The sequence below is a fragment of the Colias philodice genome, chromosome 15 (genome assembly GCF_061535455.1).
Source record: "Colias philodice isolate Cphi_HAF_F1 chromosome 15, ilColPhil1 Martin Lab GWU primary, whole genome shotgun sequence".
NCBI classification, from domain to species: domain Eukaryota; kingdom Metazoa; phylum Arthropoda; class Insecta; order Lepidoptera; family Pieridae; genus Colias; species Colias philodice.
The window spans coordinates 6,546,429-6,618,517 of NC_143100.1; the positions used below are offsets into that span (position 1 = coordinate 6,546,429).

A 72,089-nucleotide genomic window follows, 5' to 3' on the forward strand; every position below is an offset into this window, starting at 1 on the left:
GTCGTAATGTGCACAGAAGTGCACATGAAATCATAAAATTCAGTAAGAACGAGTTCTCAAAATGTCCCATATCTTTTTACTGTACTAAAATTTATTAGTCGTAAAAGCTGTAGTTGTATACATTTTTAATGACGCCATCGAACCCACTTTGCAATTGCTTTTATTTGTACAATCACTATAACAATAAAACCGAAATATTATATGGGTGGGAGGTTTTTTGTCAATAATTTTAGCATTAAGAGTTTCCATTAATAATAAAATATGTGACTCAATTAGGTATATGTATTATTTAGAAAATATGCAAAAATCCCATAACGAAAAACCACCGAAAATTCCACACTTCATGTTATAAAATCTGATAGAGTTCCTATCAAAAATTACTGATTTTATGCTCAGATTATATTGAACGAACATCAATAGGTCTTGTCCACACAAAAATTTCCGCTAATATAATGTTAACTAAAATATTACATGAAAAAAGCACTTAAACAGAAAATCATAAAAAGGCAACACTCGCGTGATAAAGGTGATAAGAATTTATTACAACTCGGCTCATTATAAGAGAAAGAATCTGTGTGCGACAGTAACTGCAATTTTTATCACATCATTACATTACGAAGTAAAGTGCGTAATGTACTTCATCCGGCAGCTGCAGTCTGCACCAGGAAATCGTTTGGATGCTGGCGAACTAGATTATGTGATTTAAAAGCTCATAAGTCTAGTATGTAGCCGATAAGCGGTCAAGATGTGGCAGGCAACACAACTATTTTAATAGCCCACTCCGACATAATTAATCTACCAGTTAAGTGCAGCGCAACAAAACAAGCAAATTAAAAAGTGAGTAATTCTTTTAATGACATAAGTGCAAGTTAAAAGTTTGGTAGAAAAATATTTTAAAGACGGCAAATTATAACTAAGAGGAACTCGTATCTTTTTATGACTCCAGCAAATATGTAGCATTTTTTGTCATTGTAAATATTTTAATTTAGAGTAATTAAAAATGTGAATAAATAAATTAATACAGCGTAATTTATCTCAATTAAGAGCATTATTAAAAACTATTCATTAAGGATTAACAGTAAGTTTATAAAAACATCTTAATTAAATAAGATTAAAAAGAGTTAAGTACCACATATTCTATTCCGAATACGGCTCAGAACCCGTTGTACAGCTGCGCAGACGCTCTAAACGGATATAGATCTATAAAAAGTAGAGTCAACAATAAGTGGGCTCTTCAATAAAATAAACTGTTCCTAATCAGGGCCGTGGGGATCTAGCAGCGCCTAGCTGATAACATCCTTGAGTGGAACTTAAAAACTGTTTAATGCAGTACCTATCCAATAAAGCAGTAGGTAATGTACATTTAAAACATGTAGAAAAACTTATAATTATTTGAACTTTAAAAACAAATGTCAGTCCGTTTTCATGCTAATAAATGTTTCAATATTATAATTTATAATCATATCAGTGGAAATTTAATATGGCCACTGGCAATCGCACATGCACAATAGCATTGTTTCATTCGTCATTGTTTCTTTATTTAATTCTTTGAAACCCTTTGATCAAAGGCGATTGGTTATTTTAGTGTCATTAGATGGTACGTCGTGCAAAAAGCTCGGAATCTGTGGCGCGCGACATTCGTGTGCATACGTGCGCGCGTTTTCTAATGAATTTAGATCAAACGTAAAAAAATACTGCAACATGCTGGAGCGAGCTATCGTCTTTCTTACGATAAATTATTGTATTAATGGGTGCGGTCTCAAGTAGCAATTGATTTCTGAATCTTTTTGTCATTGATCAATCGAATTCCAATATATATAATTTCCGCTTAACGCATGTTATAATATGATTCCTGTGCATGTAGAACCTTTTCTAGGGAAAATATTTTTTTAGATTTTCCGTTTCGTGGTTGTTTCAAGGCATCAATGCGAGATATAAAAAAAATTATAACCATTTCTTTCTAACTGAAAATCATCAACATTTAATGTAAAGTAGGTTTATTAAAAATAAGTAAATTTGGCAGAAAATGCGTAAGGATAAAATTTGAACGGCCTAAATCCAGGTATAAAACATTAGCTGCATCAATAGTCTAATAATTGAAGGAGTTAGAGAAAGATACGCAATCCGCATTAAAATCTCAGAAAACAGTTACTAATTGTCAATACAATACTCCATTAATAACGGTCACATAGATAGCCTGATGCATATGAAAGAAGCAATAAGCGAAAATTGCGCATGATTAGCGGCGGTTGTCGCGGCGTACGGTCGTCTGATTGCTACGAAGCCCAATTGGGTCTTATCCGCCCGCACATGGGAAATATTTTTAATCAACACCTCCATTGAACTTACGAGCGGTCGTACGTGAGCTTGGCGAACAGGGGCGTACTTTATTAATACAACAAGACATATGATATACTAAAATACACAATAATATTGGAATAGATGTAATGCAATAATTCAAAACGTAAACAAATACGGAAAATTCAAGTATGAATTCAATATACAAAATTTACTAAAAAAAACTATTTGTTTAATCTTGTGACAGCTAGTTTAGATAATATAGAGTCCATTTTATTTAGAAACTAGAATTAATTTGATAAAATTTAAGCATTAAATAATAATACCTATGTGTTTATTAATATAATATAATTCTGATTTGGACGTAGTCGCGGACTTTCGCATGCTTTTAGTATTTAATAAAATCAAATTAAGACTTTTACGATTTATTAAATTTGTTATGGGTTGTATAAAAAAGTAAAAGTTCTATGAAATGAAATGTAGCAAATCACTTAAAATAGTTTGAAGGAGAAGATTAAACAGAAGAGAGTCCCTTTTCTAACTTTAATATAATGATCACGTATTGATATCACGGGAGTATAATACGAAATACATATTGCAATAACATAGTACGGCTCTGTTTAGGGTGGATATACACAAAGCGGGTGGCGTTGGGTCGGTGCTTGATTGGCCTTATGAATGTGAGTAGATTGCATCGCTCCGCTCCCGGCTTTGTGTGGAAACCGCTTCCGCTTATGAATTAGCATTCAGAGAAATAACTATATGTTACTCATCATTTTTATTTTACAAGGGCTTGTCCGAGACAAACGGGCTCTATAAAATAAAACGATATTTTATAAACATTTTAATTATTAATTTTATCACTTCCAAAATACAAACTATGTATATCATATGACACCTAATTACATAAATGCGTGGAAAACAAATCTACGATAAAATGTAGATTATTTTATAATACAAATACTTATTTGATGTTTATTTTAGTACGAATAAAACTAGAATCTCATATCTACCTATGAAAATTCGCTCCATATGACCCATATAAATGTAAGTCACGTTTTCAATAACCCTCAGTTTTAGCTTCATAATTTTAACTCGTGCTGATATGAGACTCCATTTTGTTATGAAATTCGCTACCGAAACATACTCGGCTAACAATATAACTGCTCGTGACTCGTGAGCCAGCTTTATATGAAATCGCTCCACGCCACTGCTATGATTAAATTGTAAATTGAATTATATCACAATCGATTTAAAAGGCAGTTCATAAAGGGCACTTAGAGGTATAAAAGCTCGACGTGGTCCCTTCGTGTAATATTTGACAAGCAGCAGTGCTCTTCGGGTTCGACTCTGCTATTATTAACGACGTGTATTGTAATCACGCGGCGGGCGATCGCCTCCGCTGAAGGTAGGGCGGTATTAAATTCCGACAGCTACGTGATAAATCGAAATTGGAAAAGTTTAATAATGTTCGGTTGCTCCGAAAGCAATAAAACCGTTTATAAACGGGCACAAGCGAACTAGACGGGCAACAGAGACGCTCGCCTTCGAGCTTTTTAGGGACTCTTAGATGCGTTCGATTTGCCTTAGAAACTGATTTAAAGGCACAAATAAACTTCTAATGCGAAGCACTGTACTTATACAGTATTTACACCCTGTATACAGATGTTAATAACCTACGTGTACTAATTTTTTAATTTGCTATTTTATCAAACGAAATCAATTCATAAAAACATATTAAACTTGAGAAGGACTACTTAATGCAAACATTTTACTCCTTGAGCGCAAAATGTTCACCCAATGTTAATTCGATTCATAGATTAATTGAACTAAGTGTTCATCCATCGGTTTATCATTATTTGAATAGCTAATGGAATAATTACCTCCACAGCCGAGAGGAAGATAATTGCGAGAGCGGCAAATGCTGCGCTTCACACTCCGTAATGAATCCCAAATTGTTTTCCCAAGTTGTTTTCTTATCATACTAATTCCTTACAAATTTAATCAATGTAATCATGAGGTTTAATAAAAATATTTTCATAAATTATAAGCATGTTATGTCGTAAATAATTCAAGACAAAATATAAATTTTCTTTCGCGCCAAGAAATCTGAGAAGACGGCAAATTAGATTTTTGTCATAATAAGCAATACGCTGAATACTTTTATTTACATATTCAAATTACGTCTATACAAAACTCCTGTTTTTAATTATAAACTTAATTTGGTTATGATAAATCTATGGAAATTTTTACCTCGAGCTCCAACCCTCTGCAGCGGTAAGGGTAGAGTAATTACTTACTTCTTTTCTTTGTAATAAAAACGGATTAAACTTTACTTAGGGCGGCCTATTCATTTTGTTTACTATTCAAAATGGCTAGCGTCTAAAAAATTATTTTATCTCTCTTAGTACATAGACCCTTTATAAAGATACCGGATCTTCAAGATTCTAATTAATTCAGAAAAAAACAGAATAATATAATATTTATTATGATGCTATTACATTAATATACAACGCTTTGACAGCTACATAATTACAAAAATACATTTCGTGTAAAAATATCTTGTTTAGTGAAACACTGTACTGAATCTAGAATGAATTAAGTACCTACAAGGAAATTGATGATAAAACTCTCTATTATTAGATTAAAATTGTTATGAAAGAACTAGATTTCCGCCCGCGGCTTCGCCCGCGTTTTCAAAGGAAAACCCGCATAGTTCCCGTTCCCGTGGGATTTCCGGGATAAAACCTATCCTATGTGTTAATCCAAGTTACCCTCTATATGTGTGCTAAATTTCATTGTAATCGGTTCAGTAGTTTTTACGTGAAAGAGTAACAAACATCCATACATCCATACATCCATACATCCATACAAACTTTCGCCTTTATAATAGTACATATTAAGATAACAATCCGATTTTATTAAGAAACCGCTGCTACCCTAGCAAACACCTCAAAAGAATATTGAAAATGGCAACAAAGAAATAGACAAATGAATAGTAGGTACATTTAATTTGTCGCCAGTGTACGTGCAACATTGATATCAATTACCGGGGAGCTAAGACCGGCGTTCGCGAATTGTTCCATAAAGTCGCTAATCCCGCCCCGGCTAGCTACAATTTGTCCAAACGGTTATGTTATTGCGGTCTGTAAGCTGCCCCGCAAATGCGCTACAACCCTGATTTCATAACAAATTGTATTACTATTTTATTAGTTAAGATTTAATTATTAATTTCATTTCATTTGATGTTTATCGGTGTTATGCTTCGATGTTATGTGATAACTTATTGAAAACGAAATCGGATTATTATTATACTTACTCGTATTAACAAGTTAAAAAATCTAAATATTTATTTAAACATAACGGTTTTTTTTAATTTTTTAAATTTCATTTCTATTATTTTACATCCTTAGGGTGACAAATCAACATCGAGCTATGCTGCGCTGTACTGCGCTGTGCTGTGCTGTGTTTCTTAAGCTACGTTTTTTTAACAATTAAACGATGCTGCGCTGTGCTGTGCTGTGTTTCTTAAGCTACGTTTTTTAACCTTCCTATACTCGCGCGTTGGTCTGTGAGACCAACGAAACACATTTTCGTAATTATTTTATGCAGGTAAATCCTGTGAAGTCGAGTTCCTTGCTAGTTTCCGGATTTGGGGCTAACTTCATTTTAGTGCAGGTCGCGTGGTCGGCAGAAGTTCACGTATCATAGCATTTGGCGCCAATCGGTCCATGAGACCGACGCGAGTATAGGTGCAACTTTTTGTGTAAGTATTAATATTATATATTTTGTACATTTATATATTATTTTTTAAGACTTTGAATACTTTATGAAGTATGTATAGTAAAATATATGTATGAATGTTGCTCTAAATTATATTTTGACCAATTTTTTAGGCCATACTTCATGTCAAAATGAACGATGATCAAATCAGATTGTTGCTGGAAGAATCAAGTTCTGGTTCTGCTATGAAGACGAAAATGACAGTGAGGTGGAAGACAACGTGGAGGTACAAGAAGAGACATACGACACCGAGCAAGACGATGACAATGAAGAGATATCTGAAGTTCCCGTGATTTTTACTTGGGAAAAGATGGACAGGCAAGGCTCAAAACTAAGCCAAACATAGATAAATATGTGCTTTGATATGTTTATTATTATTACTTAGAAGTTTATTTTGTTTTGAAAAAGAAGTTCTGTTTTTAATTTAGTTTTCCCTAGTACTTAAGAAAAACATCTCAAATTCGAGGACTGATTTGTTATAGACTATAAGTCAGTAAAATAATTAAAAGACTAAGTATGATCAATACTATTTTGTTTCAGTACATCCTAAACTTTAAAAAAATTGTTATAGTTTTCGGTTTTCTTAGTAAATATATATATAGTGTAGGGGTAAACGAAAACGTAAACATTACGACATAGTTGAATCCGATGAAGATGAAAGTGAAGAAGAAGCGGATATGGATATTTTATGTGTTATTTTGTCGTTAAAAGAGTCCAGTCACGGTAGCTTGTTACCTCACACCATACGTGAAAAATACGGAGAATTTAATTTTCTAAAGAGTATTGCCACTGAAGACGATTTTTTTAAATATTTGCGAATGACTAAAAATCATTTTAATTATTATTAACACTAGAGCGCTCGCGCCTAAAATTTTCCTTGAGTGCACGCGTGGGTCACATAATAAATGTCACCCAATACGACGCACGTTTTTTTTCATAAAAATCGTAGTTTAAAAAGTAAACGAAGTACTTATTTATGAATCAACTTTATTTTTAAGTGATGAAACAAAAAAAATATCAATACCTATTTTCTCATTTTACTTAAATTATGAGCTAAACATAAACCTCTGTGATAAAGTAACTAATTCTTTACTTATTGTGATCAATCAGTTTTTTTTACTTTGGAAACTACAAATTTGGTAAAAATAATCATCTAATTATAAAGTTTAAGAATAAGTTGTTCTTATCCAATAAAATTTTATTTTCAATAAAAAATAAGTATGTTCTAGCACTCGAATATGAGTATTTTATTTCGATTTTAGTTACCCATATATTAATAATTTCTTAAAAGTATAAATTGATCATAAGAGCAGTAAAAAATAAAAGTGGTATACTTGTTTTTCACTCGTAATTGTATGATTTCAAAAACTTCCTAGAACGCTCGCGCGGGGGACATGCGTCACCCATGTACTTTTATATTTTCGCAGAGTACACTTCGTTGCACCAAGGAAGCTGACACGCTGCTAAAATGTCCGGTGATTGGTAGTCGGGGAATACCTGAGACAACAACACTCAAGCACGATTCTTTAAAAAAATATTTAGCAATATATAGCACTGGGTGACCTATGTCCCCCGCGCGTGCGCTCTAGTGTTAATAAGCTCGACACAGCGCAGCATGGCAGAGCTCCATAAAAACATAGCACAGTTCGGCACAGCGCGGCTCAGCACGGCGGGTAGCGCGCCTCGCTCGAGACTGCTGCGTTTTTAAACAGAGCGTAGCCTCACACAGCGCAGCACAGCATGGGTTGTTTGTATCCTCATTAAAATATTAAACGAGCGAGTTGACCAAACACAGCACAGCGCAGTACAGCGCAGCATAGCTCGATGTTGATTTGTCACCCTTAGGGTCAAATCAACATCGAGCTATGCTGCGCTGTACTGCGCTGTGCTGTGTTTGGTCAACTCGCTCGCTTAATATTTTAATGAGGATACAAACAAACCGTGCTGTGCTGCGCTGTGTGTGCTTACTGCTTACGCTCTGTTTAAAAACGCAGCAGTCTCGAGCGAGGCGCGCTACCCGCCGTGCTGGGCCGCGCTGTGCCGAACTGTGCTATGTTTTTATGGAGCTCTGCCATGCTGCGCTGTGTCGAGTTATGCTAGGTTTGGAGCACGCTGCGTACCCCTCCATCGCCACATTAAATTCATTAAAATTCTCCGTATTTTTCACGTATGGTGTGAGGTAACAAGCTACGGTGACTGGACTCTTTTAACGACAAAATAACACATAAAATATCCATATCCGCTTCTTCTTCACTTTCATCTTCATCGGATTCAACTATGTCGTAATGTTTACGTTTTTTTGAAAATAGGGTCAAATTTGACGAGATAAACGACTACACGAGCTGCTGATTACTTTATACTGAGCTAGATTGTTAACCTTCCTATACTCGCGCCAATTTTTGTAACACCTATACTCGCGCACGGTGTCACAGACCGATAGTGTTTACCCCTACACTAATTATATATTTACTTAGAAAACCGAAAACTATAACAATTTTTTTAAAGTTTAGGATGTAGGTACTGAAACAAAATAGTATTGATCATACTTAGTTTTTTAATTATTTTACTGACTTATAGTCTATCACAAATCAGTCCTCGAATTTGAGATGTTTTTCTTAAGTACTAGGGAAAACTAAATTAAAAACAGAACTTCTTTTTCAAAACAAAATAAACTTCTAAGTAATAACAATAAACATATCAAAGCACATATTTATCCATGTTTGGCTTAGTTTTGAGCCTTGTCTGTCCATCTTTTCCCAAGTAAAAATCACGGGAACTTCAGATATCTCTTCATTGTCATCGTCTTGCTCGGTGTCGTATGTCTCTTCTTGTACCTCCACGTTGTCTTCCACCTCACTGTCATTTTCGTCTTCATAGCAGAACCAGAACTTGATTCTTCCAGCAACAATCTGATGTCATCGTTCATTTTGACATGAAGTATGGCCTAAAAAAAAATATAATTTAGAGCAACATTCATACATATATTTAACTATACATACTTCATAAAGTATTCAAAGTCTTAAAAAATATATAAATGTACAAAATATATAATATTAATACTTACACAAAAAGTTGCACCTATACTCGCGTCGATCTCATGGACCGATTGGCGCCAAATACTACGTGAACTTCTGCCGACCACGCGACCTGCACTAAAATGAAGTTAGCCCCAAATCCGGAAACTAGCAAGGAACTCGACTTCACAGGATTTACCTGCATAAAAATAATTACGAAAATGTGTTTCGTCGGTCTCACAGACCAACGCGCGAGTATAGGAAGGTTAAAAAACGTAGCTTAAGAAACACAGCACAGCACAGCGCAGTACAGCGCAGCATCGTTTAATTGTTAAAAAAACGTAGCTTAAGAAACACAGCACAGCACAGCGCAGTACAGCGCAGCATAGCTCGATGTTGATTTGTCACCCCTACGGTTGAAATTGTAATATGGAACGTAGTTATTTGAACCAACACTAGACAATTAATTAAGCGTACGAATATCTCTTCATCTTTTCCGGTTTAGCTGGAACGGGACCGAGTCAATTTGTTGAAATGGTTATTGTATGGGTCGAACAAGCTTCGCTTCTAGTTTTGTTCTACATCGCCCATAACAGTTCGTCCTTTATCGAAAAATATGGACGTATTAAGTTACGTAATTATATGGCATGATGGAACTTAATGGATCGTAACAATACCTATCACGATTTGATTGAAAACTGAAAACAAAAATATCTACGGTACGATAATAAGTAGAAGTTAAAATCTATAATGAACTTAAAAAAGCTACAGCGATCTTGAGTAAACAAGATCAGTTATTAAATATCGGTATTTGAAAGATCGTACCTATAGCTTGTGTGAGGGATTGAAGGACAAAGAAAATGTGGTATGAGACATAGGGAGGTCGGTCAGCCCACGCACCACGTCCGCGCCGTAATGAGTTGAAAGCGGATACTTGTAGCGCACTCAGAGCGAGCGTGTCCGGTTACCCGCCTAATGTTGCCCGGATAAACAATGACGTCCAGCCTTTTAGCGACATTTGTGAACCCACTCAACACTAGACATAAGCCTAAAAGATCCCGCGTTTTACCATTTGTGATTCTTGGGACCCATATCAAAGGGACATCTTATATACCACTACTATAATATCCTCTTTAGGTATACGTCATCCGAAATGTAATGGAGTATTGCATCGTGTGTCCGTAGTTATAGAGTTAGGTGTACATAAAGCACTTAGCCAGATATTGTCCCTGTATAAAGTCCATTTAGGTACACTACTATTTCACATTGACAGATTGCTATAGCATGTAAGCTCACAGGCATTACGTAAGTGCCGATGTGAAAGCCGCCTAGTCAAATGTAGAGTGACGGACCATCAACGCTAGTCCATTAAGGTAACTCTCATTGACAGGATACGATTACGATCCGATTACATTGTTGCACACACTCGTTGGGTGTAAAGAAAGTTCTAGAAGTTAAGTTCTTCTTAAATAATTATAAAAAAAACAAAACTTAATCGAATAAAAAACAAACTGTTTTATTACATATATTATATTATTATCCTTATTTTTATATTATATTATTTTAATATTATCATTATACATATATAAATTTTATATTGTCATGTATCGTTTTTTGATAATATGTTCGAATTAAAACATAAAATTTTAAAACAAACATTATGTACCTATGCTTATTAATCGATAAGGATCTAGAATACAAAATTAGCGAAGCAAAGCTTTTGCTCTACACTGATAAAAAGCTTTCACATACTATAAATATAATTAGGATTATTCTTAATAATTTCGTTACAAATACTTCATGGCATGTGAGTTTTTAGGGCAGTAAACGTAAAATTATTATTATTCTGTCGTGTTCTGTAAACGTAATCTTCCCAAAAGCGCAATAGTCGCGAGAGCAGGCGATGGGCGGGCTGAAATGGGAGGTTTGATACGCCATTAGTTCATTAGCAGTCTTATGTGCCTGTCATAAGCCGATTATGGACTCACAAGTTACGCCGCCGGGACAAATTGACTATGGATGTCGATTACCTTACCCGTATTTACCGTGCGCCTTGCCTTTATTTGTTTTTATTTACCTAATTATGTCCTTTATGGGAAAATCCCGTTTTGTAAATCAATAATAAAGTACCTAACATGATAAAATGTAAGAGCCTTTCTAGAGAATGCAATATGTATTGTCAATGTTTCTATTTAATTAACAAAATTAAGTATAGCTACTACCTTATGAAAGTATAATGGGTGTTTAATTTACTAAAGTATGAAAAAATATAAATTACGTATGTACTTTTAAACACACACACAGCGAACATAGCAATCAGTAGTGGAAAGTCCAACACTAAATAACAAACGATATCTATGAATACATTTGTATGATTACCAGCGTAAAATATTTACGTTTCGCAACGGATAACTCTTCAATTTAAGACGATACACGAAAAAAAATCCACTGCTTGGCGGGCGGAGTCTGTGGAGTCTAATAGCTCGCTATTGCGAACGCGGGTGTGCGCGAAGTCATTCTTGCAAACTCGCCGCGCTGCCGCTGGCCGACTCGGGACAAACATGTATAGAGTCGTCATACAGTTATAATATTGTTATACATTTATTCAATTGTTGATTTATTGGTTTTATTTTCTTGCTTATAAACACAAAATTATCTTCTTTTTAACAACTACTTAGACATTATTAATAATTATTAATTATTATTATTTCGTAATGTTTACTTTATTACAAAATAATACAGGTTATAAATAATCTTTAAAATAACAAAAAATATTGTTACTCTGAAAAAATGAAATGGTACCTAATTACGCGGACTACTGAATTGATTTAGATAGAATTTGATGCTGACGTAGATATTACATCATGCCCAGAAATGAAAGGTACTATTTCTGAAAGAAGTTATAAACCCTAATTCTTCTCAGTCAAAGTCAAGAGTGGAAGATATCGCTAATACAGTAAAACTGATGCGAAACTTTGGATGTTAATTTGTATATTTTTTTGTTAGTTGTTACTTAATCACGTCAAGACTACATTACCAATTTTGATAAAATATAGCTAATTGCCTGGATTTACACATAGGATACTTTTTATCCGAACTGAACACTTCTGTGGGATAAAACAGGATTCACGATATAACCTAATTCCAAGCGGGCAAAGCCGCGGTCGGAATGATATTTTTTTAAATAGAAAAATTGTTTAAAAAAAAACACAAAATATATTGACGCATGTATTTATTTTTTGCACTCTATTATAATTGTAATTATTCATTACAAATAATCAAAATAAAATAGCCAGAACAAAGTTAGGCCCTGGTAGGGTAGGTAGGCAGGTACAGCAATGTGAGACGAACACTGGCTTATTTATACCAATAATAATGTTTTATAAACATTAAATTAAGTTTACAACAAAAATACATAATATTAGCTAATGTGAAAACGAATCAACCAATCATCCCACAACAATGAAATGTGCACACAAATATTCATCCAAATCGGTTCATGTGATTAGGAGGAGTGACTGCAGCGCCATCTTCCGGGCCCAATTGTGTTTCCAGATCACCCAGGAACTCAATTTAATATACTTACACAAAATTTTTCGAAATTAAAACTCACATTACTATGTAAATATGAATATAAACCTGTTTTAGTACTAAGCAATTTCCCGCACAGGTGTAGTAAGTATAAATGAAATAAATATCAACATCAAATTCTTTATACAACATACTTATCTACCACCTACTAAGAAATGTAATTCTTGAAATTTTTTCGTATTTTTTTTAAATATAATACTACTCCAATGAGCTCCTGTTCCATATCACGTCCGCCATACTTCCACTAAGTTCACCATGATTTTTTATTTCTTTGCACTTTGTTGCTTTTTGCTAAAAATGGAATCATGCGATAAAACCAGTAGAACGTTGATAACATACATTTTTGACTGAATAAAGGTACTTACGAAGGAGTGGGTTCACATTGTGAACAATCAGTGGGTTTATTTTCCTTCTGGATTCCGGATTTCTGAAAAGATTATCTATGCTATAAATGAAAAAAATCTTACACATTCGTTATGTACTTAAAACAGGGGTACATATCAAACATCGTCTATAATACAATTATCATCAAATTTAAAATAAAACCAACTTCTTCATTAATTTGTTCCAATTGTAAGCATTCTTTTTTCTCCAACCTTTATGTTTCTTCTTCTTATTTTCTTTATTGTCCCCATTTGTCTCATTTTGTCTTATCGTGGTGTCACCCTTTTTTACGATTGCGCGAGCGACACAAGTTCCCCGTGTGACGGCCGTAGCGGGAATGACTCGTGCAGCGATCGGGGTAGGAAGGTACAGGGCGGCTCTCGCTATATTGGCTGGTCGCGCGCTAATTTCAAGTATTTCTTGTTTATTTCAAATCCATCGCATATTTCAAAATTCTAAATCGGTAGACGTATAGGTTGTATATTTTATAGTTAATATCCAAAAAGTCGTAACTTTACGTTTGTTATTTTGAAGATGCCAGAGATTATAAAAAAATAACAATGAGAACTTTGTATTTTTTTTCTATCGAGAAAATATCATGGAATCATGTTTCTAAAACGGTAGACGTATTGTGTTACTATTGAACTTTCTTGTCAAGAATTTTCATCACGACAACTTTAATAATATAAAAATTACGAAGGTTTGAAAAGGGCCGTAAATGTTAGAAAAATTAATTCATCACCTTAACAACAACTTGCATCGCAGTAAATTCCAAAGCGAGCGCTATCCGAGGCGGGAATAGGGTGGTGCGGTCCATTATCCTTAGACGAGGGCTCCGCAGCAAAGACGTTAGTCCGGCAGCTCTGTGCATCGGCGACTTTATGACGTTATCTCTAACAGGTTCTCGGGATGGGGTTGCCTGTGGTAATGGCACGGGATCTGCCGTTGTGCCTGATAATTGCCACTAATGGAAAAGTCTGGTCACTGCGAAGTGCATTCCAAGTTTTCGTCGTCAGTTATAAGTTTAGGATATGCTTAAGCGATAAAGTTATAGACGGATTAGTAAATAATGAGGTATGAATTGAAATATGGTTGTGGCATTTACGGGTTGTAAATGTTAGGGTCGATATTTATTTTTAACCGACCTCTTATTGTTTTATTTTCTATCGATGAATATCATATTATAATTATTAATAATTATTGATCGATGTTTTTAATTTTAGGTTGTAAAATGAAATTAAAGTGGGAATATTATGCGAGGTTTCTTTTGTTCTTCCTAGAACTTTAAAAATTCAGAGAAAAAGTTGTATTCAATATCTTTGTCCCAAATCGTCGTTTAAATTTAGGTAATTTTTAATAGATTTTTTCTTAAAAAAGAAAACATATACCTACCTATTTTGTAACAATATAAACACAATATATTAAATCAATTCCTATGATGTGGAAATATTAAATCAAATACGTGCTCGAGGCGCTTTTTAACATATCCATACATATCGGGATGAAATGAAAAAGCAGGCAAAATCTAATACACTTACGAGCATCTAACAGCGCATACATATTTAACACGCATATTTACCGATTGGCGTGGATCAGGGGGGCGAGGTGGAAGGGAGGTCGGTCATTCAATGAGATTGCTTCTTGCCGCCACTCTGAAGTAATGGATCTGCCCAAATAGACTGTATTGAGGAAACTGGCTGGCTATTGCGTTAGTTTACGTTCGCCGCGGTATCTAAATAACATCCCTAATTGAAATCTTCTATATTTGAACAATAACGACCATTTTAGTAGAGCATATTACAAGATTGCCTTACAGATTTGGTAAGGGAGTAAAAGCAATTACATCAACGGAAAGTTTTAAGATTATTGCCCTACCAACATATTCAGCAATATTATTTTAGCAAAACCTACCAGAAATAAAAATTAAATCACACATATTAAATTTATCGAATAATTTAGACATGAATTTTAATATTTCGCATTTTGTTTGCTTTGTTTTCCTATTATTATGCATATGAGGTAACTCAAGGCAAGTATTTTCTATAAAACAATCGTATAAAATAAAAATTCTTGTGTTATATTTATATAAAGAATTATCTCCCACGATACAACAAAAATTAATAGCGCCTAGCCTATTCACAAACGCAAAGTATGCGATCGTGTTAAGAAACATGAAAAATCCGAAATAGAGTACACTCGCAGCCCAAAGTAAGTTACGAGACAATCGCAACGTAATGGATATAGTATGGATTGAATTATGGAAGAGGCGAAACTGGGCCGGTGTAAGGACGAGGGGGGAAATGGAAAATGTGTGTCGACAAGTTGCGAGCCTAACAGCGCCTGGACAAAGTACGGGTACTGGTAATGGATTGATCAGATACCACTCAAGTACAATGCTATTGGGGAACATTGCGAGCAAATAGAAACTCTTCCGCTCCATTCCGACGAATTTACGGTGGAATTGTGAAATGTGTTATGAATGTTTTATGTACGAAATGAAGGTAGTTTTAAATGTTATTAACCTTTTGACCGCCAGAGCAAAAACGCATCGCCGTGCCCTCCACGCCAAGCCACAAATTCAATGAGATAACCTTGAAAATAGTAGGGATTCCAAAATGTTATCGATAAACATAATAATTCACGTCTGAATATTTGAATAAACAGCTTATAACACAAAAATAATATTTATTTAACCTCATCTCCTACTGTAAAAACTTAAGACCACATTTATAGCAACTATCAACAAAAAAAATCAACCTTTTGAGATACAAAAATACATATAAAATTGCAGCAAGTTACAGCACTATTCTCTATCAGTTACGCCCCATTGGCATGTATACATGCCAATGGCGCGGGCAACCATCCTTTTTTTTATAATCTCTCGCTTCTGATTAGGGATGTGTAGCTGTATATTATTATAACTTATCGAGTTTATTTATTAAGTTTATATGAACTATAGGTATTATTGTGGAGTGTTTATTTGTAAATATCAAAACAACTATTACCTTTAAATAAAGGGAATGGCATTAAAACTACATATTTATTTTCCAATCATTTAGTTTAATACTTGAGTTATTACAAATACTAATTATATGTAGGTACCTATTTAGGTCAATTACCATTTTTTGATATGACATAGCGACAATTTGTATCATAAGAATATTCTAATAAAGGCACTGATTAGACTTATTAGGTAATAAATTGGTATATGGTATTATACCAAAGAATGTAGTATTTACCTTTTTTCTCAGTGACTAAGCTTATATATTTTTTTTGTAGTTATTACAAAAATTAAGCGAATTAGAGTAATTTCGCTGAAATTTTAATGAAGTTACTTGAATATTACACTACATCACTAGTAGGCACGTATACATGTCATTGGCGCGAGAGAACATGCTTTTTTAGCCATTAATTAAGTTATTTTTTGTCATCAAATATTTGAATAACTACTTGGCAATTTTGTTTACTGTGTACAATTATGTAATAACTGGGGATTCACTTCATAAACTGTATAAATAAAACACGTAAAAGTAAAGGTTTAATATGTTTATTTTGTATTTATCTATGATCTGTTTCTTGGCATGTATAGGTGTCGTTGGCGCACAGGGCACGATTGCGCATGACATCTATAGATGTCATTGGCGTTCAAAAGGTTAAAAAGGTATAGGTGATAGTTAATCCTTTTTTATCACTGTATTGAATTACTTCAAACATTAAATAATAAATAGGAAAAAACTTTTTTAGTACTCTATTAAATATATTAATAGATAATGATCGCTGGCTCTATAATATTTTAAATGAGGAATCATAATTTATAATCTATCATACTAGTGTTCGACAAGGAACACAAGGGTCTTCTGTTATTGATAAGTAACAAACTCATGTCAGAACATCCAAAGAATAATGGTATATTTTTCTACTTTAATCGAGTTGCCAAAAATATACAAAAATACTTCTATAATATAATAATCTCGACTACGAAACTTAGTTAAATATTGGCTTCACATAACTAATGCCGGTACAATAAATAGAACTGAGGCTACGGAGTCGCTAGTTCATTATCCAAATGGACTACAGCTATTTGATCCACTTATGTGATTGCCTGCAGGCATTATCTCTCTTCCACTGAATGGAAGCCATAAGTCTACCTCGTAACTCTCTAGCTTCTTACAATATTAATTTATACTTGAATTAATATCTTATAAATATGAATGTATGCCAATTTCCAACATAAACTATATACTACATATGTATATGAAAACAATAAAATAGAGTAGGTGCTATTACAATATTAATTAATTAAATTTTGCAAAGTATAATAATCTGGCCGCTTGTCCGGACATCACCCGGGTTGGAACATGAAAAAAATTAAATAAAGATTATATAATAAAGTAGATACATACCTAAATAAAGTTAAAAAAAATTGTTCGTCTTTGAATGTACCTACGCCATTAAAGGCGATTGTGTTATTGTTAACCAATACAAAAACATCATAATATTAATACAAATTCATGATACACTTGAGAATGTCTTTTCCGTTTAAAATATGTAGCTAAACATAAGACAAACACGGCCCATTTACATTCATTGCTTTCAGAAATTCGAGAAGCTTGGAGACTTCGCAGAAATCAGCAGATACAAGATAATGGTCCCATCCAATCACTTAGCTTTGCGAGCCTTCGATAATTTATTTCACAATATATTTCTATACTTTATTTCACTATCATATACCTACTTCAGTAAATGTACAGAATATTTTTAAAATATTCTTCCATGATTATTTTAATTTGAATAAAAAACGTCTTAGGTAATTGATTTGCATTCTTACGGTGGTTAGATATAAGATTCCACTAATTAATGTATGTACTTAGGTACCTACTCGAAATTATGATAAAACAGCTTTTTGTTTATTATATAATAGATTTACTCTTATAAAAAAGTTCCAGGTCCGGCTCATGGAGAGTAAAGTAGGTAGGTAATTAACTCTATCAGAGCGCAATCCTTAATAAAATAAGTATATAAATAAACGAATGGACTACTTAAATATACTACCTATGTCTTAATGAACGATTAAGTGTGAATATATTTATAAATATAAAAAGAAACATATTAGGTACAAGAAATTGGAATAGAACATGATAGAACGTAGTTATAATAAGCGTCGAAGTATTAAAAATATTATTGAGATAGCTTGGCTAAGCTAACATGTATGTGTACAAGTTATTAAATATAGCGAGGATGTTCGTAAAGAATTTAAAACGAAACTTATAGCTTTTAATAACTCTATCCTATGCTGCACACGGTTATAGGGTTCCGACGGCTATTACTTACAACGCAATATCAAATTGCTTTCAATTTATTTCGCAATTGCCGTCTTTGAGTTTCGCTTTGTAGAGGCTTCTGACGTCGGACCGAGGCAACAATAAAATGTATTCGTCTCCGGAATGTTTAATATGGGGAAAAGTTTAATAACGCGTCCGGCGGGCGGCCGGCCGGGCGGCGGTCAGCGCGCCTAGCTGGCCCACTGCGATAAATCAAATCTCATACCTACCTTCACTGCCACAGAAAAATCCTTATTACATTAGGAAATATTATTCCTGACTTGCTCGAAAACGTTTACATAACCAGTCGACAACAAATGCAAGGAGATTAATACAGACGTTATTGGATGAGATTTCGAGGGTTAGGTATTGTTAATGTAATAAAAATATTCATTCATCTTTTGCGGGATCACTAAATTGTTGAAGACGATTTATTAAATAAAAAATTATAATAATGGTTATGTAATTAGGTACGTTTTACCGCTTTGTAACAATAACTTAGCTACATGGTTGCTGTCTTAAAAGCACGCCAAAATACAAACCAATAAGCTTCTTTTTATTTTTTAAATTGTTTTCACCATTAAATCATTATAATATCTACGTAGCTTCATTTCTTTGTTATTCTATGTACCTACTTATAAGTATACTTCACTTTTGCATGAGTGTCACCAAATGCATTTATTTTATATAGTACCTACCTAGATCGGTACTTGAGTTGAAAAATCATAAAATGAATAAAATTCCAAGCCTTTAAAGAAAAGGATACTTATATACAAGTTCCAATGAGAGTCCCTCACGTCAACTCCGATGCCCTAAGGCATCACATCATTAGCAAGCGGCACCTGTGCGGAGTGCGGGTGAGTATGGCGGGCTTTTATCCACGTCTCGCACTGAAATTCTCCTCCTAGTCCTAGTCTGACTTTGTAGGATCCAAGAGAAGAAACGGCAAACAAAACCAGCAATGAACAACTTGCTATGCGATTCCTTACAACGCTAACAAAAGATTCAACGGCAGTTCGAAACGGTATGACTTGTGGGTTCATCAAGACGCAACAGACGAAGCTCGGCAACCCTGGAGCCCGACGCCGACACAATAGCTCCCTGACGTTAATTAAATGTTAACAAACGCCCTCGTCGTCGCTTAATTGGAACTGTTGCCTATTATCCTTACCTTCCGACGCAAAGAATGACTTCCAAGCTTAAGAACCACACTTGAAAGATTTTTTCCAAGTTCATTATGAATGAATATTTAAAAACGTATGACAATTTTTTTGTCAAGTAAATATGCTTACATAACAATAAAAATAATAATATTATTAAAGACTGCCTTATTTTATTTGCTTGTCAAGATAATAATTAATAATACATAATATAGATATATGTACGCGTTACAAGTGCCCTTTGTACAGAGAAAGGATAGTAAGGAAATAATTACTTAAATAATATGTATGTTCAATGTAATTATCATAAATAAATTTTAATAGATATGACTTAAAACATTCCCAAAAGCGAAGAGTTTTCTCAATTTCCAACGTGTTTTTAATTTATCAAATACATAATAGGTATATAAATATACTTAGCACGCATTTGCTCCGCTATGTTTAAATTTTATTTTCTAAAATCTAAACCCAACTTAGGTAAGCACCACTAGCAAAACATTTTAAAATCTCTCTATCTCTTTTTAGCCTATTTTCGTGTACTTGATATACGTTTGAGGCTTTTGTTGATGTCGTGGCCATATCGTAGATTTGCTCATTTCATGAAATGGTCGCATTTTATGATGTGGCCAACATAGTTTGACCAAATGACCAGATCGTTAAATCGTCAATGTTTCACAATTTTGTCATCCACATTTGGCCAGATCGTATAAAATATAGGGAGTTCATATAATATTTAAAAAATTCAGAATATTTTAAGAACTTGTTTATTGTCATTTAAATTAGTGCCGTGGCAGTGGCCGGCGAGTGCCAGAAGCGAATCGTTTTTGTAATAGGAAACAGTTATGTTAGGATAAGTTAGACGCTAAAAAATATATAATCGATAAAGCCACTCTTTGTACATCTCTATTATAAGCTATCTTAACTATGTAACAAAATTTATTACTGTGTATGTATAAAGATTATTTCATTTATTTATTCATTAGACTTTGATAAACAACGCACGAGCGAGCAAAGCGAGCGTGCCGCGTCAGCGGCCGGCGAGTGCCAGTAGCGAATCGCTTTTTATAAAAGAAACAATTATAATAATATTATCTATAGTAGGATATAATATAGTTATAGGATTTTAGACGCATTCTTTATTGAATATAAGATATCCGCAGTTTCCATAGTACTCGAACCTCTTCGTCGTAAATTCGTTGCTACGACTTTCTTCATATTGTAATTACACGAATTATAAAGTTTTTAACTGCGAATAATAAAATTTACGCCAGCGGCCGCCATCTTCACACATAAACACGGCGCTTGCAGCGCTTCTACCAATAATTAATGTAACTACTTTATGATATTTTGATCATTTCATGAAAAGACCGCGCATTTAGTTGCTCTTATCGAGAAACGATTTCTTATCATTGATCTGCTCAAACCACATCATAATGTGGCCAATAGACATTCAACCATTTCATGCAATAGTCAATACGAGCATTTCATGAAATGAGCAAATCTACGATATGGCCACGACATTGGCATATTTTATTTTTATATTATAATTTAGGATTATAATTCATAATTGCACATTAAGCATTTGCACCAAAGACTATTGCATTTTTTTTTTCCAAATAAAAGCAAATAAATAAATTTTTACAAGCGATTTATGTAACAATATCCACAGTAGTCAAAATTTTAAGAATTCGACCTCGAAAACCGTGAAGTTTATTAAACATGACGGTTGACACAATACGTCAGTGCCACCTGTCAATGTTTCGTGTTTTTGTAATTTGTATTTTGTACTTTGTACACTTCAAATTTTGCGAAATATATTTTTAAATTTGATTCGTTATGTGTACCATTAATTCATAATTAGTAATATTCTAGTTCATAATTTACAATAAACAGTTTTACGACTAAACATCTATAACACAAATATGTTTCGACCAGCGGGTCTCTCTGATGAAGAATCAAACAGTGATGATGAGTATGGATTTTATGAAACGCCGGTAATTTGTTTTATTTGCTTAAAATAAAAAACAAATAAAGTCCTTTTTTGTGAAATTTGTACAATAGCTTGCGACACGTTATCCTATTAAGCATTTATATATTTGGCTTCTGGATTTTTATTACTTACTTACTTATCTAGTAAAATTATAATCTTACAGAGAAAAAAGTATACGTTTTCTAATAATTATGAAAATTCTCGGAAGAAGGTTGAAAATCGATTACAAGATGCTGTTATAAATGGAAATCTCAAGGAGATAGAAAAAATTGTTGCTCTAGGTAAGTGTTTTTGAAGTAAAGATTTTAATTTCAGTGATTTTATTTATATTTTCAAGCCTAATACACTTTAACATAACCAATTTCAGATCTGAATAATGATGCAAATTTTAAGCTTGAAAGTGGGTGGACTGCTCTTATGCACGCCTGTTTTCATGCTCAAAAAAAGATAGTGGAGTTTCTCTTGGAAAAGGGAGCGGATCCCAATTTACATGCAGGTAAGAAGAATTGTTACTACGTACATAGTATAAAACTAAGTTGCTGTATCTGTCTGTCTGTCCCTGTGTATAAAGTGGGCAATGCTGCGCACAGAAAGCTAGCGGCAGATAAAACTACCAATGTAGATTAACATTTTTTTTTCATTCTTACATTTAAAAATAAAAGGCTTCCCTAGTGCTGCTTGTAATTTATTTAAATTTTACATTAATGCAACGGCAACAAGTTTCTAAATATAATCAAGATCATTTATTATGAACTTTATCATTTTTCCCCTACAGGAATTTATCTATATTTTTATGAACTGTTAAAAATTTGACTTCACAGACTCAATGACACCAGTGATGGCAGCTTGTTCAAATAACAGTGGCAGTGATGATATAATACATGACATAGTTAGTAGTCTCTCGGACCATGACTGTCTCCTGAACATTGGCGATAAGTATGGACAAACACCACTCATGAGGGCTGTTAGCAGCGGCCGTGCATCTGTTGTGGAACTGATATTGAGCAAAAATGTTAACATTGAAATGAGGGATAGACAAGGGTGGACTGTAAGTTAATTATATTTTAAAAGTTTTTATAAACAATTACAAAATGAACTCGTAAAAGTTATTATTATTGCCTTTGCAATGAGAGCTGCTATTGAAAAACAGAGCTTAAGCACAGATTGGAAAATTATTTTATTAATTATTAATATCATTTTTTGTGTGTAAATTTAATAACCCTTTGCAAATCTAACTAGCAATAAGTGTATTACATATAATTTCAAAACAAAATGCATTTAATTTTGTTTAAAATTGGTTAATAGATATTATTCTAGACCACATCTATAGTGCTGTGTGGACAGTGAAATTATGTAGGAAATTATTTTTTACTTATTTCCTTCACTCTCTTCCATTTCTCTATTTTTCATTTCTTTTAAATTCTCATCTTGACAGTGCATTTGTGTTTCATATCTATAATATAAGATATTTAATATTTTCAGGCATTATTTTGGGCTGTGCATCATAATCAACCAAAGATTTTGGAAATTCTCATATCAAAAGGGGCAAGATTAACAGAAGTAGACATGCAAGGTAGAACTGTGTTGGACATAGCACAATCTCATGAATATCCACAGATTATAGAAATACTCAATCAGCATTTGAAACTTGATAATAGTGATGAAGATTTGTTGGGTACTGAGGTATCAGATTTGGCCACATGGCAGGATTATTATCCAGGCTTAATAAGTGATGATAGGTAATCATTTTCTTTTTATCATTTCTTTTATCTATACTAATATTATAAAGAGGAAAGGTTTGTATGTATGTATGTATGGTGTTCATGCATAAACGACTGGATCGATTTTGATGAAATTTGGCACAGATAATCTTTAGACCCTGAGAAAGAACAAAGGGTACCTTTTATTGTGAAATATATGTACCACGGGCAAAGCCGACCGCTAGTTTATCATAAAATCGAAAATGTTAACATTTTCATAATAATTTCAAATTTGTAATGAAGAAAATATTGAATAAGAAATGAGATATGAAAGATAAAAATACATAACTTTTACGATTTTAGAATGAAGTCTCTGAACTTAATGTTTTAATCAACCTGTTTTTGATTTAGATTTAGAAAATATGAAATTGTTTTACTTTTATTTTGCTTAATGTATTTAATTAATTTAATTTGCTTAATTGCGTTAAGCATCTAACAACATTTTTATTTTATTTTAATGTAAATGTAAATCAGTATACTTATTAACTAATATGTTTGATTCTTTCAGACCAAAGTACACCAGTGAAATAAGGCATCTTTTATATGGAATGAATTGTGAAAGATTACACAATTTAATGTTGCAAAATAATGTGGATTTAAAGACCTTCCTTCTACTAGAGGAAAATGATATGATCAAATTAGGGATAGAAATGCCCTTTGAAAGACAAAGGCTCAAACATGGTATTCGCTCATTTCATGTGAAGGGATGGAAGTTGAATACAGTAGCAGGACTACATATTCAGAAAAGTGATAACTACAGGTATTTACCATAATCAATTAAGTCTCACTCTATTGTAAATTACGAACATTTTAAAAGGTTGCGTTAAAAATGTGATTGTTTGATTGTAGTATTAAGATCAAAGAAACTGGCAAGAGTAGACTAGCGTGTTAATAATAAGGAATAGCTGATTAAACAGTTAGCTTTGATAAAATTAATAATTTATTATTATCGTTTATATAAATTTCAGTCTCCAAGATTGTCTGGCAACTTTAGGGAGTCATTTGCAACAGTTATACATACTGGAATCAACTATACAATATCTTATGAGAGACTATTGTAAAATACACAGTCAAATAAAGTTTGAGCCACCAGATTCGCCAATTATAAACAAAATGCAGACTGCCGCTAAGAAGCTGTTGGCCAACATTAATTGTATTAGAAGGGAAATTAATTTTATGAAAAGCATTCAAACTAAGGTAAGACAATCAAAATTATATCATACTAGCTGCACTGGCAGACATAGTTCTGCCCTATTGCCACTTTTACGTTTTTTCTCGTCTTGAGAATCATCCTTGTGCCGTAAACAAAAATGTAAAAAAATACCCTAATTTGTCAAGCTGTTCTCGACTTTTCGAATTATTTTTATTTATATAGATCTAGTTATCTAGTACTTATTTGAGAGCTGTTCAATATTTATTGTTTATCTATTATTTCCCACATCCCACACATCTCAATTTGGTTGATAAATATGTTGTGCTAGATTACTATAATCTATACATATAATAAAATCGTAGGAAAGTCAAAACTGTACATTGAATATTTTTTTAAAAGAATACATATTCCATGATCTATAATCGATATAGAAGCCAAAAATATAGTTTTTAGAATTTTTGTCTGTTTGTCTGTTTGTCTGTTTGTCTGTATGTTTGTCCGAGCTAATCTCGAAAAGTACTGCATAGATTGACTTCAAATTTTGCATGAATATTACTAACAGGTCGAGTGAGGTTTTTTTAAACATATAATCATGCTATCACCTCCGGGGGAGGAGCTGTGAACCTTTACTTTTCTTACGTATTCCGTGTACTACGACAGCGTACAATCTAAAGACTCATGTTTAAATGTTGTTTTTGAGTAAGCCATGCAATTATCTAGCTTTACACTATAAAAACTACGTCATTTACGTAATTTGGGCAGAGAAACTGTTTAATGAATCTTAGTACTATAAAGACAAATTTGATTCAGCGCCATCTATGAGATTTCGTAAAAATCAAATCAATTTACATGTTGACACTACTGAACACAATGTTAAAAATTAATAATTTAAATATAATTATGTTAGTTATTTATTTAACTCTTTAACCCATAATAAATCTTCCCTTCCCTATAAGGTGCGCTTATAATTCGTGTGAATATACTACATTTTTAAAAGTGAGGGTAGATGTATATTATTTTAAGTCAAACTAGACACCATTACAGTTAATCTAATATTGATTGTGTTCATTGGTTACATTTTTAAAAATCTTCGTGTTTTAATAATTCGATCACGAGGCGGGACTCTAATACAAAAAGGTTAGTTCGTTGATAATTATTATTCCTTCATCATTTGCATGTTGTTAGTAAAAAATAATATACTTTGACTGTTAATACTTTTGTTCAGTATTTATCTATATGATTATTGCTTGGTAATTAATATATTTTCATGTCGTATACCTAATTATAAACATAAGTGTGATGTGAAACTAGCTGGATTTATTTTTACACACTCACAGTCTTATATTTTGTGTTAATGTTAAAATAGTATTAATAATAGTGTAAATCATAATATTTTTTCAAAGTTAAAAATATTTCCTTTTTTCTGATGGTGTTGCCATCGAATTAAACCGCGCTGTCGTTTCGTTCACAAAAAGTCATGTTATTAGGACCGAATATGTAGCCGCCTCAACTTACGGAAACGAGAGTAACCTGCGTTGTCTGTTAGTTATTGTATAGTCGAATTTAACGTTACATGGAAATTGGAATCTAAATATATGTATACCTACTTATATTAAATCTGTAGAGGTCAATTCTGCACATGAAATATATTTCCTAAATAACTATTATTTTTCATATTCGTGAGCAGAGCAGCAACTCCATTTTTAAGCTTTCGTCGCGTGTGCGTTCTTAATGCGTGTATCTGGTTAAAGCTACACAGAAATCAAGTATGAAAGAAATGTTCTCCATATTATATAAAAAATATCTCCCGACATCATAAATGTCTATCTTTTATGGTTGAGCTTAGGAGTTCAAAGCTTTCTGATTATATTTGTCTACTAGCTGTCCCCGCGACTTCTTTCGCGTGGAATAGTGACTATGGGACCTATGACCATGGGCTCAGGGTGGGGCAACAATAAAAAATCATTTTTATTTTCATGCTCCCACTCCCGCGCCCACTCGCACTCCCACGCCATATGCCACGTTCAGTCCCAATCCCACGCCCACGCCCACTCCCCTTCACAATTAGTACATACCAGATCAAAGTCAGGGCAAGCGCCCCACCCAGCCCCACCGTGGCTACGCCCATGCTGAATTACTACTTAAGATACAATTATTGAGTAAATACGTACTAAAGTCCGGTCGCGAAGCAGAAAGAATTTCGTACAATGACCTCTTTACCTACTGACAGTGGTCACAAACATTTTTGAATGAAGTGCAGTGTACATGAAATATTTGGAGGAGAAAATGTTTTTTACTAATTTATTAAATAAATGTCCTCTATTCATTTACAATACTTATTAGTTAGTTACATTTTAACTTTTACAATAACAACGATATATTATATAAAAAAAAAGTGTGCGTGTACACACATAAGAAGTGAAACTTCTTTATGACCTTATTTTTCAAAAAATAATTTACTATGTAGGTACAATATTACAGAAATACGTTATTCTAACACGCGATTTCGACTTAGGCGGATTTTGATTGGACATAAAGAGTTTGAGGTTTATTCTTATACATTTTGAATTCACAAAATCATAATTGAACACCTGACACCAATCAAGCAAACACAAACCTTACGCTCTCAGGTTAAAGGTTTACAATCCCTAAGGACGGCGGTCATTGCACCTGTGCGAGCAAGACACATTATTTTTACAAGGGAGTGACAGTGACAGGTTAATGTACGAAATTCTTCCTGCTCCGCGACCGGACTTTACCATAAATAATTAAAAGAATTGTTATTAAAATTTCTTACTAAACTGAGCTAAAAAACTTACGTACCAAATTATTAAAGAAAATCAAGAAATGAAATGCCTAACCTATACCAAATAGTTACTACATAATGTAATTAAAAATTATGATTAGTATATAATATCGAAAATCAAAAAAGAAATGCCTAACTAATTCTACGTACGTGTACGTCTACGTAAAATTTCTTTTAAATTATGTCATATTATTTTTTAGGAACCAGGGGGGGGAGAGGAGCAAATTCTATTTCCTTCCTTTCTTAAACGGATGTTTTTAATAATCTATGGTGTAGCCACTGATCAGCTTAATCGATACTCAGTTTTTATCAAATCCAGCAACAAATCCAAATTAGATCTTTCCTGTCTCACGCACGTAACTAAAGGCTGAAGAGAGAGAGAGCACGTAACTAAACCGTTTAGACGAAGAAAAGTGTATAGAAAAAGGAATAAATAATTTCATAAACTTCCCGACGATCTTTAAAAATAAATTATAACTTTCATTTTTTTCATTCCCACTTTTACCCCTATGTAGGTATAATAAGTGGATGAACCAATTTTGATACACTTTATCTAAGAACCAGCGTCGGAAAATATTCTGCCTAACAAAAAAAACCGCATCTAATTCGGTTTACCTGTTAGCCAGCTACGGTGCCATAGACAGACACACACACACAGAAATACATAGCGGTCAAACACATAACACCAGTCTTTTTGCGTCGGGGGTTAAAAATATAATACGACATAATTTAAAGGACATTTTATGTGGAAAATTTACCTATACACCAGGGTAGATAATTTTTGAAACAAAAAATCGCAGTAGGATGAAACCCATTAGAAAAGGATATGATAAAAATGCAAGGAAAAATAAATTACGGTCAATCGGAGTTCGGGAAGTGGGAGGGGGGGAGCTTTTAAGAGAAAAAAATGGTTTCTCTCGATTTCTCGATAATAATAACACCTGCTAATTTTTTTCTACATATTTTAATTGTACAGACATCACTTTTCCACAATTTTATTATATGTATTGCTTCACAAGCATTGGCAGACGACAAGCGCTTGTCGCCATCCGTCGCGATTTGAACTGAGCGTTCCCACGGCATGTGTGCGTATGGCAAGCACTGGCGAGCGACAAGCGCGCCGATTCCCATGGCATGTGGTGTGGTGTGGCGCGGTCGGATTTGTGAAGCAAACATGTCGTGGGAATCAGGCTTTAACTTAATTTTTATTCACCCGCATCAGTGCCACCTAAAAAATCTTTATATCGAAATTCGAGCAAAGTTAAGAAAATGAGAAATAAGAGTTCTCAAGGATCGTTAGAGATAAGAGGCTTACTATTGACCGAAAACAACATGTGTTATGCCGAACCTGAAACCGCTTCACAACGAGAATTGCGGCTCACAGCTGACCGCGAACGGCATGTACTATCCTGTGAGACCGAAACCTTCACTGAGAGGGTATAACGTCTCACAGCTGATCGCAAATGGCATATTGTACTATCCCATGAGACCGAAACCCTCACTGAGAGGGAATTACGTCTCACAGCTGATCACGATCGTCATATTTTATCTCGAGAATCTGAAACTTTTACTCAATATGAAGACCGTTTGACAAATAATAGGGTGCACCATAATATTATTCGATCTCTCGAAGATGAACATGAGCATAAGCAATGACTAGAGTAGGGACGCGAATATTACCATTATTTGAGACAAGAACGATTAATAAGTTTGTTTAATGAAAGATTAAGAATTGAAACTATTGGTCTCTTGAAACGGACGAATAGCGAGAGGCCCGTCTTACTGCAGACAGATTTCGACATAGTCTTAATGACTTAGAGGTAAACATAGAAGATCAATCTACAAATTCGGTGGTGTGGTCCGACAAATATAAAAGTGGGTTTGCTTATAACCTCACAATTGATTACCTACAGATCATCTTCTGTATAGGCGATATTAACGTAGTATGTTCTTTTTGTAATGCTTTAAAGTGGAGTAAGGAGTCGGCTTTCGTTTGAAGATACGCCGGAACCTTTGAAATCACTACTTTTAAGTTTTAGAGGAACATGTGCAATCTAAACAGTTCTTAGACAATATTAGCTCTTATAGTATTGCGTTTTAAATGATCCTTTGGTGCTCAACAATTATCAGATGCTCCTTTCATTCTTACTTTTAAGATACAAGGTCAAGTTTATCATTTGATAGGATCCCTTTTGCCTGAAGGCCAACCTAAGTTTCTTTAAATATATTTTGTCGAAAATTAAATATAAATTGTTCGAATACAAGAAATCAATATTTCTCGAATTTAAAACTGAACTCATTTCACAATTTTAGAACATGTTAATTCATCAGGTTAATCCGTATATATGCGTTTTAAATCGACATTAGAAGCTTTTCCTCAAGATGGTGATATTAATATAAAATTGGTATAAATGCCGATAGACGGAAGTCTATCAGCACTCAGGAATTCCCTGAGCGTGTTATAACGCCCAGGCCACAGTATTACAATTTTTCCTACAGTAGGGCGACGAATGTATTTTCGCATAGCAACGGAGGGGAACTCGTGGGGGGTAAAGTGACGCGGGCCACGTACCACAAACATGCTTAGTTTGTGGTACCGAGCGCGAAAGAAAGTCATCGTGTTTTTAGTAAAGTTACTATGTAAACTAACGTAATTTATTACTTAGGTACATATTCTATAATGGTGCGCTCAAACTGTTAATCTACATTTAATTTAGATTATTATTTTAATTACTAAGAAATGTAGAATTTAAATCACATTCATTCATGTTTTTCTCAGATATTCGATGTCTATGATTTTCGATGATTTTAAGATTTTCTTATCAGAGTATTCAATTTTAATGTAGTTAAATTTTATAAGAGACAATTAAGAACATTCAAAAATAAAGTGTCACGTATTTTTTTTAAACGACGAATCACGAAAAACGACCGAATCGCGGACGAAGTCGCGGGCAACAGCTAGTGAATGAATAAATGAATGAAACTACTATACTCACTACTATGAGACTACTATAGATTCTTATTATCATCAATATCGTCATCATCGTTCCAGCCTTTCAGGATGTCCACTGCAGGACATAGGCCATTGTAGTTGATTTTTACTATGCCATTAGTTAATTTCTAGTTTCGCTTTCGTTACTGAAACATTTGCAAGAAGATAAATGATTTGGAAAAATATTAATTTCCTTATTTATCTTTGAAGAAATTGACTCAAGTTACCTATACAACAATTTCTGCATTGACTGAATATACAGAAATTAAGATGCATACAAGTTTCACAATATAATTAGCGGTAAAACTAGTATGGGTCAAAGAAGATCAACTGGCACTGTGATGCTTCAATAGGCATGTTAGGACAAATTAGTAACGATTATAATATGATACACATAATATACAATTAATCAACGAGATTGGCGTATAAAAGGAATGATGCATGTTATCATATTTATCACAGTCAAAAGATGTGCACCATTATACAAAGTGCCATAACAATAGATTTTTATGCTTGTCATGTTTGCATATGAAAATGAAAATTCTTTTTATTATTCTTTTTATTAGCAAGATTAAAATTACTTACAGTAGTGTATTACATAGAACAATTGCTTTATCGTATATTGTAACTATATAAATATTTTATTGTTATGTATTGTATTTTATATTGTCATTGTAGTCCAATATACCGATATATTCTACGACTAGGTATTGTTTAAATTAATTTACGATACAAATAGAAAACAAGGGTTGCGTAGGTTTCGATTTTTGCGTTATGTTAAAATTAGGATAACAGATTGATAAGTATACTTTAAGTATTTAATATTTAACATTTTTGTTATTAACATTTCAAACAAATATTACTTAGCAATTATTTTTGTTAACTTTATGTTCGTATTCGACTAAGCTTATTTAATCTTTATAAGATTATTTGATCTTCTCAATAGCGCCATAAATAGAAGCTGATTCAATTACGCAGGAACTATTAGTGCGTTTAACTAAACGCAAAAATCGAAACCTACTCAACCCTTGTTTTCTATTTGTATAGTAAAATTAATGCCCTATTAGTTTAAAGAGTGGACTGTAACAAATTAGGATTATAATGATTAATGTGTTTACAATATTTAAGACATCCATTTAGTTGGATAATGATCATGTATTTAGATTACCATCACTTATTGGTAATTTCTCGTGAACGAATGCTAACATCCTCATAACCCAGTGGCTTGTTCTTTACGTCATAATTACATAGCATCGTAATTCACAAATTATAGAGCGGATAATATAAAATGCTTAAAATCGCCCACGTCGTGGTCAATGGGCGGTCAGCCTACATTATCCGATGCGTAATTTGGCAAACAAATTGGCATCAATACAAGTTGAACGAATCAATGATTTAGAATTTACACTGGTGCCAACAACTTATTAATGCATTGCGTAGGGATATCCCAACTATTATGCCAAATATAAAATGAAAACATTGTTTAAATACAAATAGGAATCCGAATATAAGAACCGTTAAACATTACGTAAAATATTTAGTAGCTAACATAGTTTATTTATATGTAATCCAAAATATATTTAAATACTGTAAATTTTATTAATAAAATTACATTCTTATAATTCTAGAAGCATTCAAAATTAAACATTTGTCCTTGTCAATACGTTGTTATATAGGAAATTTTAATTAATTTATGACGTCATTATTGAATGCAGTAATAGCAAGTTCAATTGAAATTTACATTTGACCATGGCTTTTCTCCTTAAACAAAAATGAGTTATGATCATTTAAGTGGAATGTTATAATATGTAATGCTTAGGCTATGAATTACAGGTAAATCTATTTAGAATTATATTTATCTTTGACAGTTTCACAAATTTATTTCAATTATCTTAGGACTACCGTAATTTATACCTACCACTAAGTATAATATGAATTTCATATATTTTTTTAATGATGACGATATTTCTTTCACAGATAAGCAAAAACAATCCGAAACCCGCCGACCTAATAAAAGAAAAGTCAACCAAAGAATTGGCTATGGGATACCTGACTGATGCTGTTGTTATCTGCTCATTGGGTTTCCTCGCATATCATGCGAGAACCTATGTTACCAGTTTTTTAAGGAAATAAGTATTTGTATGTTGTATATTATATTGTTTTTAACACGTAACGGTTAATACACATTTAACGATTTCAAAGATTATTTACGTCTTTAATTTAAAATATTGCACAATCAAACAGCGTTTATGTCCCCTTACTAGGAACATAAGTAGGTATAACGTATAAATACCATAATGTATAATAAAAGCGAACGTAGGAAGCATAAAAATGTTAACTGCTCGTTCTCTTGCATACAGTTTCGTATGAATGAGTCTCATCTATTTTCGTCAATTGCCTAAATAACCGACTTATTCAGGGCGACGGCAAAGCGATGCATCACGATGATGTAAGCAATACTAACCTACTTCGCAACATTGGAAATTATGACCTGAAAATTTCATAACCACTGGCCTTAACATATATGAGTACATGTATATGTAGAGTTGAAACCCATTTGGCAGCGAAGAGAATGCACCGCAAGTGTAATTAATAGGAAGCCATAGTTCGCAATTTGTTGCAAACAGTCATAAAGCTCAAGTGGGCTGACTGCTTTATGTGACAAATAGATTTAAGATTTTGTAAATTATTATGAACGATATTTATGACGCGTGACTAATGGACTATTATTATTTATTAGTAGTTTTATTCGCCTTACTCATTATCGCGTCTGGGAATCCGGGTCAAAATTTGTAATTTACTGTACCATCAAAAATCGCTGTCTGGTAATGTGTACTATGTTGTAAATTTTTATAACTACATATTAAAATCCGTGATAATACTAAAATTTAAGGTTATTTTGGTATTATTTGACCATAAATAGATGTTGTCAATTGATGATAAATGATTCTTGCATTGTTACCTATATAAATACCTACTTTTAGGTTTTAACACAAATGAATATGTGTCTATTCTACAATAATAACCAAAACAATCTAATTCTAATGCTATGCTATTAATATATATATGTATTGCTATTTATATAAGAATAATAATTGTTTACATTTAAGACTTAATAATTTAAAAAAGCTGACTCATTTTTGTCAAAATACACAAAAATAAACATTTTTTCCTGCTATGTTTGTGCTCCGTTTTATGTGGTTCGGAAATCCGACGTTTTGTAAGTGCTCTGTTCCATTTATTAAATCAGTACTTTATAATCATCACGTAGAAGATGCTCATACGCCGGATATTTATAGCCTTATGAAAACATCTGCTTTTTTTGTCTTCTCAAATTTAAAAAATAAATAATTGACCAAAACTAACACTATTATGTAACCCATTACCCAATGCAAATTAGTGTTTGAATTAAAATATTTTTATCTGAATTAACTAATTTATCTTAGACTCAAACCAATTAGCGACAATGGAGTTTAAAGTATAACAGCTGACGTAATTAATTGATGACACTTAGAATGGTTTGCATTTACCAAAGCTGATTCATAACTCTGAGTCAAATCCTAATTAACAGACATGAGTAGTGAGCAACAAAAATAATAAAAGTAACCGAATGTTTTAATAATTTAAAAGTATAACACCAAAAAAGTGGACAACGAAATCTTTGTCAAATTATTTTCACAATATGGTCATACCTATTAGCTTCCGCTATACTTTACATATTACATAAGTCTATAAACACATACATGCCCGTATACCACCTTCATAACCTTGGAACAGTTGAAGCAGCGTATACACAAATCACAATACATTTCAATTAAATAAACAAGTAACAACCATACCTGCCGATTAATTATTCATTACTTCTATGTAGGTACTTCAGTTTTTATTGCACTACACCACGGGCACAATACTATCAATTACGTAAAATAAACAATATTATTGTAACATGTTCTCTGTTAACGTAGTAAAGTACCAGTACAGAGGTCATTTATTTCACATTTAACTAAATAAAATCTACAATAGGTAGTTAAAATTTCAAATCGTAGATTTTCAAGAAAAAATCCTCAAATAATATCCTCCTGTTTTCCATGTCTATTGTTCCAAACAAACAATGCCTCTGTTTTATGTCAACTTCATACTTAGCTTTGCATATGTAGAAATAATTTTAACAATAGAATTTGGTCTTGTCTTGATCTTGATATTTAAGTAGGTAAATATTTTCCATCTAGCAACAAGTGCTAATATTTTTTTGCCTTATCAACTCATTTTATAAAATTACATTGTTCTAGATTATTGCACTCTGAATCACCTTGTACCGACAATAATTTTGTTGATATAAACAATATTAATGAACAAAAAATCCAATATAATGGTAATGTGACTGACATTTTTTATATGAACTATATAATATCTACTTGAACATGTAGAAAAAAATATTGCGTAGGAAGCAGTTTGGTGGGATGATATATTTTATTTTTCTATTTTGCATATCTAATTCGTATAGATATAGACCTATTTCGGCATGAATAGAGCATTATAATTGGAATTTCCTTTTCTTATTGCCTAACGTAACAATGGAATATCCACCTATCGAGTCACTCATTTCCTGAGACGGATATCCGATCTATTTATGACATCTTTGAGTTTGCGAAGACCAATATCTAATGTTCAATAATTTTTGGGAAATAATACACAAACTATATTTCGTTTATTATTTTATTGACATCTAAAATTTCTGTAACAATTTTGTACTAAAATATAAATGTGTTCAGTAAAAAGCTATGTATTGCAAAATGGTACATTATAACATTACACTTGCCTATATTAAGACTAATGTTAAAGTGAATGGACTTTTGTAAGTAGCGTTAAAGGCATTTTAGTAATTTACCTATTTTAATACATTTATGTCCATGAAAACATTGAACACGTTTATAAGCTCCGTGCCAAGCGGTCTTAGGCCGTAATTTGCTCTTATTAATTTGATGCGTTTTATAAATAATGGGTTTCCGCTCAACAACAATTCATCAATCAATAAGTGCATTTTAATCATTCATACCACTGAAACATCTAATAGAGTGAGAGAAATGCATGACAATATGCACAAATTTCTAACAATCACAGTGAAAGCTTCGACTCAAGTAAATATTAATATCAACAGTGCAAATAACAACTGTTCTCCTCTGCCACAGATTTCAGTATGTACTATAATATTAAAAAAACATTGAATAAAATTTATTAGTACATACTCGTTAATAAACTTTGAGATTCATTATGATTAAAATTCAAAAATAAATATCTCAAGGTCTTCAATACTCCTAACGTAAACGTAAAGAATTATAATAAATAATTAATTAACAGTAGTATGGAATAGCTGCTGTCTAGTAGACCGCTATGAGATTCTCAGTGCTTCTGGATAGGGATATTCCTGTCGGTGATAGCGAGCTGCGGCAGAGGCGCCTCCACGGTCAGCACACCATCGCGAGAAAGGGAGGACTTGATGGCCTCGGGGTTTGTGCCCTTTGGCAGTAGGAACTCTCTGTTGTACTCCCTGTATACTGATTTGTTTTCTGACTTCTCTTCGTGCTTGGCGTGGACCTGGAAAGCAATAGAAATAATTAATACTTATATTTGTTGCAATTTATATCATCTAACATAATTTGTTCCTAAAACATGTTTATTTTATTTAATTAATGCGCATTTCTAAACTTCGTCAGAATGACCTTTTAAAATCATTTTCCGCTTCGTTACTTTATTGGGCTGTTAAGTACGATAAAATATTTATTGAGATAGCTACTTAAAACAGTTCAGAGAACCTTATCACCAAAACTTTATTACTCTTTACGAAAAAGCTATTAGGTACGTTACTAATACACAGGAGCCATCATGTTGCGGATCTTTGGCATTCTGCCTGCGTTCGAAATAATACCGATAGAGCAGGCTCCAAGGAGATGTTCGTTTGCAAAAATCGCGGACCTAAATCTGACTTCTGATATATATTGTATAGATCCCAGACATCCTATAGAAAGATGTTGCCAACCAGTTTTGTGGTCCCCCTGCCCGCACCCCGGTAATTAAATATGGCATACAAAGAAAAAAATAAAAATTTCCAAATCATGCCGTGTGGGGTATCAAATGAAAAAGCTTATTGAGTAGATCACGAATATATAGCATACTATATACATTTCTTACACTTTCTCTAAGATTTTTTAGAAAATTTACGAAAATGGTCCATTTTTGAGTTAACTTTAAACCACTATAGATTGAAAACTCATGAATATATTTTTTAAATTATTATTTTAAATAATTAACAACAGTCCATTGTTTATGATTCAATAGTTCGTAATATAATATAAGTGAGCTATGTGGTGGATTTGATGAAAATAACTATATACTATATGAACTTGAAAATATACTCGCCATCTTTGAATGCTCCCCCCACTCCCCCATGCAACTATTTCACTGTACGAAATATTGAATCGTAAACAATGGACTATTGTTAATTATTTAAAATAATAATTTAAAAAATATATTCATGAGTTTTCAATCTATAGTGGTTTAAAGTTAACTCAAAAATGGACCATTTTCGTAAATTTTCTAAAAAATCTTAGAGAAAGTGTAAGAAATGTATATAGTATGCTATATATTCGTGATCTACTCAATAAGCTCTTTCATTTGATACCCCACACGGCATGTTTTGGAAATTTTTATTTTTTTCTTTGTATGCCATATTTAATTACCGGGGTGCGGGCAGGGGGACCACAAAACTGGTTGGCAACATCTGTCTATAGGATGTCTGGGATCTATACAATATATATCAGAAGTCAGATTTAGGTCCGCGATTTTTGCAAACGAAACTCCACTGAGAGTCCGGTCTACGAGGCATTGTTTACACCTTGAATATGTAGTAAAAAAAAACAAATATCAACAGAAATTTAGTGACAATGTAATGGATTGCCAGCCTTGAATGATGAATAAATTTAAATGGTTTATTATTGACCGATTTCCAAGCGAGCACTTACCAATAATTTGTTATCGACGGTTTTCACGACAATTTCTTCTGGGGTGTATTGGCTTACGTCGAAACGGAGTTTCAGAGTTTTGCCATCACCTTCGTCTTGGATTAAGGGAGAGTTCAAGCTGTCCCAATGACTGGGTTCTGCTAACTGTCTGCCGTCACTGTGCTGTGAAGATGTGGTAGAGCTGGTGAAAGGAAAATAAAACTCATATGAATAAATATTTATAAAGCATTTTAGCTATACATGTTTCCATGTAAAATTTGTGCTTTGTTGCGCTTATTATAATTACTACTATCAACTATGTAGGTACTACATGATAGCAATGAGACTACAATATCAACACCGCATTTGGGTATTTTAATCGTTTACTTAAATTGATAAAATACTAAATGAGTGAAAGTGACCTTATGTAAATGATAAGTGGAAGGTGATAACCTTCGTTTACCAAATATAAGACATAGTAATCTACTTCATGTGATATATATTCAACTTTTATTTGAATTCCCTTTAACGACTGTCCTTTGTACCAATTAATTTTAATTCTTTTTTTATTTATATTCGCATGTCGCCAGGTCAATGCTCCGTAGGTATTTTATTCGTAAAAGTTTTTATTCAGACCTATTTGCATTTGCAACAATCTGATAAGAAAGAAATTCAAATCATAAATGCATTGCGACATGCAACATTTTGGGAAAAGGCAGACATTTAATAACACTACAACATGAACTGTGTACTGATTGTTGTGTACAAATATGTGTTTATTTATAACGAACTGCCCACGCTTTTTAATCGCATAAATCACCTTAAATTATATGTTTGTACTGTAACATCACGCGTATTGATTACGAACGTTTTTTTTTTTATATAAAAATATCAATTTTGCTGGCACCGGGAAATAGCAATGAACTGTAATAACTTTGGGTTTATGGGAATATTAAAAAAAACTTACAAGTACGAATATGAATAATGCAAAATCATACTTATTAAAATAAATATTTTAAGGGTAACTACGTGTAATATAAACATGATAAATGTGTAATGTATATATTTTTAATTAAAGTTACGTACGTAACTATATATTTCTACTTTTTAGTTAATTATTTTATGTAAAATGTTGGAAAAACTCAAACGGAATATACTGAAGTTTCCGTATTATTAAAGTGAAACTTTTATTACATCGTCTCAAACTTTTTGGTCTGTGTAGCGCATGTCGCGTGTATCGCGGCTGCCGAGTAGGTATACCTACTCGGCAGCCGACCGTCACGCGACATGCGCTACACAAAGCAGTGTTCGGAACCGTTCGAACAGTTTCACTTTTACCGTGGTTTCATAAAACCACACAACATTTTTTTCGTGCAGGTTTTTTTTTGACATTGGATTGTTATAACTTTTTTTTTAGGTCCATGGTAATAACGTTTTTAGTTTTTACCTAAATTAAATAGTTAATGTAAGTAAAATATTTTCATCATGTAGGTAGATAACGTTATTATAATGTACCTACTAAGTGCTTGATATTTTTTTTTACCAAACCATAATATACAGTTCAAAGAATACAATCTTCGATAAGTCAGGTAACTAAGTACCTAGGTATGGTAGAAATAATAATATAATAATCATTTTTAAGCCTATTTAAAAATATTGCTCCAAAATTATTTATTTTAGTGATGTATAAGTTATTATAGGTAGGTACTCAATTATTTATTCGGTTCGTAGCTGTAGGTGTCATCAAAAACCGATTAATGTTGAAGGTTTCGCAAACGTCAGAATATCAATACTTCACAGAGATCTGTGAAGCTAAGCTATGTGGTCACAGTATGTGGTATATTATCTAAGTGATAATTTTTCCGTGTTTATAATTGATCATGACAACACACAAGGCAACTGATGTCACGCCCGCGAGTGCACATACAAGGTTATTGTCAACAACATGATCTCACCAATATAATCCCAATATATCGATGTCGATCACGGTCAATTATCTACTTAAGATATGAGTTTTTACAACATTTTTGATACACTGTATTATAATTTTATGTGGGTTTATTATCATGTTTATAGCATAGCTAATACATACGATAGGCCAGTGTTTCATAAACGACTTAAATAAGTGCAGGTAGGTAACTCGTATAATCTGTGCTATGGCGTGTACCTAATTACTAATTATTGCTAATACTAATATAGATACAAATCCCTTCGCGTTAGTATAGTGCAAAGGTGTTTTTTATTACGTACATATACAATACATACAACCCAGCATTTTACCTCTCTGAAGACTTCGTTACTCCTCCGGAGGAAACAGATTCGAAATTGTAAGACATGCAAAAGGCAATATTTTCTGTTAGTTTTTTTGAAACCATAACAATTGAAAGTAAATAAAATATTATAAAAGCGCGAAGATTTCAGGATGGTATTACATAAATTTAAAAGGGATACGGCATATTATTAAGCATATAAAGCATAGAAATAGATCACCAATATTTAAACCTATTGGACTAGCATGACAGTTAAAAGGTTTCACTACACACAGACACAGTAACTCCTGGTTTTTAGAATAGGTTAATATCGTTGATAATTGTGTGAATATACTTATTTGTGATAAGATAATATAAGGTTAATATATTTATTGAATGCATTGTGAATTTATACCAAATAAAAACTTCAAAAGCTTTTGATAGTAACAGATTTGATGAATTTTAGAAACAATTTCAGAAATATTTTCTGTTTAGCCTTCGGGCGCGACCTGCCAACAACCTCATTTTTACATGACGCCTGAATGTTACATAATATACACAGAAGTCTACAACTGCCTGAACGCATTAATTTCAACTAGGTCGTATAGAATAAACATCATTTCAGCGGCAACATAAAGTTACGTAGGTACCTAGTTGGTTTCGCGCAGTATGGATAACTATAATAAAAATTGTCGTAAAACTAGTTATTTTATGATACCTGCAATTTGTTTACATAATACTGTTAGGTAACAGGTACCTATGATATTTTGTAATCTAAGCCTATGATATACAAATCATTATTCAGCCATCCAATGTGTTGTTACTTGTTATTTAGTTGGTCCGCTTGTTTCCATAGTACCCTGTACCACAGTCCTAAAATCGATATCTATGGCTTTGATGATAATATTTGAGCCATTTTCGTCGTGGATGCTTACCATTTTATTAAGTAGGTTTTATAATGAAAAACCTTTTGACATTTTTTGTATAGGTATAATACTTGGTATAATATCATTGATTTTCGATCTCATCGTGTGCCAATTTCATTTTATTACCGTGTGAAAACTGCTTCATTACGCATACAGTTTACATTCCTATTCTTTATAAACAATTTGCTCACGTTCGGAACCGCCGGCCGGCGCTATTTCTATTTATGACATCATCTCGGGTCGGGCTTACGTATCGCTGCACGCTTTAAATGGAGCCGACTGAGATGTCTGCAGTTGATGCCGTTCCGCGGAATGATCCCGAATAATGCCTTTTGAATAACAACTTTCGTGGAACCGTCGTCGAGGTCGTCCCAAGTGGGCGACTCTTGCGAAACCCTATCTCATTAATTCAAGATTCCCTTTTAGGAAACTTGAGCAGCAATGTTACTATTGCAGAATAATAATGTAACTGGAAGCTTAAGAATGAACTCGCCCACTTATGAAGTATCCAATATTCGTGTAAGAATTGCGTAACGAATTCAAGATAATCGAGTTAACTGCTTTATAACACATGTTCATCCATATATATGTACATGCGAAGTCAATTTGAATTGAGAAATGAAATTACCGTCGAATGATTAATTTATTGGTTAGTAAGTTGAAATAAAATTAAATAGCGTAAATACCTTGTGGTGCTCTTAAAGAAGTTGTTGCTCTCTCTGTTCATCAATTCTGATCTGAACTTGCTCATTTCTTCTTCCATTTTGCGCATTTCGGCGTCAAATCTCTCCCTAATACTTGAGAACTCTGTGTCGATAACTGAAAAATCTCCTAGCTTAATTGGAATATTCCTCTTGAGACCACTGTCAGCCATTTTCACGATTGTGTAGTGTGGAAACTGTTGAAACTAAACAAACACTGACGAAAAACGTCCTTGTGTAAACACAATTCACGATGTCGCTTTGCACTCGTTGGTAGACAAGGCAGGACTGATCATTAGTTGTCGACTCGGCGCCAGGGGGCTTGCGCACAGTTTTAAATAGCCTCACGTTCGAACGTCGCTACAGAGTCGCTCGGCGTCATTCGGCCCACACTATATTTCTCGCTCATTCCACATCTACTGCTCACAACTTCACAAGTCACTCATCTTGAGCTCATGGTGTTAGAAACAAAGCGAGGAGGTGGTATCACCACGTTATTTAATCGTGATTCATAGTATCTGGATCGGTCTTTGCTGTATATGGCATTCATCTTCGATACAACACATTTTGTTATTCATTCAGATATTTATATCTGTGAATAGCAAGTTCTGTCGTTGGTATTATTTCTTAGAAAAATAAATGCCCACGTTCATCGTTGTGCCAATACTACGAAACAAACCTTATACTTATGTCCCTAAATCCCTCGAATTTACACAATGACGTGTTTACTAATAACTTGTTTGTAGTTAGATATTTTATAAAACAAGAATCTTATTTTAAATATCTCAAACTTAAATGGTCTCTGACTCTACTCTGATTTCAAAATCGACAAAAAATATTTGGGAATTTCAAAATTAAATAAATACCTATATAAATCATAGTCGTTAAAATTTAATAAGTACCCCATGTAGCTAGTCAAAGTAAAACAAGCATTTCATGGAATTTCAAGTATTCTATGATGATAATGACGTCGCAGTTACGTCATTTTATCATTTACTGCTAATACCTAGTAACGAAGGCGTTTGAAGGTTGTCTGACGAACGACCAAACGTCGTAACCTTCTCCTACAACCTACATATTGTGATGTTTTTTTTTTAAATAATGTGTTATTCTTATATTATTATATAGGGGTATTTCAAAATAATTATCTATCTTTTCCTTGTGGGTGTTCATTAACATTAATATGCCAACTTAACACAAATCTTTTTAAATATTTAACAGTATGTATACCCCTAGAATCTACTTTTAGATTTCCATTATCAAGCACTTTACCTTTTCCACCATAGAATTTGTATTAAACCTATGCAATATTTCGTAACATGGTATTTTATTAAAAAAATGAACTTCTTAGTGATTCCATTGTAGTTCTCAATAGTAATACCTTCTTGTTTTTAGCTCCAATTTAGTTTCAACTAACCACTTCCTAATTTTGTGTCGCTTACTGAAAAAAATGTTAAAAGTCTTAGAATTCACTACCCACATTATTTTGATAATTCTTTAATGCAAATGCGAAAGTTGCAATATTTATTGGACTAATTGTGCTTCATAATTCATAATTTAAAGTTCCAAATGATGAGTGTGAATTGAGACCCCTTATTAAGCTTTCCTAATATGTACTTAATTTACATAAATAAGTGGTGACCACTGATAAACCCAGAAATGTAATCTATACCGCACCTACGCTACCACTAATAGAAGAACACAATAAAGTAAACAATGTTGGCTTTACGACTGAAAGCTTTTACACCAGTTTTCTTTATCTGTTACGTAAAACATTTAGCTTTCAGCGTACCTATATTAGAAACTATTTTAAATTTTTATTTCAAGTGTCTATAAAAGGAGAATTCTTGGCTTTCTTTGAATATTTACCGGAATAACGCATCCTACTTCCTATCCTACTTCCTACTAATATAATAAATGCGAAAGTTTGAGAGGATGTGTGTGTGTTTGTTACTCTTTCACGCAAATTCTACTGAACCGATTACAATGAAATTTAGCACACATATAGAGGACAACTTGGATTAACACATAGGATAAGTTTTATCCCGGAAATCCCACAGGAATGGAAACTATGCAGATTTTTTCTTGAAAAACGCGGGCGAGGCCGCGTTTGGAAAGCTTGTAAGCTATACTTGCTTCTGCTTGCGGATTCGACCAAGGCTAAAACCACGCGGCAGTTAAAAAAAAATAACTAAGAGGAATTACCTTTACAAACATATTGTAAATGTCGTAGTTGAGTGTGTCGAAATCAAAGAATTGAATTAAATTTGACTAATTATTTTGACGAATGACTGGTTTAAATATCTACTTATGAGATAAACACAAACAGTATACCTAAACATCAGCAAGTTGGTAAGTAGGTGATCCTACTGAAAACTTGGGTATTATGTGAGTGTACCCTGAACCCTCTTAGTAGTTATATTATTATGTAGGTCTATGATGAGTAGATATACAGTAGCACCTCGTTAAGTCGAACCTCGATAAGTCAAAAACCTCCAAATCTCGAAAAAATGTTTTGTTCCCTTCCCTTCAAACCCGAAAACCTCCGTTACTTGAAATCTTGACCCTCTGTTAGTCGAAATTATCACCGAGTCCCTTCAAGCCATTTTGGTACATATTTTCACTCTATAACTCGAAAAATTTAATTTGACCTCTGTATCTGGAACATAACAACGTTTTATTTTACAACCTTTATAACTTGACTTGACTCATTTGGAATTTATTACCTCTATTGTTCGAACAAAAATAAGTTACCGACTTTAACAACTTGCCGACAGTGCAAGTACACTATTGAAAAGTTCTTAGAAAAATTAAAAAAAAAGAATTTTCTGCTCTTTATAGATTAGACAATGCTAGAGAACAACCAAATTGCCTAAAGCAAAAAAAAATACTGAATTTTTTTAATGCCATATTTTTTATTTCAAACTGATTTGAAATAATGTTGATTTGTAATAAATACATAAAAACATGTTTGGCAAGTTGAATTTTAATGTACTTTACCTCTCTTACCCAAAATTTATAAGAATAAAACTCAAACTCTTTATGTCGAATCAAAATCCGCCTAAGTCGAAATCTTCCATTTGAAAACTCTATAACTCGAATTTTTTGGCGTTTCCCTTGATATTCGACTTATAGAGGTGCTACTGTACTTATAATGTAATTTTGTTTTACAAGCAAAATAAATGAGAGTAAACAAAGTACTGGGTACATAATTACACATAAACAAAAAATATTTTTCTGTGAAAGAAAGAAAAGAGTCACTGAATTCAGCAGAACATTATTTTCAAAACTCTAAAGTTGTATGAAATCACGAAATTAGTCACGACACTGTAATAGTTGATGTAGTAAATATATGCTTGAGAATGTTTTGTGGGCGGTTCATTCAGGAGATTCATTCTTGGATATTACGTAAAAAATTATAAGCATAGTAAAAACGGCGTAGACAAAAAGGATCAAATTTGTATATTGCATCAACCAGTCACAATAAAAAAATATTAATTCAATAATGATCCAAGTTTTTAGAGATTGGATAGGACTACTAATCTTAATTAATAATGTATCTAATTATCTACCTAGTACCTTTGCATTATATTAAGTACTAGATTTCCGCCCACGGCTTCGCCCGCTTTGTCTAAAACCTAATAAATTATATACTAAAACCTTCCTCTTGAATCACTCTATCTCTTAAAAAAACCGCATCAAAATCCGTTGCGTAGTTTTAAAGATTCAAGCATACAAATGGACATAGGGAAATAGGGACAGAGAAAGCGACTATGTTTTATAAATACTAGGTATGTAGTGATAGTGAAGTGTCATATTAATATGGTTCTGGAATTAGTGTGTGGGTAACTAATTGTATCAAAAAAATTAGTTCAATGAATAGTTGCATGTTTTTACAAAATACCTAATGGTAATTCTATGTTAATTCAAAAGTTGTTGCTCTCAATAATATAGGACGGAGCACTTTAAGGGTTTCTTTACCTACAAACGTTATAAAAAAGTAGGTACCAACTACCAACATAACATTCTCGCACATAAGGTTTCACCCGGATACAAACATCATTTGTTTTTAATTTAACTCCAATAATCATACCAAAAATGTAACCTACACCTATGACCACTATACTTATAAAGGATAGGCGTTAGATCTAATTCTAGGACGATGATTTCTCCATAGGTTTTCATCGCCTGGTAAATAGGATGTTAGTGCGTTATCTATTTTTATTCTGCCGTTTTTTTGTTAAAATCCAATCATATCAAAATGAGACTGAACTCATTATCTTTCTAAATATATAAAAAAATAACAAGGCAACTTTACAATATGCATAGCATTTGTACCTAGTATATTTTTATTTATTATATATTATCTGTGTTTAAACTATGAAATATGTGTTCTCTTTATTTTTTAGGCAGGAGTTTAAAATCTAGGTCCTATATAGGTATTATTATGCGACTACATATTTCCATTTTAGACTACCTACTTGCAAAATTTAAACTCTACCACAGACTACACTAGACTTTATACAGTTGGTATCAATTTTATCAAAAAAGTTTGTCCCTAATATTTAAAAGAGAGTGAATAAATTGATGACTGGGTAGGTACTGCATTCCGTATGCGATGACCTTGATAAGTTCGTAACAATATGTAGGCACTTACATGCACTTACGATACATCCGACGTGTAAGCATTGTGGGTTTACATGTCTAGATAACCTAGATTGACGTACCTGCAGCCACATACATACCTTACCATGCATAACGACGCACCTCATGCAGTTTCGAGTTAAGAATTTCAACTACAAATTGCTAAGGAAAATTCTTAGGCATTCTTCCACTTGATAATTGATATTCTTATATATAAAATTCTCGTGTCACAATGTTAGTCTGCATACTCCTCCGAAACGGGTGGACCGATTCTCATGAAATTTTCTGTGCATATCGGGTAAGTCTGAGAATCGGCCAACATCTATTTTTCATATGTACCACGGGCGAAGCCGGGGCGGACCGCTAGTATAATATAATCATTTAGAACAGTTAGAGGTAAGATATTCAAAGATAGCAGTGTTAAAAAAAAATGTTTTCCGAAATCAAATAACCTAAATTACCTTTTTTATTATTAAAATTATCAACAAATAACAATCACATGAAATGTACATACAACAAAAAAACTGAATTGAGTATATGTATTGAAATAACCGATTTTCTTTAATTTTTCAGAAGTTATATCGAATTGCCTCTTTGATGTTGTGTCTTTGGAGTTTCAAGTTGTAGTGGACTGTGGATGCACTTTCAAAATACCCATATAGATGTAAAATATTAAATATAGCTACCTATATAAATAAGTAAAGGTTTTGACGAAAATCACATTCACATTCACATTGTTCGTTGTTCGTTGTTCGTTGTTCGTTGTTCGTTGTTCGATGTTCGTTGTTCGTGTTTGTGTTTGTGTTTGTGTTTGTGTATGTTCACATTCACATTCACATTCACATTCACATTCACATTCACATTCACATTCACATTCACATTCACATTCATATTCACATTCACATTCACATTCACATTCACATTCACATTGTTCGTTGTTCGTTGTTCGTTGTTCGTTGTTCGTTGTTTGTGTTTGTGTTTGTGTTTGTGTATGTTCACATTCACATTCACATTTTATTGTTGCTATTTGGATACCGAAGTTTTCAATTTATGGGTACAAATTCTATTGTAAATTTAGTAATTTTCGTTTTACATTTTTCCTGTCCTGTAAAGGCGTTAGACATGACGTCATTGTATTATTTTGTTACCTACATTGTTATTTAAATATAACCAAGGAAAACTGCTCTACAACGGTTTTAATTGTAGATATCACGAATACGAAATTAGCATAGCGCCCAACGTAGGTATGTTTGTTTAAAAACCATGATCTAAGTCAGGCATTTCATGAAAGCGATAAACATTAAGGTCATTCACACTCTCGCACCATCAAGCAGGATGCTTGATCATACGAAATCGCACATCTGCTGTCCTCTTTCCAGTTTATAAATAAACTTGAACTTTCATTCCTTTAATAAAAGCTGCATGCTGTAATATTTCAATAACGTGCAGTTTTTAAAATTAAAATTAATAATAATCGACTAGAACGTCCCGGAAATTTTGTAATCAATAATGCATGTCTAATATCATTCGCATTCGTATGAGTCACGAAACCGGTTATAGATTAAAAATCTATTGGTGCTCGCAAAACGTGGTTTGACTTGTAATAACAATGAGAGCAGGTGAATGACACCTCAAATTAGGAGCAGGCTGTAATCGTCGACGCAATATCGATAACAGCCTTTATTAGGAATGCTGACTTAACACCCAGTCACCCACCACTTACTTACCTTTATATTTTACCTTCCTAGTCAATTGATCGAGGTGACCACACTAGATACACAAAGAAAACCAATGAACAACATTAATAATTTATTTATGGTGAATATTCATTCACTATCTTTTGTAAATAATAAATCTACTGATATGCGAAATAAAGAAATTATACGGTAGTTAACTAGTTACTGTGCAACTAATTGGAAGGTTAAGTTTTTAGAGTACATAATATTATAATTTAAGTATGTAGTTATGTATATATATTTTTGTATCACATGCCCTAATAGGTACCTAAAGCCTACGACTCACCAGTCACCAGCTACCATGGTGAACTCTGAAAAAAAATCTCCATTCACTTTTCTCAATTCCCCCAAATGCACTATAATAACTATAGGTAATTACCTAGTTTATGAGCATTGTGTGCTGCGTTACCAAAACAATAATTACCACGTATAAATTGAATTAAGGTCGTTTATTACACTGATCTCTATAGATAATGAAGCGTAACGATGCTCCGACCAAGGTCATCCAAGTCAGTCTATGTGATGACCTGTCTCTATTGCCTACTGAGTTACTGACCAAACAGACCAGAACAAGAAATATTTTCCGTACCCACAAATCTTAAGTTTCATTAAAAATATTCTCACGATCGTTATAAAATTCAATTGGTGTGAAGTGTGAACTGTGAACGCAATACCTGCCTATTATATAGTGGTCAATATTTTTTATAACATGATGATTTCAAGAATGAAATAATATTACTTATAATTTTAATAAGTCGTCTTCATTTCACGCTCTAAAGCAAATTATAACCTGCCCCCCTAGTCAAGTGGCTTTCTGTTAGCGTAGCGTTCAATAGAATAGACTACGAATGTATGAGATTGACGTAAGCTGTAGATACGTTTATCTACAGCCTACGTCAATCTCATACATTCGTAGTCTATTCTATTGAACGCTACGCTAACAGAAAGCCACTTGACTAGGGGGGCTGAACCTCCACTATTCTATAGTTATAAATTATAAATTATAATATAAAACCGGGAAATCTAATTTGAAAAAAACCGGTCAAATGCGAGTCTGACGATCGCGCACGTAAGGCATTATTTCCCTTAAATATCTTAGATCAAATTTTTAGTATTCATAGAATATTTCATTGTAAATTGTGATGTTATTAAAAAAAATCACATCAAAACCTTCATGCAATTTTTAATTTTAAAGCATCTACAGACGCTCCGATTTGGTTGGTGCCAACCATCCGACCACGACCAAATCGGAAAGTGTAGAGAGCGGTCGGTCCGACATAATTATTATTAATATTGGTTTGACGTGGTCGGATGCGCCGGCGATACCGACCAAACCAACTTCCTATCCGATCCAACCAAATTGGAACGTCTGGAAGCTTTGTTCCGACCAAATCGGCTCATTCCATAGAGTAATATAGGTAATTGGCTCATTCACATTCGCAACGCCGCCGGTGTAGGACGTCAACATGAACGCCGAGGGAGTTACGGTCACCGAACGTGACATATTAATAAAATTGCTGGAACTATATAAAGACTTTCCTTGTTTGTGGGACTTAAGTAACAAAGATTACGCAAATAGAGATGCCAGAAATCAAGCGTATTTTATTATGTTAGAAGTATTAAAAAAAATTGACAGTGCGGCTACATTAAAAACCTTAAAAAATAAGTTGTAAGAGCCGCATATGACTGTAATTATTTTCTCTATTTCTATAGTAGAATTTAGCCCATTCTCTTCGTACTATGGTCAACTGACATATTACTCTATGGTCAACTGACAGCTGGAAGGCCAACCGTCGGACAATCTGTAGCAATGGAGCGTCTGTAGATGCAATTAGAGCTGTTCCGGTTCATGCTACAGCCTGACAAGTGACAAGACAGAAGCAGACGGAACGCGTTTTATTACCTATAGTCTGTCCACTATAAGAATTGCTTTTTGACAGCTCGACGGGTGATACCAGAAGTGATGTCTAAAAGATTATCGATTGTGATACCATTTCAATTTTAAATTCAAAATATTATCAAAAATCGAATTAGGTACGTAAATAATAATTACAACGTAAATGTACTAATAAGATATGTGATAATAAGACCACATATCTATGCATTTTATGTTAAAACTAAACTAAACTAATATTTTATTATTTATTGGTTTCTATCTTACAATTTGGTTGTCTTTATGTTTAAATGATATAACTTATAAGAAGAGTTTTTCTGTATCGGATATATTTTACAGAGTATTTCTATCGATTATTATAATCTATCGACCCATCATTGAATAATTCTGTGTAGACATCACTAAGTGGGCGGGGCCGGTCCATGAAGTACAATAATTATTTGTATGACATTTTAACATAGACAATACAATCCTTCATAGGCGTGGAGCTGTCAAAAAGCAAATAATATAATGGACAGAGTATAATAGGATTGTGACTTAGATTACAAAAGGATTGTGATTTTCCCTACCATTTGAATATGAAGGGTATTCAAATGGTAACAAGGAATTCATGGTACTGTTACTGTCATAACCTACCTGCCTAACTAACTAATTAAACAAAATTGATAGACTAAGAAGGACCTACACGCTAGACTAGTTATAGGTAGTTCAATAAAGAAACGAATCTTCAATGGCGGCCAAAGCTGACTTTGACAGTTGGTAGGATCAGCAAAAAAGAAAATAAAAATAACGTAAATTGATAATTATTTTATTTATTATTTTGTTAAATATTTTAATTTGTTTGTTGACAAACTGTTTTGTTATGATATTTGTGTATTTATATGAACTATCAAATGACATATACAGAACGCAACAAAATCCCCATTAATACTCGTAGTCTCGTAATTAGCCAATAAACTGAACAACTTTCCCCAAAGAATATATTATTATTAAAGAAAATATTATTTACTATAGCAAATACATAATTGTCATTCTAAATTTATGATCGGGTTTCGCATAGGGGTCGACAGGTAGTCAAATTCAGGTAGTCGAATTTGAAAATTATAATTTTGAGCAATACATTTCTATAAATATTTCTTTATTTCTTTGTTTGAGATTCATCATCATCATCAGCCCATATAAGTACCCACTGCTGGGACTATACAAGTGGGAATGGACACATGTCGTCAAATTTTTGATTCTTCGACATGTCGGTTTCCTCACGATGTTTTCCTTCATCGTTCGAGCAATGGTGTAGTTCCAACATGCGCAGATAAATTAAAAAATCAATTTATACGATTTGAAACTTGGTGATATTTCTGTGAAAAGTTCATATTATTTCTTGTCCATATTTTTTTTTTGCAATTTCAATGCAATTCTCAAAACTTTAAACTCCAATATCTCAGAAGCTAAGTGACTCCTCACCCCCCCCTTTGGAGCAGGGATTCCCACCACTCCCCCCTCTCCTCCCCCCCCACAAAAACCTTAAATTCGAGGGTTATATTTGTACACTTCTTCCAAAAATTATAACAGGGAAAATTAAATACATTAATTTACTTTACCCTATTTTTTTTTGCATACCGTACGGCCGTGTGTGAGCGAGAGGGAATGATAAGCGCCGCCATTGAAGATTCGTTTCTTTAAAGAACTGACTATAAAGGCGGACTTTATTAAAATGGTAGGAGATATCAGATATATTACTTATTATTTCATCATTTTTCCTTATTTGTACATAGTCATAGCTAAGTATGTATACGTATTGTAGGTGTATCAGCCAAGTGTACGGAAGCGGAATGCGTCTAACCTGAAGTAGGCGTAAAATGATTATTCTACATCTACAACTACAAGTTTCGTAGCTAACTTGTATATTTATTGGAATATTATAATTATACCTATTTCAAAGCTCGCTTAGCCTACCTTTCAAATGATTTTTTAATGCGAGTAAAAAGTTAATTTCTCTTAAAAAATGGGGTCACAAATTTTTTTGACATTGTAGTTCAGAATATTGAAGTAGGTTCATCTTTAGAGCAGAATTTAGCCAATGCAAACTTATATTAAAAAAGATAACTACTATAAAGGAAGTATAAAGGAAATATAAAGATAAATAAAGACAAAATATCAACTTGTAATAGTTACCTACCTACCAGAAATTTTATTTTTACTAGAAAAATTTTCGCATTTAGAAAGTATTTGAATGCAATAAAACATTCAATCTAATATAGTCATTTGGAGACTAATCCTTGTCACCAAAACAACATATTTTAAAGAATTACATATTATAAAAAACATTTAATTTGTAATAAAAACATAGTACAAAGAGTCTAAGATACTACAGATCTACATAGAACCTCCTCCTTATTTTGAAGTCAGCTATAAAGGTACCAATTACTGCATTTAGACATGATAATTTAACCTGAGCGGGTAACAAACTATATTATAAATCAAAACTTAGTTGGTTTACAATTAACCATGTGCCCTAAGTAGTCAACATTGTTGTATTTCCTCCCACATAACTATTGGAAATCTTAAAAACAAAAATTATGACATAATATAGAATGGATACAATTGTATTGCCAATGCAAATGCTAATAGAATATTTATTCCACTTTTTTACTCTCTGGTGTAACAACATAATAATATTATATTGAGTATAACATTTATACTTCCTTATCAAAAATTGCAACTAAACAATCTTATCTTATCAGAATAGTCAGGGAAAAGATAAAGACATAAGACAATACTTGAATAATACATACATTTATTCCACCTTTTACAATATAAACAACAAGATATAAAGAGATGATTATTTCTTGGATTAGGTTTACAACATCAACTTGTGGTCAGGAGACATTGAAAAACTGTTTGGATCCAAATCCTTACAAATAAATGTTGGTCCCTTACAACAAACTGTATGAAAATGCTTAGAAAATTAAACAAGAGTGTATATAGTATAATATTTTTAATTTTTATCTTTAAAGGCAAACTTTTGCTTGGCATTAGTTTGGGTGTTATACTTTTTACTTGCCCTATTTGAAAACTTGGCGCATGTTTTAGCAAATATATATTATGTCCAAAAAGACTGCAATCTATTCAACCCTGTTTTATTCTTGAAAGTTTAAAACCCATAGAAATATTTTAAAACTCTTTAAAAATTTGTGCTAGTAATACAATACATTTTGTGCTCATAACATAGTTTAAATTTTTAGTAACCGTCAATAACAACATGTAAAGCAACAATTTTGTATCAAACATCAAAATTTATATTTGTTTTAGCTTACAAAAATCGCATTCGCCTTTTTGCTTTCCCTAACCTATTATTTACTTAAAAAAATAACAATATTACAGATTGGCTTATTTAGCAAGTGTACAGCTACACCATTCAACATTAAGGGTGGATTGCACCGTATTTGGTGCAACACACCCTTATTACATATATCAATTTAAATTTTAAAGCAACATTAAATCAATACTTAATTATGTAATATATAGTATTAGTCTTTATGATATAACAATATTAACACTGGTCATTCCATACACATAAAATTTTATGAAGTAGATGCTTTATCAAAAGTTGCTATGTAAAAATTGTAAGAAATATTTGTATATAATATGTGCAGGCTTTTGGTTATGAAGAGTAAATTGTTAAAAAATAGTTTTATTTCGTCAGTCAAGGTACTATTGAAAAAACCTTTGTGATAGCCTTTTTCAAGATAGTTCATGGGAACTGTGTTGTTATTTATCGTCCTGCAGGTGCTTCAGGAGCTGGGGTAACCGCTGGAGCATTTGATGATGAACTCGAACCAGATGTAGCCCATACAATAATAATGATCAGAAGGATTGCGCCTATAGCACCAATAATCAACATCATCTTTAAATTTTGCCACCAGTATTTTCTTTTAAGCTTACCAGCTTGCTGTTCGAACTGTGCAGCCCCATGTTGAAGAGCATCTGCACGATTGTCCAATTCAGACAACTTTTGATCCCTTTCCAATACTTTTTCAACATTAACACGCATAATACCAACGACTTCATCTACCTTAGCTTGTGTTTGTGCTAATCGTTTATCACTTACTCTAGGTCCAGAAGTTCCACCTTGGTTTTCCATTTTTAATACTTATTAATCTCAATAGCAAGGTATTATATTTTGTATTTTTTTGTCGTGTCACAAATAAAAATTATACACAAAAATATGGCGTTCTAGAACAGAAAATGATACCATAGATAATCAAATAATGACACATTTCCCTAAATGTGACTCAGTAGGTAGTCAGTCCTACGAGTCAGTCAAATGAAAATAATATAATGTTTCCATAATATAAAAAATATAAACAAAACACCCACCACCACACAAAACACATTCTAACAATTTTTCTACCCTAAATTCAACCAATAATTCATGGTTACTTAATTTGTTTTATTTTTATTAGGTAGCTTTCTTCCCCTTCTATTTCGTGTACTTTGCGCGTAACTAGATTTATGAGACAGCATACACAAAAATTAAGGTGAGATCATTTTTTAATACTTATAATTTAACTAGCTGCTCGCCGCGATTACACGCCCGTGGCTCAACTCCTGTTGGTCGTAGCGTGTTGATAGCCTATAGCCTTCCTCGATAAATGGGCTATCTAACACCGAAAGAATTTTTTAAATCGGACCAGTAGTTGCTGAGATTAGCGCGTTCAAACAAACAAACTCTTCAGCGTTATAATATTAGTATAGAATATGTTAATTAAAAATTAAGTATAAAATATATTTTTTTGTCATATTGTGATGTTTCAGAGTTAAGAACAAAAAGGCTCGTATTAGTAATTTTTCTTTGTCTATGTCTAGTATCCAGACAAAGAAGTTTAAATTGTATAGTTCAATAAAAAAAAAGTTAAGAAGAGTTTCTCGTGATAATAGCGGTGCGTTGTTGGTTATTTTTCAATATTATAATTTTTACAGAAATTAGTGACAGAAAAGCATTTAAAAATGGTGAGTTTATTTTTGATTAAATTTTCTCAATTTCATAATATTCTCTATACTGAGGAGATCAAGATATTTTCCGTAATAACCATCACTTAAGGGTTCAGACTTCAGCTGCACATGTTTACTAAATTGTGATTTTTGTCAAAATTATTTGTAGGTATCACTAAATCCTATCAGAATATTGAAGAATGAGGCTGAAGAAGAAAAAGCGGAGGTTGCCCGTATGTCCAGCTTCATCGGGGCAATCGCAATTGGAGACTTAGTCAAAAGCACCCTTGGTCCGAAAGGAATGGACAAAATTTTAGTATCTTATGGGCGAAACGCTGGACAGGTAAAACATATATGTAGATGTATTATTACAAATGTTACAATATACATTTGACTTCAGATATATTTTATTCCTTACATTTTTATGTCAGGTTGAAGTAACAAATGATGGTGCTACTATTTTGAAGTCTGTGGGCGTAGACAATCCCGCAGCTAAAATTTTAGTGGATATGTCGAAGGTTCAAGATGATGAAGTAGGAGATGGAACCACATCAGTTACGGTTTTGGGTAATGATAATTTCAATTTGTTGTTTCTAGTAACATATACTTTATATAAAATACTAGATATAATTAATAATAAAAAATAAAAATATCAATAGCTGGTTTTATTAATATTCTAAAATAATATAAAAACTTACGAAACAAATTTTATAGCTGCTGAACTTCTACGCGAGGCTGAAAAATTGATAGAGCAAAAGCTACATCCTCAAACAATAATAGCTGGATGGCGCATAGCTGTTGAAGCCGCTAAGCAAGCCTTGGCTGATGCTAGCTTTGATCACCAGAAGAATTTCAATGAAGCAGCACTCAGGGCAGACTTGGAAAATATTGCTCGCACAACTTTAAGTTCCAAAATTCTGTCCAACCACAAAGAGTGAGTCATTTTATATTTTCTATAATAACCATTAAACCGTTCAAATTATTAATATTTATAGCATACAATTTCAATTCATATTTTTAACACAGTAAAATTGAAACATCAACTGATTCAAATAAACTATAATTTTAATTTAAAATTTACAGACATTTCACAAAATTAGCTGTAGATGCAGTTCTCAGGCTCAAAGGTTCAGGCAATTTGAAGGCTATCCAAATTATCAAGATATCAGGTGGTGTTCTCGAAGAATCATTTTTGGACGAAGGGTTCCTTTTAAATAAAAAGGTATAAAATACTTTTGCATAAAAAAATATTAGCGTTGATTTTTGTGTCTTTCTGCTATACACCATGTTATACTTTGATTAAAGGTGGGAGTACATCAACCCAAACGGATTGAAAATGCTAACATTCTGATTGCAAACACACCCATGGACACTGACAAAATTAAAGTTTTTGGTTCAACAATCAAAGTGGACTCAATGGCCAAAATTGCAGAACTTGAAGTAGCCGAGAAAGAGAAAATGAAGGACAAAGTCAACAAAATTTTAGCTCACAAGTGCAATGTGTTCATTAACAGGTTTGTTCATATTTCCTTCAAATATTATAAATTTTACCCATTGTGTAGTTTATTAATATTAAAGAAAACCTAAAAATAACATTTTATGGATTTATAGGTATAGTAAGGAGTTTTAATCCTCTATAATTAATTATTAGGACTCTTCTCAGTAGTAAATTTATCTTTAATCTATGGAACATCTGATGATGTTTATAATTAACTAGCTGTGCCCTGTGGTTTTACCCGCAGTGGTCCACTCCTGTTGGTCTTAGCGTGATGATATAGCCTTCCTCGATAAATGGGCTATCTCACACCGAAATAATTTTTCAAATCGGACCAGTAGTTCCTGAGATTAGCCCGTTCAAACAAACAAACAAACTCTTCAGCTTTATAATATTAGTATAGATAAATAATCCAACATGCGTATTACTTAAATACCAATAGTTAGAATGTTATTATCATTTTGAAGATTTCAAACAGTGCAAGTGTGTCTACCTATTGTTATATTTCTACAGTGAAACTTTTATTACATCGTCTCAAACTTTTTGGTCTGTGTAGCGCATGTCGCGTGACGGTCGAACCGTACGATAATAATTATCGTACAAATACGATAATTTTGTGCCTAAGTTTCACTTTTACCGTGGTTTCATAAAACCAAACAACATTTTTTTTCAGACAACTTATCTACAACTACCCAGAACAATTATTTGCTGATGCTGGTGTTATGGCTATCGAACACGCAGACTTTGATGGCATTGAACGTCTGGCTCTTGTTACTGGTGGAGAAATTGTATCTACATTTGATTCACCCGACAAAGTCAAGCTGGGACACTGCAAAGTTATTGAACAGGTACTTTTTGTTGAAACCAAGAAATTGAACACAAGGATGTGTTCATTTATTCTTAGATTGTAAACTAAGGTGGTAATCAACATTATAAATAGCAAAAATTGTAAGAATGTATGAATTTGTCATTGTTATGCATAAAGAGCTGATTGGCAATCTGTGTGTAATTTGGTATTAAATAAATATGTAGATATAGGATCTGGATTAGCACAAATGCTTTTTACTCGGGTACTATGCGAGTTGAGTCGTTATGATGCCAGGTAGCATTCAATTATTTTCATTTATTAATCCAACACATAATCTCAATTTATTAAGAAAATATTACCATACATCATATTTAATCAGCAGATAGAAAACAAGTGGAAAGAGTTGGATGAGGTCTTACTGAAATCAGAGACATTTTATAGTGTAATTTATTAAGTTGTTGTAATAAAACTTTTCTGTTTTTATAAGTCAACGTTTTCTATAAATAAAGGCTTTATTTTTATTATTCAGTATACTTTATTCTTATTATTTACATTGAGATAATATTACTACGTATGGAGGAGACACCACAAACAAAATCTGTGCGCCATTTTTTTGCTCTAACAAGTTTTAAAAATTATTATCTAGTTAGGTGCTTACCGATGAAAGTTATTCCTTTGCACTTTTCCGTATTATTTGTGCAATATCGTAACACACACGAAGGCATATTTATGCGTTTCACTTTAAAACAAATAAAAAATGAGCGTGCAGTTACGCCATATGGCGTATGTTGAGTGGAACATAAGTGATGTAGGCGGTGTCGTCTCCATATGTATATCTCAATGATTATTTATAATATTATACAGGTGCTGATCGGGGACGAGTGCCTCATCCGTTTCTCGGGCGTGGAGCTGGGCGCGGCGTGCACGATCGTTATCCGCGGCGCCACGCAGCAGGTCATCGACGAGGCGGAGCGCTCGCTGCACGACGCGCTGTGCGTACTCGCTGCCACTGTCAAGGAGCCGAAAGTTATCTTTGGAGGAGGTATGTTGTCAAGTATGTTTGTATGTGTGTGTGTGTGTGTGGTTTGTGTATTAAAAACTCAGGCCCCGGAATCACAGACACAATAGAAAATCTATTGTGTCGTGGACCGATCGGGCCGTTCGGGGCTTTTTTTTTTTTTTTTTTTTTATATAAGAGGAGGCAACAGAGCAGACGCGTCACCTGATGTTAAGTGCACTGCGTCGCCCATAGGCACCAGCAATGCCGGGGACATTGTTAGTGCGTTGCCGGCCTTTAAGGTAGGAGTACGCTCTTTTCTTGAAGGTCCCCAAGTCGTAACCGTTTGGAAACACCGCATGAGGAAGTTCGTTCCATAAACTCGTTGTGCGCGGAAAGAAGCTTCTTTTGAAGCGCGCAGTTGTCGATCGCCAGGAGTCAAGGTGGTGTGGGTGGTATTTGAGTTTGTGGCGAGCAGTACGGTGATGGAACTCAGCGGCAGGTATTGTTCCAAACAGCTCCTCAGAGCACTCCCCATTGTAGATGCGATAGAAAACACACAGTGAAGCGACGTCTCTTCGCAGCGCCAAAGTATCAAGCCGATCGGTAAGACTTGGCTCGTTAACGAGTCGTACTGCTCTCCTTTGAATACGGTCAAATGGAAGGAGGTGTTGTTGAGGTGCCCCAGCCCAGATGTGGGAGCAGTATTCCATGTGCGGCCTAACTTGCGCCTTATAAAGCATAAGGCGGTGGTGCGACGTGAAATACTGCCCCGCTCGACAGAGCACACCAAGTTTCTGTGAAGCCAATTTGGCCTTTCCTTCCAAATGACAGGAGAACTGTACGCTACTCGAGATTTCGAGACCAAGAATACCGATGCTAGCTGTGGCAGAGAGAGGAATACCCTGAAAACGAGGAGTTACGACAAAGGGAAGCTTTTTTGCGGTGAACGCGCAGACCTGTGTCTTCTTGGGGTTGAATTGGACTAAGTTACGTCGGCCCCAGTTAGATACCTCTTCTAAGGAGGTTTCTATTGAAGACACGAGGTTGTTCCGGCACTCAATGACGCGGTCCTGAGAAATATTGCTGTGGCCGGTGTATATTGTATCACCAGTACTGGGTCGGCTTAATGGGTTAAAGGTAAAAAATGAAAACGATAAGCTAATGTGAACTTAAAAATTGTTAATATTTATACTTTAAGTTTTTTTTTTGTTATTTCAGCCAAAGTATTATTCTGTTAAATATAATAATTAATTAATTATTATTACTGGATAACTGTACTGATTGGTTTCTAATTTCTATTACGCCAGGACAGGGGCTTTTCAAATTCCCATACAAATGAAATTGTCTTCTACACTGTGCTATATAACACATAAAAAAATAAGATAAAGATATAAACAATATAATTGTTTGCAACAGGTTCCAGCGAGATGTTAATGGCTGAAGCGGTATCGCGCGCAGCGACCCGCACGGCCGGCAAGGAGTCGGCCGCCGCTGAGGCGTTCGCGGTCGCCCTCCGCCGCCTGCCCGCCGCCGTCGCCGACAACGCGGGCTACGACAGCGCCGACCTCATCGCCAGGCTGCGTGCGAACCACGCGCAGGGCGAGAACACTATGGGACTTGGTGAGTGGGAATTCTTACTAAAAATAATTATAAAATCTTTATTAGCAAACAGGCCAGGTACATTAAAAACTAACAATCTTTACTAAAACCTACTAAAGTCCGGTCGCGGAGCAGGAAGAATTTCGTACAATGACCTCTTTACCTACTGACAGTGGTCACAACACTTTAGTACATAGATAATACAAACATCTCCGCTTTTGTAAGGTACTTGCGCGCTAAGTACCTACCGCTAGCTCGGCCGCGGGCGGCCATGACTGCGATGGCTTACCGACAGTCTATTACGTGGCATGCATTCGAATATTTATATTCTCTATATGGTACAAAGGTATTATGCTAAAAGGATTTTGTAGTAATAACTGCATAAAAGGGGTCATCCATAAATTACGTCACACAAATTTCAGAACTTTTATACCCCTCCCCCCGTCATTGTCACAGGTTGTCACATTTTTAAGAACCCCCTCCCCCTTATGTGACGTCACACATTTTTAAAAATAACGTATGTATTTAGAAAAACAGTTGTAGTTCAATTTTTTTTTTCACATGTGACGTCACAAAGCTTTTGAGCCCCACCTACTAACGTGTGACATAATTTATGGTGGCCCCAAATAATAAATGACACATTTTAATGTTCAACTTTACTTGCAGACATGGAGAACGGTCGTGTAGGTGACATGAAGAAACTCGGTATCACAGAGTCCTACGTGGTCAAGCGTCAAGTATTACTATCAGCGGCTGAAGCGGCCGAAGTTATTCTGCGCGTGGACAACATCTTAAAAGCAGCGCCTCGTCGTCGGGGCCCTGATCGTCGTCCTTGCTAAATATTTTAATATTTTTGTAAGAGAACCGTAATAAAATTGACGATCTTGTAACATTATGTGAAAGTATTTGGTGCGAAAGTATAGGAGAATATAATATGTCACGGATGGTTCTCAAAGTTTTAATATACTAATTTCGTTTGTCACCTATTATTAATTGAACTGTACAGTGTTCTCTTACATTTTTACTACTGCAAATGTTGCTTATATGTCTCTCGTTTAAAATGTATTAATTAAAGGTATAATTCTGTTTTATACTGTAACAATGATAGGTTTCCTTCTAGTGAAGCTAGCTGGCATTTTAAGTTAGAAGATAATATTTTATTTCACAATTAATTTAGCTTCTATGTTTGGCTGATGTTGCCTTATGTATTTACTTAATAATAAAAAATTCACAAACATGCTTTCGTTTTTTTTTCACCTTTCCCTCTCTGCATTGACTGACAAGTGACAGCTGACGTATTTTTTTTTTTTTTTTTTTTATGACAGAGCAAGCAAAGGGGCAGGTGGGCCACCTGATGTTAAGTGGTCACCACCGCCCATAAACACTTGTAACACTGGAAGTGTTACAGGTGCTTTGCCGGCCTTTTATGGACAAATAAGCTCTTTTCTTGAAGGCCCCAATGTCGTAGTTGTTCGGGAACACCGCAGGTGGCAAATCGTTCCACAGTTTCACCGTACGCGGAAGGAAGTTGCAGGTGAAGCGGACAGTGGTGAAGCGCCAACCATCCAGATGGTGCGGATGGAACTGGTTTTTACGGCGTGTGGTCCGGTGGTGGAACTGTGCGGCTGGTAATAGGTGGAACACTCCCCATAGTAGATTCTGTACAGTATACAAAGAGACGCAACGTCTCTTCGCACTGACAGAGGATCGAGCCTATCGGAAAGCCTACGGTCATCGACAATTCGAGCTGCTCGACGTTGGATGCGGTCAAGAGGAAGGAGTTGATACTGTGGGGCTCCGGCCCAGAGATGAGAACAGTACTCCATATGCGGTCGCACCTGAGCCTTGTACAGCTGAAGTCGGTGGGCCGTAATGTAATGCGCACTAAGGCTGCTTTATAAAGTTTAGTTTTGAATAATCTTTTAGTATTACATGGTATTACTAAAAAAAATATGTAGTGAATAATCCATTACTTTGCTATAAGAAACACAAATATAAATGCGAAAATTTATGAAGACGGATGTATGTCTATTTCTCTTTCACGGGAAAACCACTGAACGGATTTTGATATTACTCGGCGGTGATGTAGCTTATGTAGAATAACGTAAGCTATAGAAATATGTATTTGCGTTTGCCCACGGGTTCGGCCTCTGGTGAAACCGCGCAGAGCAGCTTGTATGAATGTAAATGTTAAAGCGTATAGGTACCTACCTAGTAGGTACAGCGGGTAAAACACCAACGCATAATATTAAAATGTATCTATTTATAGAAAACTGAATATGTTAAAGTGTTTCATCCAAAACAAGATTCCATTTTATTTGATAAATTTAGCAATTTCAATCTCAGATAATATAATTTACCTTCATTATTTGATTTGTCCCTCGCACTGTTTTACGTCCTTACAATAAAAGCTTTAACCTTATCTGAACCTTTTCATATTTAAACGACCGTTTTTCCACGTCCATATTTACAAATACTCTCGTATTTGCTTATTTTTTGTGAAAAGATCTTTAATATTTACTGAAAAAAGAAGGGTAGGTATTGTACAGACATAACAATACAATTATCCCGTGATACATCTTATATATAAAATTCTCGTGTCACAATGTTAGTCTGCATACTCCTCCGAAATGGGTGGACCGATTCTCATGAAATTTTCTGTGCATATCGGGTAAGTCTGAGAATCAGCCAACATCTATTTTTCATATGTACCACGGGCCAAGCCGGGGCGGACCGCTAGTAATAAATATAAGATTATCATTTCATGAAAGCTTCCTATATGGAGTAGGTAGGCATTCAGTTATAATATATTAACTACTAGCTTTCCGCCCTCGGCTTCGCCCGCGCAGTCAAAGAAAAAACCCGCATAGTTCCCGTTCCCGTGGGATTTCCGGGATAAAACCTATCCTGTGTCCCGGGGTAAAAAGTAGCCTATGTCCTTTCTCGGGTATCAAAATATCTCTATACCAAATTTCATGCAAATTGGTTCAGTAGTTAAGGCGTGATTGAGTAACAGACAGACAGACAGAGTTACTTTCGCATTTATAATATTAGTATGGATGTTGCTAATAAAAAAAGGAATTGGATTTTAAATACTTCTATGAGCTTTATTCCTATTTACGTCACATACCTACGCACAATAAAGGGACGGATTTGTGAAACCAATTTTATTATTATCCTACTTCATCTTAATCTTAATACCTACTATTATAAAGAGATCTTAGAGAGAAGAAAGAGATCTTATCTTAGAGAGAGAGAAATCTAGTTAGATATAAGTAAATAATAGATAAAACTCTTCTATTTTTAAATCTATGTAAGTACAAATATTTTTGAGAGTACAGTGATTTTTCGTGATTTTATATAAAAAAAAAACAAAAGGGCGATTTGAGGATGAGGTAAATATAATATTATGATAAAAAAAATATCACTAAGATTAATAATAACGCAACGGAATCATTACAATAAAACATAGTCACATTCCACGTCTGTATGCTTAGGTCTTTAAAATAATGCAACCGATTTTGATGCGGATTTTTTTAATTACATATATATAGAAATGATTCAAGTGGAAGGTTTTTGTGCGTGAATTATTAGGGCTTATACAAAGCGGGCGAACGTGTACCACGGGCGAAGGTGGGGCGGACCGCTAGTAAGATAATACCTAAATCTCATTTCAAATCGACTCCAAATTCTCCAGATTTATACGGATGAATAAAATTATAAGTTGTAACGACGTGTACACAGTAACAAGAAAGAGAAGAACAACAAAGGGAAACAAATAAGTATAAATTAAGCCATAAAAGTAAAATATTTTTTTCAAAGGGAACCCCAACTAGAAGATTGTGTTACGTGAGTTGCTCGAACAAACCTTTTTACATATTGCCTTACATTCTCTTAAGGCGAATCGGTGTTAGCACGACACGAAACTGACAGTTCGTTCATTTTTAACACGCACCCTTTCTACCACGTCTGGGACAACAATTTGGATAAATGGTTCATTCTCTGGCAACTCACTAAATTATTCAAACTCATCTCTTCCAAGTTCCATCGTTTCTTAACATGACAAGGAGAGGATTGGACGATAAAGTGGAATATTTAGAGAGTAATCACGTACGCAACATACAAACGAGTTATTGTGCATTACGGCACTTCGTATTTTTACATTTGTCTTTCATGTCTTAATATTCTGAAACACGGCATACAGGGTGTAATCGTTAAGTGTGCACAGGCGATTATTTCGTAACTATTACAGATATCAAAAAAATTTAAACTGATATCGAAAGTACTTAACCTAATGAGTAAAATGGCCGTAATAAATTTTTAAAAATAAAACGATAAATATCTAAAAAATAACTTTAAACCCTTCCATATATTTAGTATGAGATATGAATATCCCATGTACGTTTAATATGAAAGACTTTAGCTTTTTATTCCTTTTTTTGGTTTTCTGCTTTAATTACTTCGCAAATTTGAATGGAAGTGTATTAAAAAACTGTAAATAGAGCTTCTCATTGTATTGCACAATAAAGGTACGTCACTTCCAAAATCTGCTATGAATACAAAATGTATGGGAAATAAAATGTATGGGAGCGTTTAATGTAACATTTTTGTATATTTCTCGTTTTATTTTAAAAAATTTATTATGGTCATTTTACTCATTAGGCTAAGTTCTTTTGATATCAGTTTAAAGTTTTTTGATATCTGCAATAGTTACGGAATAATCGCTTGTGCACACTTAACGATTACACCCTGTATATAGCTGTGATTCTCTTAATGATATTTTTTTTACATTTAGTTGCTTTTACAATATCTTAACAGCTGTAGCTTTAGAAACTGAAGCTAACTATTATTATTTATTTATTAACTAGCTGTTCGCCCCGGCTTTACACGGATAGATATTTTTGGGTTCCGAACCACAAAAACGAAAACGTAGTTTTGTATTCACTTGTGCCATGGTCACCGAGCTGCCTCGCGAGGCTGTTGTCGGTGGTCTGTGTAAGGACCTCCTTTTAACTCTCTTATTTTTTGAAATGAAAAATGTATCTATTATAAAAATTTTATACTTATCGTAAATAATTTCAAATTATAGACAGATTCCCAACCTTGGTTGATGCCTACATGATACACACGTAAACCTACATATTATGACATGTTGCGGCTTGCCTTCAACGAGGTGGACAGACGATCTGATCAAAGTGGCGGGGAGCCGCTGGAGTCAGGCCGCTGGTGATCGGTCGTTATGGAAATCTTTGGGGGAGGCCTATGTCCTGCAGTGGACGTCCTGAAAGGCTGGAATGTTGATGCGGCTTGCACTGTAACTTTCTCCTACATAAAAATTAACTCAGTTGCTAATATTATTATTTCAAGCCTCAAGGGAATGATACCTATTTACTCACAAAGCATCGCTTAATAAAACAATAGCTTCTTAAGTGGGTGCTTTTAGTTAAAAGCATTTCATTAAAAAGCAGACGCTGAAAAACTAGGCATTCGAGTGAATAATGTTAACTAATGACGAATGTTTGTAGTTGTTGAAATGTTCCTGAATGCCACACAGGTCGTTCTGCAAAAAGTACCTGCAACGTAATTGCGAGTCGGAATGAAGTTATAAGCCTCTTCGTTCATTATAGAATCCGTGCGCTGTTCGACGATATTATTATGTGGTCATTAAATGTTGTAGATACATAGTTATGAATAAATTTTATAAATATTTAAGGAGATATAAATATAAGTAACGAGAATTCGTTATTTTACTTTGTGCCATAAATATTCAACGTTCATCCTTTTTTGTGATGATAAGATGATTGTATAGGTAGATAGTTTATCTTTCACGCAAAGAAAAATCGAACTTGGATAAAAAAGGATAAAAATATATTGAGTATAGATTTGAGTAATTGAGTCTAGTAGGTAACTAAAGTCTCTAAGAACATATTATAAGCACATAGGCCACCTTTTATTCGGTCATCTGATCAAAGTTCGCCTCAGATTTGAACATTCGCAGAGAAATGATTACAATGTCTTTAATGACTCTACAAATCCCGATCCTTTCTACCGCTGAATAAGTGGTAATTATGAAGCCATTGTAATCCAAGTAAGTTAAGAGTTTCGTCGAAATAGTTTCTTTTCTTCTCGTTTATCTTTCTTAAACAGTGGAATTGGCTCGGGATTTAGGGAGATAATTACTTTGTTAGGTTGCCGCTATTATAGCTAAATAAACACACTGTGTTTCCTGTAAACTTCCACACACATATGTGTACAAACTTAATTATTGTACCTACCAAGTGATAAATGACTACAACAATATCAGTTGATATATTTAGGTACCAATTTAAAAGTATTATGTATTGAGTAGTATGTATTATGATCAATACATAATATGTATATCATAAAATATTATGTATTGAGTTTTTTTTATAGGTATGTATTTGGTTGATTGGTACCTATAATTATTCATTCTAAGTTCATTAATACTGATATTCCGTAATACCTACGTGTTATCATATCGGTTTTTAATTACCTAATTGCGCTCGCACAAATGTTGTCACACCGTCAATAGTTATTGATATGATATTTTGTATGGATACATCGATATTCAGATTACTGTATGTAAGCTCTAATTGGCCCAGTTTGGTTGGACAGAGATCGCACCACTAAATAGAGATTTGCGCGGGACTAATCCATGTTGATCCGGGATATCCCAGCGGCATACCTTTACATAAATGACCCAATATCGTTACTCTTTGAGAAATTTAGCTTCAGCCCTTGACCTTATTTGTAAAAAGAAACGACTTTTTCGTAAAATTGACAACGAATTTTGTGAAACTCTATGTTCTATACAACTAGTGGGTACTTATGTACCTATGTATTATAGTTAAATTAATATTTAGATAATAATGAATATAGGGACTAAATGAAACAAAAAACTACCTACTTCATTATGTCACCATAAAACAATTCAATAAAAATATACTGCCCCAGACAAAGTTGGATCCATGTTGGATCTTATAATTTCAGATTCTATGCCTACAATATAATGAATAGATGACTGACTAGGTACATCTGTTTTACGAGATAACATACATTTGAGATTGTGAGCTCATCCTTCAAATTATTCAGTTATAGAGTTCGCGACAAGACGGGAACTTATTTATACTAAGCGCGGCAGTATAAGTTTCCTAAGTACCTGATATTGTTTTAGTTGGTAAGTCGCACTACTGGGACCCTGGCAGACAGTTTTGGCAGCTGCTCGGTACATGATGTATGCGAGTGTCACGTAAGAGATTATTTCTTGGCACTAAGACATGGCGCCCGCTTATACAATTGTTTGCTTAGCTGCTTTACGTAAATGTGACTTGATATGTGCTTATCTGTGGTGTAGGATTATAAAGTGTTTCCTTGGGTGTCAATTTTTCTAATTTTTATATTTTTTTAGACAGCTTCTACGCTTTCACACGAGAGAGACGGTTTTATGCAATAGAAACTTCTTATGCAAGAGCGGTATTTTAATCCACCATTTAAATTATTCATAGACAATTGTTCTTATTTTGGTTAGGAATAACAATAACCTACTTCTAGGATATGTTAATTCTATAACTTAGTTAAGTATTCATTAGTTGAAATCTAGCAATCAATGTAGTCTACTTGGCACGTATAGGTTTTAGAAGCTCATGTTCATGCAGAACGTCACACAAGCTCTGTCCGTGAAATTGAATTAGCAACTCATTAGTGACGCCAATAAAACAACACAAGCCTACCCGCCCACTCTACGCACAATGTAGTAACAACCTAACAACAACCTAAGTGAATATATATATGTTTGCTTTGATATTCCCTACATCAGTATATATTTCCTTTATGACTCACTGGCTTAGATCATTAATAAATAGAGCCCTCAACTTCAAAATCTGAGAAGAAAAATAGTCCTTAACTTTTCCTTAAATTTTCAACTATGGTACGAAATTTCCGTTAAACACACCCTGCTGCAGTCTTACAAACTGGAGAACAGTCATATTATAGTCATGTTGTACAACCTATAGTAACATAGCTAGGTGATAGCTAAAACTAAATTTATAGCGGCCCTTAAGTTTGCTCACTTGAGAGTTTGTACTTGGAAACTGAAATAACTCCTGCGCAATTCAATTAGTGTTCCCGGAGATCGAGTTGCCCCATTCCATTATAATATGAACGTACATAATATAGGTCTATATTATATGAAGAAATATAATCCAAACAGCCCATACAATTTTTATGTTGTTTTGTTGCTACCTATAGGTGTACTTGTTGTTACCTATACCTGAAATGAACCTAAGTAAAACATTGTACGCATAATGAATAATAGGTGCTTTACAAATAATTTTCTTCGAATTTATTTAGTTCTGTAGTATAAGTCATTAAAATCTATAGCGATCACTTAGATTACAAAATAAAATACAGATGGAGCATGTCAATTATTCATCGCCCTTGTCAAAGAAAATACGAAATCAAAAACGAATACGTTCCTCCGCTAGTGCTATAGCGATTCTAGTGTCATGCAATACGTCAACAGGGGTTTGATATTTTAGTAAAAAAATGCTGTCTTGTGATATTAAAACGCTGTAAAACTTGTTCCCGATATCAAACAAAAAGATAAAACATCGTTTTACAGATTTTCTGTAGATTATTTGGCTTATTTAATTTTGTATACAAATAATAATTTTACAAATACGAAGGAATTCAAAACTTCAACGTGTGCTGCCAGTATTTTGAAAATGAATTTGCCATTTTTAGGGGTAAAATGGTTAAAAGATATTCGGGGTAGTGCTGTTGGATTTTTCGATCGTGAATGTGATTATTTGTAAATCCGTTACGAAGTTTTAAAGATTTAAGCATACAAAGGGACATAGGGAAATAGGGACAGAGAAAGTGACTTTGTTTTATACTATGTAGTGATATCAAAAACCTTAATTTATATTAAAATAAAAATTAAAACATGACTGCTAATAATTTATGTAGCCTACGTCACTACCACCACAGCTACCTTCATAATTCAGATGATTGCAATGACACCTCACAAGTCACAACCCAAAATCGATCCAATAGTAATTTATACTGCAGGGCGTGTCAAAGAAATATTATACATACATACCTACACTCGAAAAACATAACCCTCTTTCTTCCGTAGTCGGGCAAAAATTTGGGAAATTTTTCATTATCTGGTAACATAACACGCACACAGAAGCACCGTGTTCGTACAGTGCAACGGCGAAATGACAGCACACATAGCTTTATGGAAATGACGATAAATCATTCGGTTTAGTTCGGCATCGCTCCATCTGTCTTTTATTTTGTAATCTAAGAGCGATCATAATTCACGAATGAAAGTTTGTGTATGTCACAATATTTCAAACCGGCGAAGCGCGATTCCCCAGAGCGGGCGAGGGTAAACTCTTGCGAATTATAGGCACTTAGTTTAAGCGATGGCCCGTAGGGATTCTATTTGTTTCGTTACACTGACTAAACATCAAACGTACGAAAAATATACATTTAATTCCTTCATTTAGCCGCTGTATGTGTTAATTAGATACTTCTCACGTAATCAGTCCAATCAAGACATTTTGCTTCTGGAGCGCGAGTGAGCACAAACGTTAATTTACCTAATGTATCTCGTTTAAATTGAAACGGCACTCTGAGCAGCTCGTGAATAATTTAAGCATTACATCTAAAGGTGATTGCTTTCGTGTTTATTTGTTATTAATATAATACGATTTGATGCCATATACCGTTCACGGGAGATGTTCGTAATGACTTCTCTTAATATAAATTAAAGCAATTAACACTGCTCGGCTGGAAATGTACATTTTAATAAATATACCTAAGCTTTTATGTGTGTCGTATTGTTTTGAGGTTTTATAAATTAAAAACAATTTAATTTCTAAATTCTTTCGTTAACATTTTGATACATACTTAAACATATTTAATTAAATCAACAATACAGTTATTTCATATTATATAGGAAGGTATACAGTTAACTATCTAATTAGCTTTTCATTGAGTGATAAAAAAGGTTGCAAAACTGTTTAGAATTGCATAATAATATTTATTCATTAAGTATGTTTTTGTCAGTTGTATGGAATGAAAGTAAAAAAAGGACCATCCTTTTGAATACTTACCCTAGATATATAAACAAAAAAAAGATAATATAAAACTAAAAAGTGTTATTATCTATTATGTATTAGATAAGTAAAGATATTAAATGCGTTTTAAAAATAAATATTATAAACGTTAAAATGAAGCTATTATGTAATTTTAAAACCTCTATTTAAGATTTTACTTTGATTTTTATGAAAGCAACCAACATCGTACATTTTGCCGTATTGTCTCTAAATTCTAAATACTTTAAGGGTTAGTGCAATGTCGCTTATTGCAATGAAACAAAATGCTGGAAGAGGTTTATAATTTAAACAAGTTTTGAAATGACTGTGTTGAAACTTGAAAGTTATGGAATAAAAAGTTGTATTTTAAAATACCGTGAAAAGTGATAGGCTTCAATTTCTCGAAATACTGAAGCATATGAAAAAAATCAATAAATAAATTATTTCGCTAGTTATTAATTAATAATTATTATCATAATAGTATCGCTTACGAAAGCACACGGACGTCCAACATAAAACTTTTATAAGCAGGTATTTAAATATTTTAAATAACTTAATAATATTATGGCTTTAAAATAAGGTTATTTTTTCGCTATGTAGGTTTGTGTTTATATTTGTTTATAGGTGCAACATACGAATAAAAAGGCAGACATCAATTAAAATTAAAAAATCACATTTTTTTCGTAGAGCAAGTAGACTAGATCATAGATCCGCGCGCTTCGCTCATGAGACGTATAAAATACATTACAACTACTGAGAACTACATTTTTATTAATGTTACGCACAAACAACAACAAATTGTAATTTATGAAAAACAACAGAAAAAATATTAAATCTCGAGAAATATTAAAGTAATAAAATGTCACTTTACGTACAAGAGTTATTTAGATCTGTGGTGGTCCTGTCGCGACAGTGTTCCAAGTTAATGTTGCGTGTAAAGTTATGGCCCAGTTTCAGAACTGCATGCTCTAACTTCGCGGGGGCTATATGAGTTCCTAGAGAAATTCATGTCACGCACTGTTAATTTCAACATAGCTGCTAAATTTTATAACTCATTTTTTGATAAAATCTAGTTTATTAAACAATGTTGATAATAAATTTTATACAAATTTTATGTTAAAACAGCTGTTAGCTTGTACGCTTTCTTTAGAGAAAATCAAGACTGGTATTATTCAATTTTTAATTGCATGCTGAATTCAAGCTTGACCTCTTTTAATTCTTTAGTCTCTCTTTACTTTTCAAGCACCATTTGCATTCTAGAACAAAGTGTAACTAGTTATTTTGAATAAATAAAAATCTGAAGTCTCCTTTTATTTTAGTGGTAATATGTTCATTGATAATGTTATGTACACAAAATCTGATAGTTTTAATAAGATCAAGATTGTTTGCTGTTCTATCAATAAGAATGTATTTAAAAAATGAAAATTCTTACTTTGTTTACTTCATAGCAGCACTTTGCCCTATTATGATGTTACGTATAAATTCACACCATTTTTTATTTTTTATCAGTCCCACACGTTTAATGAGAGAGAACTCTACAAGTGTGAAAAAATGGATAAGATCTGAGAAGCTCAGGTTTTTTCTGTTCACTTCTTTTTGAGGTTAGAGTACAATCCTTCAGCTTAGTAGACGTTAATTGCTTCGTGAGAACTCTTACACCTGTGCCTAATGGGTAAACGTAATAAACAAAACAATTGACTTAAATTTAAGTGGAATATAATGTATACATTGTTATTGTGTTTATCTTTAAAAATAAAACCTAATTTGTTTTTTTTAACATTATCTACTTGTTATTCTAGAGAGCTGGGAGGCCAATTTAAAATGACACGGGTCTTAGTTTACAAGTCTGTAGATGTGCCATGTGAGTGGGATGTTTATTGGCTCAGGTATTTTCTTCTAGAGCCTTTCAGTGTACATTTCGTTCATGTAAATATACGTACCTAAAACAATAAAACTATCGATTGTGTGAATATACGAAGGTAACTAGAACTTTACGATCGACGATAATATAATTTACTATTGTATTTTAATTTTACAAATTAAAATAAACTTGATACGGAGACAGTTTGAGCAATGATAAAGAACATAGGATAGCAGATAGGTTTATCCTCGAAATCCCACGGATACGGGTTGTACTGGATGTAGGTACCTATGCGTGTTTTTCTATGAATACTGCACTGGTGAAGCAGCAGGCGGAAAGCTTTCATTGACAAATAAGATTAGATAAACTTGATGTTTCTATTTTATGGAATTCATGGACAGGAGTGTTTTAAAAAATGCATTTTAGTTCGAGAAAAAGGGAAAAACAGTACTAAATAGTAGTATCTTTTATGATAACAAAAGATGCAATACATATTTTGTAGCTTATATCGCTACAATATTTAAAATTGGTATCGTTTCATCCATTGGTATGGATGTTATTGCATTACAAAATGCCGCCTCGGGGACGCGTTAAGTAAAATATTAAAGTAGATGACAATATTTTAAGAAGAATAGCTTTATTTTAAAAGAGCACTACCATAAATTCCACCCCACTGCAATAACGCAGGACGTTGTATATGTGATCTGAATTCAAAAGGAATCTCATTTGTGTTATGAATGTTTTATTAATTCTATTGCGTATGCAAAGGTTACTATATAAAATAGAGATTGTAAATTTATAAAG

The 72,089-nt window shown here is 33.5% G+C and overlaps 4 protein-coding genes across 5 annotated transcripts; 2 read left to right on the forward strand and 2 right to left on the reverse strand.

Annotated features, from left to right (window-relative positions):
• The first annotated feature begins 818 nt into the window (after positions 1 to 818).
• Gasz (ankyrin repeat, SAM and basic leucine zipper domain-containing protein 1) lies at positions 819 to 32,458 on the forward strand. 2 transcript variants are annotated; one of them, XM_089703928.1, is made up of 8 exons: positions 819 to 837; positions 21,705 to 21,822; positions 21,909 to 22,037; positions 22,363 to 22,589; positions 23,024 to 23,280; positions 23,810 to 24,061; positions 24,270 to 24,498; positions 32,230 to 32,458. In XM_089703928.1, exons 3-8 carry the CDS (start codon positions 21,959 to 21,961, stop codon positions 32,383 to 32,385), a joined length of 1,200 nt encoding a protein of 399 aa, XP_089560054.1. In that variant the 5' UTR covers positions 819 to 837; positions 21,705 to 21,822; positions 21,909 to 21,958; the 3' UTR covers positions 32,386 to 32,458. The 2 variants fall into 2 exon arrangements, with proteins under 2 accessions (XP_089560054.1, XP_089560052.1); XM_089703926.1 differs by lacking the exon at positions 819 to 837 and adding an exon at positions 21,308 to 21,545.
• A 2,496-nt stretch (positions 32,459 to 34,954) lies between these two features.
• On the reverse strand, positions 34,955 to 41,495 carry LOC149482274 (heat shock protein beta-1). Its single transcript, XM_089703929.1, has 3 exons — positions 41,112 to 41,495; positions 37,272 to 37,452; positions 34,955 to 35,847 (listed from the first exon to the last, which is right to left on the reverse strand). Exons 1-3 carry the CDS (start codon positions 41,297 to 41,299, stop codon positions 35,653 to 35,655), a joined length of 564 nt encoding a protein of 187 aa, XP_089560055.1. The 5' UTR covers positions 41,300 to 41,495; the 3' UTR covers positions 34,955 to 35,652.
• Positions 41,496 to 52,180: 10,685 nt separating this feature from the next.
• LOC149482275 (synaptobrevin-1-like) lies at positions 52,181 to 53,716 on the reverse strand. The gene has a single exon (XM_089704409.1). It carries the CDS (start codon positions 53,542 to 53,544, stop codon positions 53,176 to 53,178), a length of 369 nt encoding a protein of 122 aa, XP_089560535.1. The 5' UTR covers positions 53,545 to 53,716; the 3' UTR covers positions 52,181 to 53,175.
• Positions 53,717 to 54,261: 545 nt separating this feature from the next.
• Positions 54,262 to 60,534, forward strand: CCT2 (chaperonin containing TCP1 subunit 2). The gene is made up of 10 exons (XM_089704408.1): positions 54,262 to 54,413; positions 54,565 to 54,738; positions 54,827 to 54,962; positions 55,110 to 55,329; positions 55,479 to 55,617; positions 55,701 to 55,909; positions 56,564 to 56,738; positions 57,563 to 57,740; positions 59,115 to 59,318; positions 59,964 to 60,534. Exons 1-10 carry the CDS (start codon positions 54,411 to 54,413, stop codon positions 60,134 to 60,136), a joined length of 1,611 nt encoding a protein of 536 aa, XP_089560534.1. The 5' UTR covers positions 54,262 to 54,410; the 3' UTR covers positions 60,137 to 60,534.
• Positions 60,535 to 72,089: the final 11,555 nt, after the last annotated feature.

Bases quoted from the DNA above. Each gene is read 5' to 3' on its own strand.
- Gasz (XM_089703926.1), top strand. From the start codon at position 21,474: ATGTTTCGACCAGCGGGTCTCTCTGATGAAGAATCAAACAGTGATGAT. The intron at 21,546-21,704 runs GTAATTTGTTTT...ATAATCTTACAG, and splicing joins ATGGATTTTATGAAACGCCG to AGAAAAAAGTATACGTTTTC. The intron at 24,499-32,229 runs GTAAGACAATCA...TTTCTTTCACAG, and splicing joins TGAAAAGCATTCAAACTAAG to ATAAGCAAAAACAATCCGAA.
- LOC149482274 (XM_089703929.1), bottom strand. From the start codon at position 41,299: ATGGCTGACAGTGGTCTCAAGAGGAATATTCCAATTAAGCTAGGAGAT. The intron at 37,453-41,111 runs GTATTTACGCTA...TCCTTTCACCAG, and splicing joins TTCTTTAAGAGCACCACAAG to CTCTACCACATCTTCACAGC. The intron at 35,848-37,271 runs GTAAGTGCTCGC...ATTGCTTTCCAG, and splicing joins CCGTCGATAACAAATTATTG to GTCCACGCCAAGCACGAAGA.
- LOC149482275 (XM_089704409.1), bottom strand. From the start codon at position 53,544: ATGGAAAACCAAGGTGGAACTTCTGGACCTAGAGTAAGTGATAAACGA.
- CCT2 (XM_089704408.1), top strand. The intron at 54,739-54,826 runs GTAAAACATATA...TTTTTATGTCAG, and splicing joins ATGGGCGAAACGCTGGACAG to GTTGAAGTAACAAATGATGG. The intron at 55,330-55,478 runs GTGAGTCATTTT...TAAAATTTACAG, and splicing joins ATTCTGTCCAACCACAAAGA to ACATTTCACAAAATTAGCTG.